Below are 72,089 nucleotides of genomic sequence, written 5' to 3'. Positions count from 1 at the left end.
AGACGGTCTAATGAAGCCGTTGGCAAGATATCTATCGAGGTATTCCTTAAGGTAGCCGTTCTCTGCTTCGGTCAAAGCATAAATCCTACTGCAAGGCAGAGCAACTCCTGGTTCCAAGTCAATGGCACAGTCATAAGAACGATGTGGTGGCAACTTCTCAGCCTCTTGTTCACTGAATACCTCCTTGTATTCTTCATATTCCTTTGGAATCTCCAAGGTATCAATAACTCCAATGGATCCTCCCCCATAGGACAACAGAGTTGCTAGCGAGGGCTCCAAAATCTCTTCAGCTTGCGGGAAACAATGTTCTGAGCAAAAGGATGAATCCATGTTGACTGTCCGATGTTCCCAATCAATATTAGGGTTATGCAAGGAGAGCCACGGAATACCTAGGATAATTTGAAATTGCGGAGCATCAATTAAATTGAATTGGATATTTTCTCGGTGGCCGTTGGACTGAATGAGTTCCACCAATTCTGTATGATGTGTAATAGGGCCCGAAGAGAGGTTGGTTCCATCAACTGCTCTAACTGACTCCTTACGATCCTTAAGCACCGCTTGGATTCCCATCTTTCTGGCATATTTAATATCGCAAAAGTTACCAGTGGCCCCAGAATCAATCATGATGACCACTCCTGTGATTTCTTTCTTGCTGAATCGTACAGTCATTTGCAAGGTTAAATGTGGACTTAGAGTTTGAAGGGTATTCATAATTTGATGGCTCACAGGAGTCGGATTCCCTTGTTGCACCACCTGAGCGACTCCGCCTACAGATGGTTTTGGGAGTTTCCCGAAGCTACGGTCTTAGGTCTCTTAGGACACTCCTTCACAAAATGTCCAGCACTCCCACAATACATACAGAGCTTCTTTTGTCTTCTTTGTTCTTTCTCTTCTCGGGTTAAGGGACCGCGAACAGATCCTATCTGCATTGGTTCACCTTCCAGGGAAGTTCCTGAACTCTTACTCTGATCAGCTCTTGCTCTATCGAATCGTGGAATATTCCATCGAAAATCTCGTGACCTCTTTTCTCCTTTTCTCTCTGAACTTCGGAAATCAATCTCCAACACCAGGTCCACTAGTTCCGAAAACTCTGTAGGCCGATTTGGAATCTGTGCCAATGTATCTTTGATGTCATCACGTAATCCCCGATAGAATAGGGCAGATCTTTTTTCCTCTGGCCAGTTTGTTTCTACTAAAAGTTTATTGAAATGAGTCAAATACGTTATAAGGTCTTTGGATCCCTGACGCAACTCTAACAATTCATTGTCTGTAGCTTGGGAGATTCTGCGTCTATCGAAGATCCTCAAAAATTCAGCCTTGAAACGTTCAAAGTCATACAAAAAAGGATCATCCCGTGAAACTAAAGGCATGGCCCAGTTTGCAGCATCCCCACTCAGGTAGGATAATATAAAGGCTACTCGTGACTGAGCATCTGGAAAGAGAGTAGAACGACACATAAAATGTAAGGAGCACTGCGTTAGAAAAAGCTGGGCCTTTTGTGGATCTCCACTAAATCTTTCTGGGGGGGCCAAAGGAATAAGTGGAGAAACTGAATGCACTACCTGTGCTACTGTGCGCTGGTCTTGGTCAGCTGAAATGTTACTAGACAAGGACTGGGACATGGAAGCTCCTGTCGTGATTTCACTAACCCTTTTAGAGAGTAACATTGTCTCTTGACGGGAAGCTAATATATCCTGCCTTAAATTTTTGTTGTCTTCACTAAGTGTCCCCATTTCTCGCTGAATTCCCTCTAACATTTCTCCTAAAGCCTTTAAACTAAATCCCTCAGCCATTCTGCCTGGGTGAAGGAAATTCGTGGGCACTTCAATCTGTCAGAAGGTGCGCTGGAATCTCCACGGAGGCAGAATGTTGCTTTTTTCCCAATGCCCGCCTCCCGGAGCTCACTGCGTTAAGCAGCTTCTCCAGGCCGGGGGAAAGGGGAAGTGGACAGAGAAGAGACACTCGTGCTGGACCTGAACTCCTTCGTCGTCTTTCTTAGATGATACAGGAGCACCTAATGCACAGAGGGAGACAACACTTCAATACTACACTTGTACCTACTTCTGACTTCTTCCTCCTATCGATCCCTCTCTCTCTCTCTCTTTTATCCTACCAGGTTCTGCGTGAGTATTGCTTCTCTTCTTTCTTTTTTCTGTATATTCAGTAGGTTGCAGCTGGGATTGAGGGACAGCTACTTTCCTAATGCACATGGGAGAGAAAAGGAACAGTTAAACTCCCTTCCTAACCTAATTCTCTAATTCTTCTATGGGCCTCTCTTCCTACCTTCCTCGCTAATGCTGCGACTACCCAATAGAGGATTCTGGTTTACAACATACAGCAGTTTGAGTAGTCTTCTTGAAAGAAACGATTGTCAATACTCATTGCTTTTCAAATCTCTGGGAGGAAAGGCGAAGCCTTGAACTGAAAGTTGATTTTTCCTTATGCTCAGCTCCTAGGACTGAACGCGCAAAAAGGAAGCCAGGTAGGAGCAAGGGTGGAGGTAAGAAAAGGGAAGCACGCATGAAAGGCAGGGGGGAAGGGGAAAAGGAGACTGAGCATTTATTATCACAGAGTTGGAACTTGCTGTGTTCACGACGCAGTCTTTACCAAGTCTAATTCTTACTTGTCTCTGGTCACAATGGTATTCCACTGGCTCACCTCGAATTTGACGGTAGCCTACCGGAGCTGTGAAATAGTTGGAAGCTTCTCAGGAATTCGACGAGCAGCGGGAAACTTTGAACTTCTCAGCTGAAGGGGCAGCACAGTTGACCAACTGCCCAAAACGAGGAGCTGTGATGAGGACGAACTGGTCTGAATGCTGCTCTTCTCTTTTGAAGAGAATGTGCAAAACGAAGAGGAACGCTACCAGTTTTGACAGAAAACTGTAGCGCGACACGAAAATACTTCTACTTCAGTCAAGACTCAAATTGAAGTGCGCAATGGAGTGCGCGCGCGCCGAGGATGAAATCTCGGTTCACGCGATATCCATGCCTTAGCACAAGTACATCAGAAGAATTAGCAATTAGGGCGGCCATCTTAAAGGGGTCAATTCCGCCTAAACGTTTACCCAACAATTGCAACTAGAGGGCTTCACAATAACCCTACGATTGCAATTCTGATTTTCCATTACAGAAATGACGTTCACTAGGTTCCTGACAAAGGGATTCGCAGAAGAAAAATCGAGGAGAGTAGTGCCAGAGAGAGGTGCGACGCAGGCGTTGCACTTCGAAGAGATCACCTTCCCGGTCCTGAATCTGTCCTGATCCTTTATCTCCTGACTTGTCTGGAGAACTTCACCTGCTTCCTTGGCCAGGGATTTGGTCTTCACACCACCTTAGGTAAATATAATTCTGTGTAGTATGTCCTTGTACTACTCTCTGTTTCTTCCCCTTCAGGTACTGTCATCATGATATTTTAAATTAAGACTTATATTGAACCTGATTTGATTGCTTCCTGGTGGAAAACGGTGTATAACATGTATTTGATCTTTGACTCACAAAATTATTTGATTAGATAAAACTTTTAAAACTCTTTGAGTCTGTGGTTATTTGGAGAATAAAACTTTAATGTAATTTCGACTTAATATAACTTACCAACTAGATTCATTGTCGAGAGGAAATTTATTATCGAGGAGATCGAGTTGGTAAGAATTTGGTAAAGGTAAACAATCTCGCAGGTAAATCAAATTTGACCCCAGCGGTACTACTGGCTTTTTTTATTAATGTTTGTGGGCCCAGTTGAGTATACGTTGTGTGAGTAACACAAGCTAGTAATCTACTGGATCCGTTTTTTCTTGGTAGCAGAGCTACGGGTTATATTTCTAGTTAGTTAGGTAGAAAATATTGTGGATTGAATTATTGATTTATGTATTAACCAAACCTGTGTGTTCTGTTTTATGTTGTCTGAAAATTCCCGGGAATATAGAATAGCGGGTGGCGAATGGAAGCCACACTGCAGTGAGGTTACTTGTCATGATTTACAGAGGGTGCTGAAAGTTACGCAGAACTAGAAGCACTGATTTAGGGATGAAAGTGAGAATAATTGATAGTAAAGAAGTTCGTTGGTGAAACTTTAGTCTTTGAAAGGGTAATACTGAAGGAGTAGCAGGTTCTCTGATGCTTGAGTGAAGATTAAGCGGAAAGGTTTTACTCGCAGTATGTGAAGAGTAAGCGGAAAAGTTTTACTCGCAGCAAAATAAATTTACTATTCTTTGAAATTTAGAGAATCTGACAAAGTAGCGAATGTTTCTATGTTGTTAAATTAATGCAAAATACATGTAAAATTGTGAGAAAATAAGTTTTTGCATTACCTTGTAAAGGAGGGGACAGTTGTGAGTGCTGCACTGACTTCACAGAGGGCTGCGCTGGGATTGGTTGGAACAGCAGGCGTGAAGAATTGTAAAGGAGGGGTCAGTAGTAAGTCATGATACTGACGTCATTGAGAGTCGCGCTGGTATTGGCTAAAAGCATAGCGAAACAGAATCTGATTGGTGAGAAGAATAAGAAACCGCGCTGGTATTGGTCAATTATTAAAGTAAAAGCGGACAGTTGATTAGTTGAAAATAGAAGCCATAATAATAATTGATAGTGGGTTTTGCATGTGGAGATACAATCCTACTTTGATAGGGAATCATCCAGACAGAAGGTACTTAGGATTTGCCCAAGAACAGTACATAAAAGGAAGATCACACAAAATGTACGGAGAAAAGAGAAAAATATCATTTATACAGAAAATTAAAAATTATTTTAAAAAGGATAAACCCATTAAAACTAGAGAAGGAATACTCATCCCTCCCCCGAAAACGCCCGCATCCTACATGATGATGGAGAGAGGCTATCATACCTGTGTATGGTTAGAAAATTGGATAGAATATACAAAAGATGATGGAATATTAGCTTTTCCAGAGTTTGGAACATTAAATGGAAGAATCTTACATAATTTACGCACTAGAATGAACGAATTAGAACCCAGACCCAGTCTAACACAGTATGCGGCATTAGAAGAATGGGAGACTGAAGCATTTGAGCGTGATATATCAAGAGGTGACAAAAGCTTGAGCAGATTTTATCCCAAATTTCAACGTGAAACCCGAGATAGGCAGATGAAACAGTGGAGACAAGCCATGGAGGCTGAAGGATTATATGCTGTATTGATGGCTGAGGAACAGACAGGAGGTAAATGTACAGAGAAAACAAAACATTTAGCAATGACAGATAGTGGAGACTCAGAAGATGATTATTTAGAAGATAACTTAATGAAAAATCCTCCGCCTTATCAAGAAAGACCTAATAGAATTACCCTAAATGCCCCAATTCTAGAAACACCTTTAGTTCCACAGGTTGTATATGGAAATTCAATGGAGAGGGTACTTCAAGAAAGAGAAAGGGAAGCGATAAATAAGAATAGAAGCAAATTTATACAGAAAATAACCCAGATAAGCATGCATCCTGAAGCTCTAACTATACCAGTGACTATAGGTCCTGTTGTCCCATTGTATGGGGATAAATCAAATTGTCCTAAAACACCCATTATGACCACTCCCATCGTTGAACCTAGAACAGAAAAAAGCATAATTGATGACCAAGCCAGTGAATGTGAGTCAGTGATTTCATTAATGGACTTACCTATAAGAGGGCAAATAAATGACCCACCCAGAAGAGTCACACCAGGTTGCTCGAAAGAAGTATGTATAGAGACATTCACAGGAACGAAGAGTGCCACAATAGTAACCCCAGAAGAAATAGAAAGATGGGCACAAGAAATCAAAAAACCAAATACATCACCGAAAATATTAGACATTTTCAAATTAAGGGGCATATGTATCAAACTCCCCTTTAGTGAATCCTAATTTGCGAGATTTTGCGATTCGCAAAATCAGATTCGCTAAACGGGATGTATAAAATAAATCACTAATCATTTGCGATTCCTTAAAAATCGCAAATAATTCGCAGAATCCCGTATTGCGATTTCTTAATAGCGAAATTCGCTAAATAAGAAATCGCAAAAACGGGAATCTGCAAGCCTGGTGCAGGCTGATGACATCACAAACAGGAAACTGTAGTGATTGCCTGCACCTGCTCACCTGAGCCACACCCAGAGGCTGCTTGTGGAGTGTGAGGAGGCTTTCCTGGAGACAGCAACCAGCAATGGATCCCAAACAAAACCAGCAGGGCAAAGATGCAGAAAAAAGAAAGAGAAAACACAAGTTTTCAGAAAAGGAGCAGGAGGTCCTCATTGAGGAGATGGTCTGCAGCCATGAGCTCCTGTTTGGGAAGAAGGCACTCAAAGTCCCAGAAGCCAGGAAGAGGAAAATCTGGCTGGAAATACAGAGCAAGGTGAATGCTGTTGGAGTCACCACACGCACCATCGAGGAGCTGTCCAAGGAGAGGGTGGCAGCCAGACTCAAGGATGCCAATCAGACTGGAGGAGGACCATCCACTGCAGAGCAGCCAACCCCCCATGAGGAGCTCGTGGAGTCTACCCTCCTGCCTGAGAGTGTTGGTGGTTTGGCGGCAATAGACAGCTCCGACCCCTCATCCAGCAGACAAGGTAAGATGCATGCCAAATCACCCTGCACTCCTCCCCATCCCTTGCACACTCCCCCAAATGCGCATAGTAAACTCCGAACATGCCAATCCAGCCCAGGTCTTACAGCACACCCAGCAATGCATCATGGGACTCGTAGTACTGTGTCTGACTGTGTGTCCATGACACCATCACAATTAAATGCAACATATGTGTTTTGGGGATCATTGAATAGAAATGTGTCAGAGGTTAGCCGTCAAAGAATTGTAACTTTATTGAGTGCCACATGCAGACAGTAACACAAACTCATGTAGTCCCCTTTACATCCACAGCACACGGCATGCCACAAGAAGACAGCGCAGAGGGAGAGGAGCCTGCAGACCCTGCGGACTCCAGCGATGAGACAGAGCAGCAGCCAATTCAGCGCAGGAAGCGCGCACATGTGCCCCCACTGCCTCCATTTGAGGATGAAGTCCCAGCAACAGGCGATGACACCGACAGGAGAGAGGGGAGTCAGGGTGTGACAGACATGCCCCGTCATGACGCACCAACACCAAGGCAAAGGGAACAGGCCATTTCCAGGTCAAGGCCCAGGAGCAGCACTGCAACAGAAGGAGAGGGCACCGTGTTCTCCGGCTTGGAACAGTGCATGCTGCAGGAACAGCGCCTGCAAAGCAAGGCAATGCGGTCAATAAATCGCCAGCTAGGCCGCATACATCAGGACAATCGCAACATGGTAGCGGCAATACAAGAGCTCTGTGCCACTTTGAGGGACACCCAAGCTGCCAATGACAGGGCTGGACGACGTGCCAATGCACGGCTACACAATTATACAAAGGCAGTCAACCGCCTCTGCACCACCACCAGCGCGCTCACACGCAGAAGCGTAACCATGCAGGTGGACATGGCACATTGCTGCCAGGACATAGCACGAGGGCTGGCGCAGGTGACCACTGCTGTGGAACAGCTGCAGACAGCCAATGCTGGTGGCAGCGCACTAATGGCCTCTGCTGAGAGTGAGGACACATCGAGTCGCAGCAGCATCACTCCAACCTTGCCAGGTGAAAGACGCCGCAGTGGCAGACAGGTAGCAGGCCAAGGGCGCACCATGGGGGGCACTCACCCTGGACGGCACCGACGGAGGTGATCATCTGCGGGGACACTGACTGCAACACGGGTGCATTAACCCGCAAAAGGCTGTTTGCCCTATTTCTTGTGCCTTCTCTGCACTGTGTGTACAACATGTGCTGGGGACAATTACAATTTCTTTCATGTGAAGTGTGATTAAACACTTGACACATCATCAGGCTTTGTAGTCTCATTTCCTCAATACTCACCTAAAAGTAGTTTCGTGTGATCTCAGTCCGTCTCTGGTGTCCAGCAGCTGCCCCAACTCCTGGTGCTGGTCTGGCAGGGGGAGCAGGGCGCTCGTCATCCGATGTGTCTGTATCGGTCACATCAATTGTGGTGCCTTTCCTCATTGCCATGTTATGTAGCATTGCACAGCTTGCCACGATTTTACAGCAGGTCTCAGGGCTGTATTGCAGTGCGCCTCCAGTTGTATGCAGGCACCTGAAGCGGCTCTTCAGGATTCCGAAGGTTCGCTCAATGACACAGCGTGTAGATCTGTGTGCCCTGTTGTAGCTCCTCTCACTTGCATTTGCAGGATCCAGGTATGGGGTCAGGATGAAGTCGCGCACTGCATAGGCACTGTCACCTGCATGGAAAAAAACACAATAGGTGAGTCAATGTCCCCCCCCCTCAAGTGATGTAGTGGATGTATTGATGTGTGCAATGTATTTACCGAGCAGGTACCCCTCCCCAAACTCTCCAGCACTCAGACGTCTGTGTATTCCACTGTGTCGGAAGATGAAGGAGTCATGTGTACTGCCGGGGTATTTGGCTACGATGTCTGTGATGTGATACTTAGCGTTGCACACAATCTGTATGTTGAGGGAATGGTAGCATTTCCGATTCCTGTAGACATATTCAGTTTCTGCTGGGGGTGTGATGGCCACATGGGTCCCGTCAATGCAGCCAGTGACGTGGGGGAAACGTGCAATCTGGTAGAAGTCCAGTATCGTTTGCTGTAATGCCTGTTGGGTGGTGGGGAAGTAAATGTGATGTGAGAGCCTCAGTAGCATTGCATCTAGGAAGGCATGGAAGAAGCGCGAAAGTGCACTCTGTGACACCCCACCAACCTCCGCTATGACCCGTTGAAAACTCCCTGACGCCAGGAGGTGCAGGGAGCACAGGACCTGCACATGTGTGGGAATTGTTTGTGTCCTGCGAGTAGGGTGCTCCAAGTGGGGTTTCAGCTCCTCAATCAGGTCCATTATGGTCTGTGGGTGCAGTCTGTACTTGTCATAGATCTCCTCTTCAGTGTTCTGGAACAGGGTGATGCGCAGCCTGAAGATACGTTCCTGTCTCATTCTCCTGTGTGCAAGGGCCCGAATACGCAGCCTCCTGGCTATCACGTACATTGCAGCCATTGTGGGTGTGTTTGTTGCATTGTGGGCTGGTTTTTGTACCTTGCACCAGTTTACCACCTGCAAGCAATTGGTGTTAATAGCGATTTCTTAATTAGCGAATTTCGTAAATTCGCAATTTGCGATTTTTTCATACATGTGTTTGCGATTTCTTAGCTAGCGATTTCTTGTTAGCGATATTCGCAACGCTAAGGAATCGCAAATTAGGTATTAGCTAGGAAATTCGCTGTTTTCTTGTTTCGCAGCCTAAGAAATCGCTAATTTAGCGATTTCTTACTTTTCAATTTAGAATTGTGTCATACATATGAAATAGCGAAAAATCAGTCGCAAACGCTGTTTTTTGCGATTCGCAGTGTTTGCGACTAATTTTTCCTTTCATACATATGCCCCTATGAGTTGAATTTGAAGAAATGATAGCTGGAAATGTAGGACTGGATAGGTTAAACACCTATAGTGAGGAAGAATTACTGTTCATTTGCAGAAGCATAACCCGAAACATGAAAATATTTCATGAAAAATTGACAAATTTGGCCTCTGAAATGGGAATAGAGATAGGGAGATCCAAGGTGTTGCAGAAACCCTATAGAACAGAATTTTCAGATAAAGATTTGGAAAACATGAATATGTCAGGAAGAAAATTGCAGATAAAGGAGTTGATGACGATATTGCAAAAATGGGGAGATTTAGACAGATGGAAAGTTAGATGGGCAACGATAGAGGAAGAGGCACAGACAAGTCGATCAACATCTGAATATTTGATGAGAGAAACAGAGAAGGCTGAAAGATTGTGCCCAATGAAAGAGGTTCCAGGAGGGGGATATGTACATGTCCCATGGACCCGACAGGATATTTGATCTTTTACTAATGATTTCCCTAAATTGAGAGAAAAGCCAGTGGAATGGTATAGGCAAGTTGAGAGGTTTGTGAAGGTTTTGAAGGTTTTGTTGAAAGATCTGGATGGTTCATTTGACTTAGTGGTACCTGCTGATTTGTGGACAGAATGTAAAATTACAGTTCATTGACCTAGTGATGAATACCCAAGGGATGTAGAAACAGGAGCCCTGTCAGAAGAGGTTATGAAGAAATATCACCAAGTAATCACTTTCTTAAAATGGAAAATTTCACCAAATGAAACAGTTTGGATAAAGATAGATAGAACAACCCAGGAAAAGGATGAGTCTGTACATGCTTACTATGAACGCCTTTTACAGGTGTTCAAACAGTATAGTGGATTTGAAAGTATTGGGGATAAGGACATGACTCATTTTGTGTACCGATTTGTGTCAGGGTTAAGGCAAGATATATCCCAAATGATTTAACAGCACATGCTGTGCTGGCAAGCGAAGCCCATAGATGAAATTCTCAAATATGCAAAATACTGCAGAGATGAAATTGACAATAGACGAAAGAATTTAGAGGAGAAAGTGATGAGGGCCCATGTGAAATTTGCAGAACAGCAAGAACTCCAGCTAAATAATCTGGTCGGAAATACGGGAGAGGGGCAAAGTCATAGTGAAAATAACAGGATTAAACCAAAAGTGCGATTGAGCAGAGAAGAGGCAAAGAAAAAGTTTCCCTGTCATGGGTGCGGAAAATTGGGGCATTGGAAAAACAAGTGTAAGAGTATACAGAATAATAATGGCCCAAATCAAAATTTAAATCCACAGATGCAGAATGAGGTGATAATGCGCCAACCGCAGCAGGTTGTAAACCTACAGAGTCAATTGCCACCTGCCCCTATTCCAAATTTTGTGAGTCAAGCCAAGTACAGTGCGGCCACCGGATTTCAAGAAGGAAGTGGTAAGAAAATGTTTGTAACATTGCAGTTTCTTTTACAGGACTCTTATTTTGATGACACTAATTTATGACGGTGCCTGAGGGGGGAGGAAGAGGAGTGCGTACTTGGCGCATCCTTACCGGGAGATCAGTCAGGTCCATGTATCGATGGTAAGGTAGAAGGAAATTACATTACCTTTTTGTTGGACACTGGTGCTACCCGTTCTACTGTGAGAATAGCAGACATCCCAAACCTACCCCTCTCGGGAGAAGTGATTCAAGTAGTGGGCGTTTCTAATAAACAAATTAGGACCCCTATTACAAAAACAATGGAGGTACGTTTTGGCAAATTCAAAGAGATGCATAAGTTTGTAGAGTGTGACTCCCGCCCTGTGAATTTATTAGGAAGGGATCTACTGTGCAAGATGAATTGCACCATTTTTTGCACACCGGATGCTGTTGATTCAGACCCCAGACGAAGACGGAGTATACAAAATCATGCTAGCCAACCAAGTAACAGAAGTAGATGAATTGTTTTCCATGATGACCAAAGATGACTTCCCAAATGAAGTCAAAACAACAGTAAATCCTGAAGTGTGGGATTTTACAGGAAAAGAAGTAGGATTAATGAAAAATGTAGATCCTGTGAAGGTGACTGTGAAAGAAGGTGCAGTTTATCCAAATACTTGACAATACAAAATGAGTCCTGAAGTGAAAGCTGGTGTTGCAGCAGAAATTGATCGAATGGTCGAGCAAGGCATTTTAAAGGAAATAATGAGTAGTCTCTGTAATTCACTTATAAATGGCATTAAGAAACGGAAAATATAGGGTAGTTCGAGATTTGAGGAAGATAAACAAGATTGTGGTGCCATGTTGCCCTATAATACCCAACCCTGCAGTGATATTGTACCAGATACCATGGAAGGCAGGATGGTTTACCGTGATTGATTAATACCATGCCTTGTTCTCCATTCCATTGCATCCTGATAGTCAGTTTTTATTTTCTTTCAAGTTTGAGGATCGTATTTATGTTTGGAATCGCGTTCCTCAAGGGTATACTGAGAGGCCTTCAATCTTTAATCAAATTTTGAAAAAGTGTCTTGAGACATTAGTGCCGCCTAGGGAGTCAGCCTTGGTACAATATATTGAAGATCTATTGATCGCATCTAAAACAAGAGATGACTGTCTTGTTGCCGGGATTCTGCTCATGCGCAGGAAACCAGGACCCCAGGGAATTGTGGTGTACCAAAAACTCACCTCAGTACCCAGAACCCCTATCCGACTAGCATCAGTGTCTCATTGGTTCTCCGTATCATCTCGAAGCTACCAATGATTAGACAACCCAGAACAAGCGACTTAGAGATCTCTCAGGAATGGTTGGATTCAGAAACACCTCTTCGTTATTATTCTCATATCAGTCCACAACAAGAGTAATCATAGACACGGTAAAGTTTAAAATGTTTATTTTTAACTACGTGCCCTAACGTGCAGTACTTTGGCTAAACATAAGCAGACAAATTATTCAAAACAAAACCATAGCATTGTTACAATACCATAGAAAATGAAGGGAGAAATCATATTAAAAATGATAGTGGAAGGCAACTACCCTCCCTTCACTAGTAAGCTAGTTTTATGAAACTAATAGAAGGTCTCTAGGCTTGAATGGGGAACCCCATTCGGTAAATATCAGCTTAGGTGAATCAAATCACAGGATCAGCTCTGCTCTGTTTCTGGAAAAGGGTTTCTTCAAGTGTCTGAATCATGCAAACAAATGCAATATTTAAGGCACCCAAGTTTCCGATATTTGCAGCTGTGTGGGTGTTATGGCTAGAGCGTGGGCCGATCAACCTGAATTCAAAAGCATACATTGTTATTTGATCTTGACGGCTTCTGCACACAGTGTTCAAACTAAGGTCGCAGTGCACGGCTAGGTATGTGAACAACAGACCGTTCTCATGTGAAGAAAAAGCAAGCAAGCAGCTTTTCTTGTAATAACAGCTACCTGCAGTGTCGTGTGCAAAAACAGCAAAGTGGCAAAATGGCGTTTTACATCTAAAGGGCTTATGCTAACATAGCAATGTGTGCCCATAGAACTCCATCTCCACTGCACCCTCCCTTGATTGGACCACGAACAAAATAGGGAAGCACTGTAGGAACGCAGAGTTCAAGTTCGATTGAGACAGAACCAAGTTCATGTTTTGCCAATCCATATAATTGGTAGTGACAGTTCAAAAAACTTGTTGGAAAAAGTAAAAAAATATAACATCTCGCAAAGGCGTGACAGAGCCTAGTGTGGAGTAAAAAAGGATATTTTTTTTTTATTTGGGGTTGGACGTTTGGAAGGTGGACAACTCTCAAGTCAATCCATCAACGTGTAGGCACAATAAGTAGCAACTGCCTCCAAGAGGAAGTCATTATAATGTTCAGTAAAAGATTCAGACATCCAGTCAAGTAAAGTAAATGAACATACATGTTCTTCGATAACCGGAGCCTCTAGCACAATCAGAGGACAACTTGCGTGTTCTTCAAGATAACTTCTCGCCAAGAAGTCATATGCTGCCGCATATATATCCCAATTCCCTAGGACTCCATGTGCCGCACCACAGGCCATAATCCCGATGCCAGAACAGTCCAACTCATGAGCCACCAAGGGACTCATTAGTCGATCATAATCCGGGGCAGGAGACACCGTGTTCGAGAGGCACAAATCCAGAGCCCATTCAAGTGGACAATCTAGGCAATGGAAAACAGGTTGCACGCAAGTAAAGTAAGAGAACCAGAAGGACTATCCATAGCCCACGCTTAAAGTGGCCAGCGGTAATGTTCCATAGTATTCAAGCATCCGGTCGTGCAGCTGAAAGAGCCGCGTGTGATACAGACCGTGCAACCATTGCGGAGCAAACAAACCAACAGGAGCACACCAGCAGTGAGGGTGAGAATCAATGGTAGCCCACCGAAGACGCTGGAAAATATTGAATGAAAAAATGCCGGTATCACACCAAATATTGTTTGGAAGGAGGTCACTAGGCTGGAGCCCACAAATTTGAAAAAATGCACCAAGCCAGTTGTTGACGAGGCATTGAATATAGTATGAATTAGAGCACCGAAATGAAGGGGGAGATCGGTATTTAAAAGCGCATGCACATCGGTGCGGGTGTTTGCCACGTGAAGGACAAATGTTTCACAGGAGGAAATCAGAGCGACTTCTTTTTGAGACAATAGAGCCCTTATTCTGCTCATCTTGTTGAACTCTGCTTTCAAGGTTGGGATGGAAGGCCAGATGGATACATCCAGTCTCCCATGCGGAGGTGGGAAAAGGAAATTTTTACAGTAGACTACGCATTGTGAGACAGTTACAATGTACGGAATCCCCACTAGCATTTCGCAGCATGCCTCATTATTTAAAAGCAAATAGCTACCGTTAGCTAATAATGTAAACGTTGGTTTAATTGCTGGCACAGGATTTCCCTTCAGAATGCAAGCTAAATTCGGTGCCTGAACGTTGCAGGCGCCATGCAATTGGATGTGCCTATAGACTACTGAGTGATCAGGTGTGGAAGTGCATTCTTCCTCTTTTAAATAAACTTCTTTACCCTCTCTCATGCACCTGTATGTAAATGGGAGTGACCAAACTTCATGCAGGAAAGCAGTACCCAACAGTTCATATCTACCTAGGGTATAATGTTTCATACAAGAACTGAACTTAAACAATGGAAACAGCAAGGTGATTACACCGTGGATAAGCCACACAGCTGAGTTCGATTCGGCCACAGAGAAAGGTAAAGGTTCCAACTTTTCAATATGCAATAATGAGTATGTTGCATCTTTCATGGACATGAATTGTTGTTGTGCAGTCAAATTAAACGGCAGGAATAAAGATGATGTATTCATGTAGTCCCAAGGAACTTTCTCAGCCTTCAATGTTTGCAAAGTCCATGCAAACTGCATTATAGAACACAATTGATTTTGAACATGGTATAAAACAGACATATCATCCTGTACAATATCCACAACAGATGAGACAATATTATCTAATGTGTAAATTCTGGAAGAAAGGGTGTTAATGTTATTATCAATGACAGCTAGCACTTTTTCCAAATTTGCTTGATCAATTGAATGTAAACCAGGCAACGACACATCTGTGGGATAAGTCTACTCAGTATCTTCAATCGGACCACCAGCGGGTGGAGGCAATAAAGGATAAGTAACTGTATGCATCTCGATGGCAATGTCAGGCCTGTTGGTGTTTGCTGGAGCCAAAACAGAATTTCTCAGCATTGCTGGACAAGAGACCGCTGGAGTCATACTAAGAAAATTCGGCCACTCGCTGTAGTTTGACATTGTCAATGGAGATGTACCTGTTATCCTTGCGACCAGGAAGTGGAGTTAAAATGACTGTTCTTGTACACTACACGCCAAGCACTGGTACTGGAGCACGATAAGAGGGGCCGAACTCCTTCTTGTCTCACGGACCAGCTCACCAACTCGAGGTAGCCAGCCAACTACCAGAATCTGAAGCGCTGCATCAGTTGTGGAGGGCAAGTGTTCCTTTGCAAGACTGTCTCTGGTCTCTTGTAGATTGTGTAATACAGCACAGTGATCATCTACGTCAAAGGGTGCGGCCGACGCCGCCATGTCTAGATCATCAAGGTCCGAGACAAACATCTTTATGCCAAAGAGCATTTCGTATGGGGTCCGCCCAACCAGAGACCTTCTAGGGAGATTATTAAGTGCACGTTGAACGCTATCGCTATACAAATGGGCCAACCAGTTCCTGCCAGTACCTAAAACCCTAGCTGTCAGGGATTGCTTTAAGTCACGGTTCATTCGCTACACAACACTATTGCCCTCAGGCTGGTATGGAGATGAAAATGTGACTTGGACCCCCAAACTTCTCATGGCTTCTTTGTACGCCTTAGAGGCGAACACAGGACATTGGTCAGAATGAAGGGTACCACATGCGAAAATTCCCCCAAAGACAAGCAAATCCCTGATGACAGTTCGAGCATCAGAACTCCATTGTGGCCAGACCCAAAGAAAACGTGTACACGAATCCACAGCAACTAAGATGTACGTATACGCAGTATCAGAGGAAAAAGGACCGCAGTGATCTAAATAAACGCACCCAAGTGGTTTATTAGATATGTACAACTGTGTTTGAGGTGGGCACGCAGCAGTCAAAGGTTTTATCTGCTGGCAGATGTCACAATTAAGAACATAAGCACGAGCCTGTTTATACAATCCGCGCCACCAGTAACGTTGTTGTAAGAGAGTAACAGTCGCTGAAACGCCGGCATGTGCAGAAGCCATACCTTCGTGAGCCGCTGTTATCAAGGAAAGTCTGCATTCCGCGTTGGGAATCAATCTGTCACAAATGTCGTTAATTCTCACATAGGGAACTTTATCAGGACCTAAATGATAAGAGTATTTTGAAGGGAAACCTCTAGGGTAATCACTTCCCTTCTCTGTTGCAGCAATAGCTGCCAAGATGTCATTATCAATCTTACTTTTGGATCTTGTAACTTCTGCTACTAGATATGTTGCCACTGCCGTTTTCACTGCTTCGTCAGCTAAGCTGTTTCTGACAGCGTGGACACCTACTCGCTGGTGCCCAAGAGTATGAATTACATTCACGAGCGGCAGACGTTGTTTAAGGTCTGCGACTCGAACCCAAACCATTTTATGCTTGATTGTGCTACCTTTGGAATCACGATACTCATTTTGAGACCAAAAGAATAAATTGTCATTGAAAGACAGTAAAAAGAGTCACTCACTATAAGAGTAGTAACTCGTGGATCAGCAAACTCCAGTGCAAGCACCAGAGCACGTAGCTCTGCCAACTGGGCGGTACAATCACCCAACGTCTGAGTATGCACGACATCAGATTTGAATTCACCATTCACGAAAGTACCAGCCACTATTGCGCAGGCTGCCGAATAAGCATGCTTAGAATTCGTCGCCGGTTGCGCCGAACCGTCAGTGTAAATGACACAATGGTAATCCTCAAGCAGGCGCAAGGACAGAGGAGCTGGATGAACAAATTCATACTGCAAATACTCCTGAGTCTGCAATGAGGCATCAAAGATGTAAGTGACATCCGGCGATGTCAAGGAAGTGGCCCATTGTATCCAACGTGGATGCAAAGCTTTAGAATTAGGTAAACTGGCTTTCGTCACTGCCCCTAGGGCAGGATACCGTGTGACAACCAGCATGCGTTTCCCCTGCGACAGCGCTCTCTCTTTCAGAATCGCCATCTGTACTGCAGTCAAAACTTTCTCGACAGTGGAAAAGCGCATTTCAGCCGAAGTGTACAAGTGTGATTTGTAAGCAATGGGGACTGTGTCGCCCTCATTGAACGTTAAGTACATGAAACCCATTGCGCCAGGCACAATTCTTATTACCAGGTTAGTGTGGTTATCACGCGTCAGTAAGTATTTCGAAGCAAGAAGATCAGCCTGCAAAGATTGCAAGATAGCTGAATGTTCTGGCAGCCAGCTCAATTTGGAAAAAGTAGGTTGTACCAAGGCATATAGCAGCTTGATATGCTGGGCATAATCAGGAATGTAAGTACGCCCGAAATTCAAAAAACCCAGCAAAGATTGTAGTTTCTTCAGTGTTGTCGAAGCATGCAACCATGCGCACTTCTCCAGGAAGTGAGGTGCTAATCCTCGACCTTTGTTGTTGAGTTCATAGCCCAAAAACAACACTGTATACTCTGCAATGTGTGACTTAGCAAAGTTGAATTTGTAACTGAAGGCCGCAAACATGACAATGATGTGGTCAACGCGACACAGATGCCGCCATAATTCGTCGTCTGTGAGATAGATATCATCAACATACGAGTGCGCATCAGGGTCAATGCTCTCTAACAGAGAGGCAACACGTGCGGTAAAGATGCCTGGACTGTTTTTGTAGCCCATGGCTAATCTTTTAAATTGGTATTGCTTGCCGCCGGGGGTAAAGTATGTCCATTGATTACTAATCGAGGACAGATTATGGCTGTAAAAGCCATTGGAGATGTCAAGTGTGGTCTTAAACCTTTTTCTCACGAGACTATCAACGAGGGCAGAACTGTGGGTATTCTGTATGGCACAGGTCCGACAATGAGAGTTCAAATGTCTGTAATCCAAAACTAGGCGGTACGACCCATCAGGTTTAGTTACGGTGAATAGAGGATTATTCATGGGTGACACACATGTTTCAATAACACCTTGATATTTCAATTGTCCAAGGATTTCTGTGACGTGAGATCTAGCTTCGCAGCGCATGGGATATTGGGGTTGCGGCTGGGGCATAGACCGTAATGGAATCTCATGGCTGGGCAACAACTTATCCCACCCAACCTGAGTACGGTACAACACCGGAGCAAGTACCTGAGCCCACTCTTCTGCAAAGTTCTGAGCCTGATCCTTCGACTCCCCTCTAGGAGCGGCCAAAATGAAAGCTGGGGGCCAGCCTGCCTCTGCTAACAGAATGTCATATGTAGAGGTTAGATTTTCCCAAAAAATCCCATTTATGGTACGTTGTATGTCACCTTCTATTAAGAGCCACTCTAGTATCAGCAGTTTCTACAGTAATAAATGTGTCAGTTGCTGTCGCCTTCAGATATGGACGCAGTGCTTGCCGCACTACTGTAACCTCCGCCGCACTGTCTAGCAGCGTTAGTGCCCATGTTAGGTTCCGAAGCTGCATTCTCACTATCTGTGGCATACCTTGCTGTTAGTGCAGCAACTTTCTTCTTCTGAAACGCGGGTCGTTGTCGTGCAAACATGTCCTGCTTGCCTTTACCGTCAGTCTGTCAGGGCTGCTCACGTCCTTGTTGGGCACCCCGACCTTTGCCACGTTCTCCTCTACCGGACTGTGAGACCGACGTTTCCTGTGAAGAACGAGGAGAACGTTGTTCAGGAACCTGAAATCTATCAGGAGACCTAATCCTAGTGCGATTGCGCAAATCATATGTGCGTTCAGTAGTCGCTTGGACTGGCGACGCGGGACGAGACCCCTGTTTCTGTTGCTGCTTCCCCTGTTTTTTTAGCTTTCCAATTTTGTTTTGGAAATGCTGGACGGTCGTCTTTAAAAGACATCCCTGTTTTAGTTTGCGGTTGCGTGGAGGGCAGTACAGCCATAGACGGGGTGCCGAAGCACTTCGAGCAGACTGCTGCAAACACTTTACCCCAGTTGTCACAATCAGCTACCTCTGGGACCAAGTCTTTCTGAAAACTAATAGTAAGAATCCTGTGTTTTTCCACAGGAGTAGAATTCGGAAACACTGCTTCCAGCTGGTCAAATTTCTCAACAAGCCAATAAGGCATATCGTCCTTATTTTGGGGGTGCTTGCCCATTACCGAATTAACCATGACGGGACTAATTGTAATCCTGGCCGGGCCAGCTGTTTGCGCTGCAACCCCAGGTGCCCCCACCTGGACATTGCGTGAAACGTATTGCACTAAAGCCCGATGTACCGTAATTAGGGCGGTATGGAGTTGACGTAACTCATACACCGTGGCTTGCAAATGACGTGGATGTGGTGTAAACCTGGCCAAGTGGCCCCTGGAATGGACAAGGGACCTAAATGAACCGGTGTAACCGTGTGGGGGAGGGTGCCATTGAACCAAATACGATGCTGCCAAGCAGAAATTGGAATTTCCTGCGTCCTATATGGCGTGTAATTAGCCGGGACTGCCTTAGGAGTGTATGAGTGAAATGTATTATCATACGCATTCACCGCCGGCAAAGTAAAACAACTCATAGGGATGCGATGCATCGGCACTCACTACAAGATAATAGACATCCCATCGTCAGGCACCCCGAACTGCGTCAAATGACGCCGGACAGGCGCGCAACTATGCGCTGCAATAGCAACTTCAGCCAGGACAAAGAGAAGAAAAACAATCTATATGAACAGCAGCACACAAAGGGTATAAGATAAAACGAAACCTTTTTAATTGTCAAGCTTGAGAGAACCTATATATTAACTAAGTAGGTAGGTTTAAACCGTCACTCCCGTCAACCGGAAACAAGAGTGAGGGTATTGTGGACAAATATAAGCACTACTAAGGCGTCTCAATTATAAGACCAAACGTTGGGTGCTCCATGTTGCAGGGATTCTGCTCATGCACAGAACTATGCGCAGGAAACCAGGACCTGAGTGAATTGTGGTGTACCAAAAACTCACCTCAGTACCCAGAACCCCTATCCGACTAGCATCAGTCCCTCTCGTTCTCCGTATCATCTCGAAGCTACCAATGATTAGACAACCCAGAACAAGCGACTTAGAGTACTCTCAGGAATGATGGGAATCAGAAACACCTCTTCATTATTATTCTCATATCAGTCCACAACAAGAGTAATCAAAGACACGGTAAAGTTTAAAATATTTAGTTTTAACTATGTGCCCTAAGGTGCAGTACTTTGGCTAACATAAGCAGACAAATGATTAAAAACAAAACCATCAGCATTGTTACAATACCATAGAAAATGAAGGGAGAAATCATATTACAAATGATAGTGGAAGGCAACCACCCTCCCTTCACTAATAAGCTAGTTTTATGAAACTAATAGAAGGTCTCCAGGCTTGAATGGGGAACCCCATACCGTAAATATCAGCTTAGGTGAATCACATCACAGGATCAGCTCTGCTCTGTGTCTGGAAAAGGTTTTCTCCAAGTGTCTGAATCATGCATGCAAATGCAATATTTAAGGCACCCGAGTTTCAGATATTTGCAGCTGTGTGCGTGTTATGGCTAGAGTGTGGGCCGATCAACCTTAATTCAAAACCATACATTGTTATTTGACCTTGACGGCTTCTGCAAACAGTGTTCAGACCAAGGTTGCGGTGCACGTCTAGGTATGTGAATAACAGACCGTTCTCATGTGAAGAAAAAGCAAGCAAGCAGCTTTTCTTGTAATAACAGCTACCTGCAGTGTCGTGTGCAAAAGCAGCAAAATGGCAAGATGGCGTTTTACATCTAAAGCGCTTATGCTAACATAGAAATGTGTGCACATAGAACTCCGTCTCCACTACAGTCTTACTGATTCCATTGCTTTATTGAACCATCCAGCCGAAGGTGGACATAAAGTGTCCCCAGAGAAATTACAATTTTGCAGAACAGTAGTTAAATATTTGGGACATCAGATAGAAACGAGGACTAAGGAGAGTGACCTCTGAGAGAATAAAAATAATAAGACAAAGGAAATTACCACAATCCCAAAGGGAAATAAGAATGTTCCTTGGTGTCGTAGGATATTGCAGACAATGGATTGTAGGGTTTTCTCTATTGGCAAAACCCCTGATACAAATAACAAAGAAGAGAGCAAGAGACCCAATAGAGTGGGATTATCAAAGCATGGAAGTCTTTGTGAAATTACGAAATTGTTTGTGTGAAGCATCTGCTTTAGGTATGCCAGACTATTCGAAAGAATTTGCACTGTTCTGTTGTGAAAGAGATAATTGTGCACTCTCAGTCTTAACACAGAGACATGGTCTAATGCGACATCCTGTAGCATATTTTTCTGCTACCTTGGACCCTGTAGCATCTGCATTGCCTGGTTGTCTAAAAGCTGTGGCCGCAACGTGCATGAGTCTGGAACAGAGCGATTCTATTGTGATGGGACACCCTGTAAAAGTGTACGCCCCTCATTCAGTTTTAATTCTTTTAACAAGAACTCAAACTCAGTATCTTACCCCTAGTAGCATGACAAAATATGAGAGAATTATACTAGGGGCTTAAAACGTGACCATAGTCAGATGTACTGTCCTTAACCCAGCTACCTTGTTACCAGATGCATACAATGAAGAAGTGAAAGATGAAGTCGAACACGAATGTCTTGACGTGACAGAACTCAGTACAAAACCTTGTCCAGACATACAGGAGGAGCCCTTGAAGAATGCTGAACATGAGCTCCTTGTAGATGGCTCGTGTATGCGCCATGAGGAATGAGAGTTGAGTGCTGCTTATGCTGTGTGTACATTGGCTGGAATAGTCGAAGCATCTTATTTTACCAGGAGTCAAGTCTGCACAAGTAGTCAAATTGATAGCTTTAATCAAAGCTTGCAAAAGTGGGAAAAATTGGAGAATAACCATTTACACTGATAGCCAGCATTGTTACGAGGTTGTGCACAACTTTGGCCAGCTCTGGATGCAGAGAGACTTCCTGACTTCTTCAGGGTCTCCCATTAAAAACTGAATATTTGTGAAAGAATTGCTTGAGGCAATACAATTGCCAAAAGAAGTGGCAGTGGTCAAATGTGCTGCACATCAGTCAGGAAATGACCATGGGGCATATCAGCAAGGCGAGGCGATAGAATTATCGCCGCTTTTGCGGCCGTTTTCGGCCGAAAAGAGGCGATAATTTTATCGCCTAATTACCAAGCTCACGCTAACGCTTGAAAACTTGCTTTAACGTAGGAATTCCTAAAGCCCAGCATTGCATCTCTAATGAGATGCAAAGTGGGCGTTCCTGACCTGACATGACAGGAGAAATGTCGCTAAGCGACATTTCTCCTATCATCAAGCCCCACGCTATGAAGCATAGCGGCAAGGAAAGTAGCGATAACCCCTGTTATCGCTACTTTCCTTACGCCTGCTTCAGGACTGACTTAGCCATGATATCCTATGGAAGGTGGATATCATGGCTAAGTTTGTGAGTCCCTATCATCAAGCTAATGCCACATTGCGTGAGATTATCGCTGGGTTTCCAACGATAATCTCATGTTAGGCAGTTAGCGTGAGGATTTTTATCACTTTTGAGATAAGCGTTGCTAATAGCACGCTATCTCAGCGATAAAAATCCACGCTAGCCAGCGATAATTATCCTAGCGCTAAGTGCGCTTAGCGATAATTATCGCCGGTTGTTGCTGATATGCCCCCATGTGACTGCAGGTAACCGATATGCTGACCAGGTTGCCCTACACTGCGAGAAATATAAAATAGCAGTAAACAAGCAAATTGAAAATTGTAGAATCAGCTGCCAACTTATGCTACTCTCAGGTTTAGAAACATGGAAACAAGTGAGAGAACTACAAGATGAAGTGGAAACAAGGAAAAGAGAGGAGTTGGAGAAAGTTGGTTGTCAGAGAAGGGCAGAAGATGGTGTATGGGTTTACTTAGATGGCAGACCAATAATGCCAGACTGTATGCTTGCACCAATGGCTAGGATGGATCATGGAGACACCCACATAGGCAGAGATGCTATGATTAGACTTTTCAGACAAGATTAATTTACTGCAAAGTTCGGGAATTTTGCAGAGAGTCTTTGTCAGAGATGCTTGACCTGTCAACAAATGAATCCATGCAAGAAAACAATAGTCAGTATGGGGAGAATTGGAAAGGTGGTAGGTCAATTTGTAAGACTTCAAATAGATTTCATTCAGTTACCTGTTTGTCGAGGTTTGAAATATGTACTTGTCATAGTTTGTTTATTTTCAAAATGGGTGGAAGCATACCCCACAAGAAGAAATGACAGCTTGACAGTGGCCAACTCCTATTGAGAGAACTCATTCCTAGGTTCGGTTTCCAGTAACTATTGAATCAGACACAGGGTCTCATTTTAATATTGAAATAATTCGATTAATTTGTGAAGCATTTAAAATTGAACAAAAGCTGCACTGCGCATACCGCCCAGAGGTTTCTGGAGTGGTAGAACAATTGAATGGCACAATTAAGTCAAGACTGGGAAAGGTTTGTGCATCCACCCCACTGGAGTAGCCTGATGCTTTATCTCTTGTTCTGATGGGACTCAGAAGTATTCCAGACAAAAATACCAGATTGAGTCCCCATGAAATACTCATGGGAAGAGCAAGGAGGCAAGCATGTATACAAGGACACAAGCTGTTGAATATAACTGATGATTTGGTACTGGAGTATTGCAAAGAGTTGGCTGACCAAGTGAGTTCTACCTCTCACCAGGTTGGAGAAGACACAGTTGCCAGGAAGCCGAACCAAGCTCATGATCTGAACCCCGGTGACTGGGTAGTTGTGAAGAATCACACTCGAGAATCGTGCCTAGCACCAAGGTGGGAAAAACCACATCAGGTTATATTGGTTACAACAACAGCAGTAAATGGTGCAGGCTTGCCTAATTGGATTCATGCAAGCCATATCAAAAGAGTACCAGCACCTGACGAAGAAGAACTTCAACTGACTCAAGTAGTTGGGGCTGCTTAAAGTTGTACAGCTGAAGGATCAAGAATAATAGATCCTGAAATAGCTGACCAAGAACAACCAAGTATCAGTCAGGACGATTGGATTCCAGTAGTGGACATACCTGAAGTAATTGTGAGAACAAGGAGCCAAACCAGATTAGATAGTCAGGTAAAGAGTGAGGACCAGATAGGAACAGAAGAATGAGCTCAGGTAAGAGAAAATACAATTGTTAGGGAACCTCAGCAGGACCAGATAAGGAGAGAGCAATCTACTCAGACAGAAGAAATTGAAGACACAGCTCATGAGTCTGATAAGGGACAGATAGGTCTTAGAGAAAACGTTCAGGCAGAAGAAAATCAAGAAACAGAAAGGCCTGAGCAGGACCAGTCAGGAAAAGAAGAACGGGTTCAGGAAGAAGAAGAAAAACAAATTGAAATAAAACCTGAACAGGGTCAGACTAGGGAAGAAGAACACATCCAGGCAGATGAACTAAGGCAAGGTCAGATAGAGAGAGATTCTGAAGACGAGAATAACCAAGTTGTGCCGCAATTCAACGTAAACAAAAGAACACTTGAAGAAAGTGAAAGTGCAGTGCAAGCTAAAAGAATCAGAAAAGGTGATAATTGACCTTGTATTATCAAGAGATTGAAATACCACCTTAAAACAATACATGAAGAACCTGACCAAGTAGACGAAGTATCCAGTCAGTCTGGGCCCTCAACTGAAAACCCCAAACAAAGAAGCCCAAGATTGAAAAAAACTGAATAATAAATTCAAAGGTCCTGAATGTACATATGTTATTCTTGAGGATTTTGAAAATTTGGAAATAAATGAAGAAAGTAATGAAGAATTAAATGCGGAACAAGTTGACGAAGAAGTGAGACCAACTTGAAAGAAAATTTTTATTAGATTTCCTAAATATTCTGTCACAGATTGAAATACTAAATTGAAGGAGAGAAATCTTCTTATCCAAAAAGAAAATGGCTGACAATAGAGCTGCTGGAAAACAGAAACAAAACTGTGTAAAGAAATGCTGTAGAATATGTATATGTAGCACATTTTTAGTACTTATAATCTGGTTAGTACTAACAGTAGCCATTCCCTATTTGATGGTTACGAATAAACAGAATAGCACTAATATACATGAAAGGGTAGCTAACATCAAAACAGATAGGGTAGAATTAGAAGCACCAGATAAATGAATGAATGAATACAGACTTATATAGCGCATGGCTACCCGAAGGCATCCCAGCGCTTACTATCACTCACCACTACTTACGGGAAGAGAAAAGTCTTCAACTGCCTCCTGAATCCGAGATAATCCTGCTCGAGACGGATATAGTCTGGAAGCCGGTTCCAGAACTTTGCGGCATTATAGGGGAACCGACGCCCTCCCGTCCGTGACTGTTTAATCAGAGGAGCTACAAGAAGTCGTTTGTTACTGGATCTAAGAGTTCTATTAGTCAGGTATAATTGCACCATTGGCTGAATTATAGGAGGACCAATACCCCCAAGCGACTTATGAATAGTACACATAGCCTTAAACCTGATTCTCTCCAGAACCGGAAGCCAATGCAGCTGACTAATGGCTAACTTAGCCGAGCTGTGCTTCGGAACGTTCATTAAAAGGCGAGCTGCACAATTCTGAACAGTCTGAAGAATCTTTGTGGTTCCTAGTGGCGCGCCCAAATAAACTGAATTCGCATAGTCCAGCCGTGATAGAACAAGAGCTTGGACCAGCATACGCCTGGCTTCAAACAGGAGAAAGGGAAGAATCTTCCTCATCATCCTAAGAAGGCTATAACAACTAGCCGCCACTTTGCGTGCCTGGACTGCAAAATTGAGGTTACAATCAAGCCATACACCCAGACTCTTAATCTGCGTCTTGGGAGCAGGAGAAGGGCCAATACAGCTGGGCCACATAAGATCTAAATTTGCAGGGGACGCATGGCCCAAGATCACAATTTCTGTCTTGGCACCATTCAGTTTGAGAAAGGACAACTTCATCCACTCAAAAACCTTCTCAAGGCAGGCGGTCAAAGCTGGTTTCACTCTATCTTGCTGACTGAGAGAGACCACCAACTGGGTGTCATCAGCGTACATGACAGTGTGGATCCCCCAGGGGGCCACCACCTCCGTGAGGGGCCTCATATAGATATTAAACATAGTAGGGCTAAGAGAGGACCCCTGGGGAACTCCACAGTGCAAAGGAGTCTGATTAGAGAGAGCCTCCTCTTGAAAAACCGCAAATGATCTATCAGCCAAAAAGGACTGCAGCCACTTAAGGGCAGTCCCTGCTACTCCTACCCCCCTTAGTCTTTGGACCATAATTTGATGATTAACCTTATCAAAGGCTGCGCTGAGATCGAATAAAATGATCGCAGCGCAGCCTTCATTGTCCAAGATCTTTCTGGACTCTTCGACCACAGCGAGCAGGGCGGTCTCCGTGCCCTGATGATGCCTGAAGCCGGTCTGGGTAGAGTGGAGGCGATTAATATTTTTCTCAAGAAAACCTGCCAGTATAGAATTGGCATGTTTTTCAGCTAATTTACCGATCCCCGGCAGCAGGGAAATCGGGCGGTAATTAGCCCAATCTTAAGGATCTAAATTTGGCTTTTTGAGAAGGGCTTTGAGCCTAGCCTGTTTCCAGAGCAGCGGCACCTGCCCTGTTATAAGGGAGGAATTTACTACATGCAAAATAACTGGCCAAACAGTCTCCAAGGCCAAATTAAGGGTGGACGGCGAAGCAGGGTCGGCCGGAGACCCTGATTTAAGCTCACGCAGAAGCTTCTGCAGGGCCGAAAGTCAGCGGAGCAAATTCCTCGAGCATAACCTGATGAATAGGCGATGGAATACTAGTATCCACAGTAATTTGCCGAAACGTAGAGTAGATGTTATGAATTTTTGCTGAAAATAAATCTGCTATTTCCTTGCAACGCTTTTGAGCATCCCTAGAGTCGATAAGAGGACTGGGAAGGGAAAGCAGGGACTTCATAATTTTTAAAATTTCCCTGGGGGAGTTGGATGCAGAGGCAATTTTTCCATGATAGTAAGAAGCTTGAACACTTTTTATTTCGTTCTTATAAAGCTTAAGTGATTCTTTATACTTGTTCTTACTAATCTCTGAAAAATCCTTCCTCCATTTCCTTTCCAAACGTTTACAGGATTGCTTAAGCTGTCTAAGTTCCTGGGAGTACCACGCTTTTTTATTGGGGCCAACTCGATGGCATACTTCTTTCTTAGGAAGGACAGAGTCCAAAGAGGACTCTAACCAGCTGTTAGGATTTGCATTAGGTAACCCCCTCTTCTAAAGGCAAAGTGTGCGCACACTTATTCCTCATATCGATTTTAAACCTAAAAAGCTGCTCCCTATTATAGCAGTAGTCATTAGCAACAAAAAGGCCAGGGGTTCTAGCCCCTATTCCCGTCCTGGCGCGGACGGGCTTGCCTTGGGCGCGCCTTAGGCGTGCCCGCGGTGCGCCCGCTGCGTGCGGCCAGTGCGCCGCCACGTCATCGGCTCACTATAAGAGCGAGGAAGCGGAATTGCGCGTCCACGTCAGCGTCCGAAAAAAGCTGGACCGCTGACCTCAAGGAGAGGGAAAGAAGAATTCCCACGTAAAAACACCCAGCACCCGATTCACAGTCCCCCACCAAACAAATCAATTCACTCCCTAAAAATTCTCTAGCTTTTTAGACATTAAAAATAAACTATTTTCTAGCAGCAAGAATATTATCAACATTTAGATTAAAAAAACAATTTACGCAACCTCTCGCTTCTGACCGAGATCAGAGCGAGTGAAAGTGTCACAGCGTGGCAGCGTCACCGGCTCGCTATAAGAGCGAGGAAGCGGAAGTGCGCGTCCACGTCAGCGTCCGAAAAAAGCTGGACCGCTGACCTCAAGGAGAGGGAAAGAAGAATTCCCACGTAAAAACACCCAGCACCCGATTCACAGTCCCTCACCAAACAAATCAATTCGCTCCCTAAAAATTCTCTAGCTTTTTAAACATTAAAAATAAACAATTTTCTAGCAGCAAGAATATTATCGGCATTTAGATTAAAAAAACAATTTACGCAACCTCTCGCTTCTGACCGAGATCAGAGCGAGTGAAAGATGAGTTAGCAAATCTGTTAGCACAATATGTAGAAACAATGGAAGTTAGTGATTGTTATGTGTGTATGAACCTACCAGCATCTGTAGCAGAAGGGGTAAACTATCATTTCCCATTAACATATGGTATTTCATGTAGTGTTTTAGCAAGCTTATTTTATAGAACAGGGAAACTACAATATTATTATTCTAATGTAGATGTGATTTTTTCTGAGGTTCCTATGCAAAAGAGTATGAACCCTGTCCTTAGTACTAGAGAGTCACAATTCATGGGTGAATATTTTCGAACTATGAAAACAATAGATATAGCTGAAGCACACAAGCACAATTTAACCTGTAAATTACATGAAGAAGAGAAGATATTTTTTAATTTAGTTGAGCAAAGGATACAGGATTTCCAAAGAAGAGCTTCGGGACCCAAACCTCAGATACCTAAATGGGCTGAGAGTGAAGAGCTTTATGCAACTGGCAAAACTCATGCTGCTATGTCCTTGGACTTTGAGAAGAAGGGGAAAATCTGTCTTCATAGGTTAAAAACAGAATATAACAAAGCATTTATTGGTTCCAGGGAATGTGAACATAATTTCTTAGTAATTGGGGGATGGGGACTAAAAGGAGGAACAGATCCATGTATTTCCTGGAATCTATTATGTATGTGGTAATAAAGCCTATTTTAAGCTGCCTGACCACTGGTATGGGAGTTGCTATTTTGGAATAGTATTCCTGAAAGTATACCATGTAAAAAGAATCACTGGAAGCAATGAAGACAATAACGGACTAAAACGTAGTAAAAGAACTAGTTTTACAGAAATGGTAGGTGATATATTTGGTGCATTGATACCTTCAGTGGGAGTTCTAAATTCACCAAAAATGTGTCAATTGTCTACAGTAGTTGATCGGTTATCTACTGATACTGCTGGAGGATTCTTGATGATCAACATAGAATTGGTTGCGGTCAGGTCTATGGTTATGCAAAATCGACTTGCTCTTGTTATAATATTGGCAAAAGAGGGCGGAGTCTGTAAAATGTTGAAAGCGCAACATTGTTGCACTTACATTCCTGATGAAAGTGTTGAAATTGGAGGATATATAAAAATATTACGAAATTAGAAGAAGATTTAAAACCACTGGAAGTTGACAGTGTATGGAAGAAATTAACAAATAGTATTTCTACCATAGGTAGTTGGTTTTCTAACATAGGTAAAGGTATTTTAGGTCAATTGATAATGACAATAATGGGAATAACAGTATTAGTTTTAGCAATTATGTTTTGGCACAAATGTTGCAGGAAAAGAAACAAACATGAAGTGAACGAACAGGGAAAGAAAAGAAAATACGAAGAAATACAGCTGGAAGAAATAAAGGGAGATTTTTTTACAAAAGAATGAGGGGTTTACAGCACTAAAGGGAAAAAGAAAGAAATTAAAGAGTTGAAGAAGAAATTGAAATAGAAAATGCTAAAGTTGGCATCTGATTTAGTAGTGGAAATTAATGATGGCATATAATGCCATCAGAGAGGGGAATTGATGGATCAAGTTCTCATCATAAAAGAGACTTGCTCGGATGCAATCCTCTCAAATAACGTGTAACACTATAATCAACCTGTTTGTAAATACTAATATTGTATTACATACATTATACTGTATAAAGGGGAAGCTTGTCTATGTGTATTACTAACCAGTAACCCAAGTGTCATTAAAATGGCCGCCAAAAACACAGAATTCTTACTGCGCATGCATCTACTGCATCTACATAGTATGATGTTTTCTATGCTTCGAGGGAAAACTTTGCAGCTGCACAATAAGCTTCTAAAACGGCCGCTTGAAACTCACATGTTAATGCGCATGCTTTGCTTAAACTAAACCTCATAAGTTCTACTAAATTGCTAATGCGAAAGAGATATAGGAGTAAATGGGATTAGAGTAGTGATAAGTGATATACAGTGAATTCATTTATTTTCGTATTCTAACATGTCTTTTTCTGACTTTATTATTAGTTCATATTTGGGCCTCGGAGGGTGACTGAAATCCCTACCCCACCTGACCTATGCGCAAGCGCACTCAAACCTGCCCGGAACTATGATGACACCGTTGAAACTCAGCCAAGGTCGCACTGGCAAGAATCTCTTGGGAACTTAACCCATCGACCCGGACAGAGGAAGAAAAGGATATACAACATATATACAATGTATTGATCATAATGTGAAATGCGGGTGGGAATAAACCTTGGGAAAGTAAATTAAGGGGCGGGAACATTGAACAATGAACCTAAAGTAAAATATTTACATTTAGCATGGTGTGATGACCTCTTCCCTTGCCTTGCCCAATCAGAAAAAGGGGTTTTCACAATATTGAAACATTTGGGGGTGGTACATGAACTTAGAATAGTATAACTGAGGTAGTTTAGTTAGTCAGATGTCACAGACCCTACGCAGACTGCAGATGCCAGAGACCCTGCTCAAGAGACCGAAATACTGATTGAAGAATCCAATCATCTAGAAGGGGATCGCGGAAGAAATATCGAGGAGGCACATACAAGAAGGGATTTGCAGAAGAAAAATCAAGGAGAGTAGTGCCAGAGAGGGGTGCGACGCAGGCGTTGCACTTAGAAGAAATCACCTTCCCGTTCCTGATTATGTCCTGATCCTTTATCTCCTGACCTGTCTGGAAAACTTCACCTGACTCCCTGGCCAGGGGTTTGGTCTTCACACCACCTTAGGTAAATATAATTCTGTGTAGTATGTCCCTGTACTGCTCTCTGTTTCTCCCCCTTCAGGTATTGTCATCATGATATTTTAAATTAAGACTTATATTGAACCTGATTTGATTTCTTCCTGAAGGAAAACGGTGTATAACATGTATTTTTTTAATCTTTGACTCACAAAGTTATTTGATTAGATAAAACTTTTAAAACTCTTTGAGTCTGTGGTTATTTGGAGAATAAAACTTTAATGTCATTTCTACTTAACATAACTTAGCAACTAGATTCATTGCCCAGAGGACATTTATTATCAAGGAGATCGAGTTGGTAAGAATTTGGTGAAGGTAAACAATCTCGCAGGTAAATTTACCCCAGTGGTACTACTGGCTTATTGTACGAATGTTTATGGGCCCAGGTGAGTATATATTGTGGGAGTAACACAAGCTGGTAATCCGCTAAATCAGTCTCCTTAGTCTAATACTTTTTAATACTTTGCAAACTATGACGTTCTTACCTACCATTTTTCAGTTCACTAATGCGTGGACTGCTGAGATGGCTGATCAGTAGCAGTTATTAGATCTGTAACTGAGACCCCTTTCAAATTGCTCTACAAGGAAATTTACTATGTGTACGACAGGAGCCTCCACGGAATCCACGTTCCTCTCCAGGCACCAGCATACCCATTTTCTCCAGATGTTGTTATATCTATAGTGGGTGCCTGAGGCCCACAATTCCCCGAGGAGATCTGCAGCTCTTCCTAAAAGGCGTGTGATCTCATTAGATCTCCTGACACTTTCAAAGCAAGAAGGTTCAAAGTCCCAGTTTGTACCAGGGGATGATCTCTTCCGTCTATGTCTCTTAGGAGTTGTTTCTTGGCTGGAAGGAGAAAGGGGATTTTGTAAGCTAGCTCCAAAGTTGTGAGGAACCATGCTTGCGATGGGCAAAAGGATTTCACCAGTACTAGGGAAAAAATGTCTTGTTTCACTTTCTGGAGGGCTCTCTGTATCATGGCAAAGGGAGGAAAGGTGTAAGCCTGAATTCCTTTCAAAGGTTGGAGATAGGTGTTTACTTCTGGAGCACCTGGGTCGGGCATCTAGCTGAAGTAATTACTTACTTGGAAGGCCAATCTGCTTGCAAATAGGTCTGTCTCTATAGGGCCCCATATTTGGCTGAGAGCACTGAATGCTTTCTCGTTGAGTTTCCAATTGCTGCGGTCTAACAGGAACCTGGAGTTTCAATCCACAGAGGCATTTCATTTTCCAGGTAGGTATTCTGCCTTTCACACAATTTTGTGTTCTAGTCAGAAAATCCAGAGGTTTTTGGCTATATTCGAGGCATCTACTGATTTGGAACCCCCTAATCGATTTATATAGGCTACTGTTGATACATTGTCCATTTTCAGTATAACAGATGTCCCTTGAAGGAATTTCCTGAAGCTCATTAGGGCGGTCACTTCTAGATAGTTTATGTGATGTACGCTTTCTGTCTGTGACCATACCCCACCTGTGTGTTGATCGAGTAGGCAGGACCCCCAGCCATGAAGGCTTGCATCTGATTCTACTATAAATTCTGGTGAGCTCCCAAATATGGCCTTGCCATTCCAAACATCTAGATTGTTTAGCCACCACATCAGTTCCGATTTTGCTTCGAGATCTAGTTGTATTTGATCTCCATACCATAGACCTGACCCAAGTGCTCTTGCTTTTACTCTTTAGAGAGCGCTGTAGTTTAGAGGTCCCAGAAATATAGATTGTATTTAGTTGAAAAAAAGACCCAGGAATCTCGCTAGTTCCCTTAGGGTTATGGATTCTTTTTTTAAGGCTAACCTTATTTCCTTTTGTATTTTCACTATCATCTTTTGAGGTAGTAAGAGAAGGCATTTCAATGTGTCTCAGTGCTTAATTTGTGCCGGTGCTTTCCGGTGCTATGCACCGGCACTTATTTCCGAGGGCCGGGACTATAAATCTCTTCTTCCGCGGTCAGAATCCTCAATAACTTTTCAAAATAAATATGCCTGCCTGGATGGCTGCCTAATATGTTGTCACAGCCTGGCCATCTCTGATTCTGGCATGATGCATGTGTTTTGTGCATCAGTGTTACTTTGTGCCCTTCTTGACTCAGACAGAGACCCTTCAAGTATCGCCTGTACTGATCACAGGTGTCAGCGCGAGTTCTGCATTGTGCAGTCTCAAAGAGCGCAGAAAGGGATTGATCTGTGTGACGCTGTGGCATTGAAGTCTGTGGTGGGCGCTGGGCGAACTCACTTGCCTGACATACTGCGCACGTGGCGACCTTACACTGCAGGCTGCATCTCTGCACCACTGTGCTAAGAATTCCTACTGCTGCATCATACCAGCACCCGCTGCATGCTGTAGGCATTGCACTGGCCCAGTACTTATTATTACTAATTTGGGGCAAGTAGGCAAGCACACTTCTCCAAAGCCACTTCATGTAACTAGTCTAGAGCACTGAAAGTACTGCTAGGCACATTGGACTACCCTCACAAACAAATATATCTTAAGAATTTAAACCTCGTGCACCAAGAAGCGTATGCCTACTAGGTGGTATTGCACTAGGTCCACCTTGTGTATAGGGTGTACTGTGACTGTAACTTGTGCCACGTTACTTCAGTACTTCAGTGCTGTGACTGTAACTTGTGCCAGGGCACTTCAGTGCTCAGAAGCAGCCTTCCTGGCAAGTGGCGCTTTACCAAACACACACACTTTTAAGGAAATTAACTAAATTCATCAACAGCACTGCAATGTGTGTAGATGTATTCTTCTATTGAGCACACGACTAAAAAATGATAGCAGACAAAATGTGCGCCGTGGGAGCAAAATAATAGTTCCCACGCGCTACACAAACACTCATAATTCAGTGCACAAACGAGAAATGCTCATAAATTCACTGCGAAATAAAGAAAAGGGTCTGTAGCCTGGACTGTTTAATCTCCGATGGACATTACAGAGCCTGGATACTTTGGATGTTTGAATGACCAGACTTGCATACAACGCCATAAAGTAAACTGCTTTTATGCGTTTTATGCACTGAACTGAATGGTCTGCTTTTGTTACATATAGCACTTAAAAATCTACCCAGCGTTTGTCTCTATACACTCCACATAGCAGCAGATTATGAAGCTCGGCACATGAAAGCACTTTGCCCAGGAAAACACATTTTTGTAAACACGGAAAGCCGGGATTGGAAGTCGGGTTTGCTTGATTCCCTGCTGATACCATTCTCTCATGTTTTACTGCTTTATAATTATTATCTGCATAACATGAACCATATTATGTTAATAACATAAGTAGAATGGACGAATTAATTTGTGTGAGCCCACGAGTGAGAGATCAGAGCATTATTCTAACGATAGAAAAAGGCGGTACATATAGTTTTAGAGCACACTTCTACCTCACTTTTAGTGAAGTGTGGGTGTTCTTTGCCCTCCACATCCTGCCAGCACCTCCGTAAAACATTGCACACTTTCAACCTCATTCAATTCTATCCAGAAAAAGTTAGTTGCTCTCAGAGGTGTTCTTTCATCTTCATCCTCTTAACACCCCCAAACGCAATGTTTATACATAAATGGATACCTCTCTCCATAGCGCTCACTGCAGAACTTCAGTGCATGTAGGCGCTTCATAGAGATTACCGTATGGAAACTATGCATAGTGAAGTCGATAGAACACAAGACTTCAATTTATAGTACAGGTACTAGGTTTCTGCTCTGCATTATAATCTTTTGTAGATATGATAATTGGCATAATTCAAATACATTTTGTTTGAATAAATGAGGTTGTTGTGAAACAATTGAACTGTTATAATCCATGTAATGATTCTCAAGCAGTAAATTATTTTTGAGGCTTTCTCGTTGTCCACATATGCGGTGGGCATGACAATTGTACAAGTGGGTGGTGCCAGGAATGTAGCTGGGTGAATTAACTGGAAGAAGTCGAGTCTGCCTCCTGAGAAAGTTTGAGCACCGGTACTTATTTTTTTACAAATTAAGCACTGATGTGTCTACAGTAAAACCTAAGAATTCCAGAGATCTGGAAGGCGTAAGTATAGATTTCTCTTCATTTATTCTGAATCCTAAGCACTCTGAAAGGTTTATTATTACATTTAGATCTAGTAAGATCTGGGAGTATTGTTGGGACATGATAAGTGTGTCATCTAGATAGACGATTAATTGTATTCCCCTTTCCTTAAAGAATGATGCAATAGACCTCATCATTTTGGTGAAATACCAGAGGGCAGATGATAAGCCGAAGGAGAGAACCTGAAATTGGAATAAGTGGTTGTTCCAAATGAATTGGAAGTAAGGTTGGTGTTCTTTTGCCATGGGAATGGTAAAGTAAGCGTCTTTTACTTTTAGTTTCAATAGCCAGTCTTTCTCTAAAAGTATATCCCTCAAGAGATGGATACCCTCCATCTTACAGTGTCTGTAAACTAGAAATGTGTTCAGTTCTCTTAGGTTTATAAAAGGGCTCCATTCTTTGTCCTTTTTCTGCTAAGCCAAAGGGTACTTATAAACGTCTGGTATTTACACGGCACTTCTATTATTCCCCTTTGTGTAGCATAGAGGTAACTTCCTCCTGGACTTTTTTGTGGTGTTCTTTTGTCAGTGATAGAGTTCTCGGCTCCAAAGTTTGAATTGGGAGTCTCAAGAAGTCTGTTTTGAAACCTTGGGTGGTTTGTAATATTCAAGGGTCTACAGTGATTGTTTTCCAGCCCAGTGAAAAGAATCTGAGTCTGCCTCCCACCTTTTGTTGGAAAAAAGAAGAATGAGGAGTGAAGGTACTCACTTTGAAAGTTGGGCAGTTAACCGCGTGGTCTTACACCTCTGTAGTGGGTTGTTCGTCCTCTCTGGGGGTAGAACAGTGGAGAGTTGGTTGATGTTTGGTAGGCTCTACCGAATCCTCTGTTTCTAAAGTAGGGCCTTTGATAAAAACGGACAGTCGAAAGGCCCCTCCTTCCTGACCGTCCAAAATATTTGTATTAAAGACGCACCTCATGTTATTTTGGGCTTTGTCGAGTGCTGTGAATGTTGCAACATATTTTCCCAGAGTCCTAATCATGCCTTCACTGAATAGTAAGCCCTTGGGGTTCTGAAAGGGTTCTTTGTCGGCCATGTCACTTAATTTAGTGTTGATTTTGGTTAGGACCATCCTTCTCCTTTCTGCATTCATCTCAGCATTGGCGTTTCCTAAAAGGATGAGTGATCTTTGACTCAAAACCCTGACCAATTCAGCCTGAGTGGGGTACCTTTGATTTGGCTTTCCTCTGCCATATCGATTAGTCTAGCCAAAGGACCAAGTATGTCAGGAGGGTGATCTTGGCATGCTTTTAGTGATCTCTCTATACCCTTTCTTGGATCTCTTCCCAGTTTGAAGAGGAACTTGATTAGTTCGGGGTCAAGGTTGGGAGTCTAGCAGACTTTTTCTTGTATGGCAGGTCTTGAGCATTCTGCCCTCGAGATATTCCTTATTTGTCTTTTTAGGGGATTTCTGAGCCATTTTTTTAATGAATTTTGCCACAGGTTCCTGAGGCAACCATTCTAAACTTCTTGGGTGTTTAATATTGTATAGGGAGAACATCTCCTCACCTAAGGGATTAGTTATGATTTCATTAGAGGTTGATGGGAGCTCCTCCTCGGTAATTTGACAGTCAAATTCTACGTCATCCTCATCAAGGTCAAGTACGTATTGATCCATTAGGTTAGTATAGCTATCCTCTTATTTATCCATATCAGTATTTGGATATTATAATGAGCACTTTGATAGTTTGTGCACTTGGGACACCTTGGTGAGTTGGGCCGCTTAGGACACCTTGATGCGTTGTGCGCTTAGGACACCCAATCAATTTGAGGAGCGAAGTCCTCCTTTAAAGGTTAAGGTGCTCAGACCTCCTGGTTTGTCTGAGGTGCCAGGACCTCCTAGTGTGCTCAAGGGGTTTATATCTCTATTCTTGGTTTTCTTTAGTCTTTTTCCCCTTTTATCAGCGTTATTAATATTTTCTTCATTATTTGGGGGTTCGGTATTTCAGTTATGTCTTCTTCTTCTATAGGTAGAGATCTTTTATTTGACATAACTTGATTAAGGGTCTCAAGCATGCAGGAGCGCATCTCTCTTTGCATACTCATTTTAAAGGCATCATTAGTCATGCTGGGGATGGAAGCCTCAGCTTCATCTGAGTCAATGTCAGACATTATAAGGTATTCCCCTTTTAAGAAAAAAAAAGAATTTTGGTGGCTATAATTAATTAGGAGTGGCTCAAAGGTCTAGTAGTAGGGTAAAATTGGCACAGAACAGCTGAAAAAGCTTGGTATGGAAAGGTTTGGGTGGGTTCAAGCAAGAAAGTATGAAATTATTGGATTAGTGGTAAAAAAGGTACTTGTGGTTGTTAGGCAGCAGCTGATTATCGAGACGATTCAACTAACGTTGAAACGGAGGCTCAAGTGATCAGCTGTTGCCTATGTTGCCATAGAAACCTCAGACACCAAGAGGTTTAGGGCGGGCTAAGTTCTAATTTAGCCAATTTTCTCAGTTTCCCTTTTTTATGTAGTCTTTATTATTCCTTGGAGACGGCTCCGCGTTGTGCGTAGGCCAGACCGTCTCCAAGGTTCTTTCCTTAAAAAAAAGGGTACGGCCGTGGAGAGGAGAAGGGCCGAGGTGAAACGCTTGTCTCGGTAATCACCTATCGCATCATCGTGTCAACAAGGAGGGAGACGAGCCATCTGCAAGCAAGCGTTCACCGGGAACAGTAATGGAGGTTACGAGGGCTTACTGCGAACAGGTCAACTGTGGACTGCCTTAATTTGAAAGGTATGAATATGAAGTAGTATCGGGCTGAGGGTGCCGATACTGAGTTAGGGGGCATTTGGGTGAAGATTGGTCGCCGTAAATTGGAGATCGGGTGTAATTGAATATGGATTGCTGAAGAGGTAGCAAGTTAGAGCAGAAGTTTGCTATGATAGGAAAAAAACATAACAAACAGTACCTCTTGTTAAGAAAAGGTTAGATGCAAGGAGTAATTTAAGTGATACTTATCTGCCTGGAGTAGCATTTAAAAGAAGCAAACTGTTCTTGACTCATGGCTATTGTACATTATGAAGATTCTGTTCTGAAATTATTTTACTTTATGATGTATTGCTACTAATTGGCTGCTTGGAGTTAGCATTAAAAAAAATATGCATAATGGTAGCCTCCGGTCTTGTAATGAAATTACAATTTTTCTTTTGATTGTTGCTGGGGGGCTGCTGCAATCTTTGCAGCCCCCCACAACAAAAAGAAAAATGTTTGGTGATGCCACGACTTCTCCTAGGAGCACCACCAACAAGAAAATATGTGCTTGAAGAAAGCTCCTGAGCATTATGGGCTCTCCCTGCTAGGAGAAGTGTATGATAAATGAGCATCTCTTCATTATTCATTTTCCCTGTATTTTGTTTATTTTGTTATTATTCCTGTGGGTGTGCTGGGTACACTCGGGAAGTCAGGAACCTTACCGCTTTTTATTTTCATTGGGTGCTGCAGGGAGAGCACCAGGCCCCAGCGCAGCCCAGCTGGCTCCACTGCTGGCACCCATCCTGGGTGCCAACGGGAGCAGGAAATTCTTGAGATTTTGTTTTTAACATTGGGGCCAATACTGTTCACGGGACCCCATCCCACATTCCAACATTCGTTAATCGGAGAGGGAGCGTGCAATCTCTGTCCGGTTGGAACATTTCTGAAGCTCCCGCTGAATGAGAGCGTACAAACAGTGTCCTGAGAAAGGGCTCCTTTGGGCAAAACAATGTAGTTAACCTCAGAGCATTGAGTGTCCAGGGCCTTTCAAGGCTTGGGGACGGAGGATTCATGCCACCTACCCTTTTAAAATATGAGACCCAGAGATGTGGTCCCCAGGGCCTTCCAAGGCTTTGGAAGTGAAACAATGCATCTCCTCCTCTTTTAATTCCATTTGGCCCCAGGGAATGGGGTCTCCAGGGCCTCAAGAAGGCCAAGGGAAGGGGGCCATATACCCCTTCCCTAAAAAATGTATTCTGCTTCCCTGCAGGTCCCCAAATTTGTGACACAATTTAAATACAAAGTTTAGTGGCTCTAGGGAGGATCCATCTAGGACGCCCCCACCAGGCCTTTGGGAGTAGGGTATCCCCACCCTGCCCTCTTATATCTTTTTTTTAGAACTGGGAACTGAAGGCCTCATTTATGAGGAATTGGCATAAGGTAGCTCCGCAAGTCTTCTTTCTGTGCTGCCGTACGCCAATGTGAAAGGGCAGGAATGCACCGTATTTATGAAATATGGTGGATCCCTGTCCTTTCCCCCTGGGCTGGTGCACAATTTGCTACCTAGCACCAATATAGTCACCAATTCACCATGGTGCAAATGTGTCTCCATTGCAGAAAGGATTGTTTTTATGCAGGAAGGGGCACCTTCCTGCACAAAAACAATCCAAAGATGCATAGTCCTCTTTCTATGTGTGCTGAACAATGCAGCACACATGGAAAGAGGAATAAATGAGGAGAAATAAAAATATTTCTCCTTGTCACACCTGCTCTGGGGACTGCTAAGGCGTTGGTGCTGCCCAGGTTTGCATGATTAAGTAAATCTGTGGCATGGAACGCCTTCGTAACTCAGAGTAAGGCAAGGCAGCGGCTTGTGCTGCTTTGTTTTACTCCATATCTATGAGGCCATGCAAAGCCACGCAGAGTGGCTTTGCGTGGCCTCATAGATATGATTGAGAGGCTTGCACCACTGTAGCATCAAATAAAGTGATGCTCAGGCAGCGCAAACCTATCATCAATAAGCCGCTCAAACCCCAAGTCCTAAAATGGCTGACACAACATCTTTCTTGATGTGGTGGCAACTGATTAAATCTCATCTTGAGATGTTTCGGCACCACAGATCCTCTGTGGCATGCTTTCTGGGACAAGATATAGCTTTCTGACAAATTTGGTGCAATTATGTTCAGCAGTGTTTTGCATTATCGCTGTTAGATTTCCCTATGGAAAAATGAATAGGTAAAACCTGTTTTGGGACCCCAGTTTTTCCAGGCCCCTGCTTGATTGATCACCCCAAAACTTCCCAGGATGGGGTTTAGGGGAATTGGACTTTTTGGGGGGAGGGGGGCATTTTGTGAAGATTTGCCAAACACTGCAAATTTATGAACAAACCAAAAATGTATTTTCCTATGGACACGCATACCAAACTGTAACTACCCAGTGGCAATTGCCACTGGGTAATATATATATATATATACTATATATATTACATAGTGGCAGTTGACACTAGGTAGTTATAGTTAGGTCTGCTTTTCCATAGACTGAGTGTTTTTTGTTTTGCTAATAACTTCGGCACCGTTTGGCCAATCTTCACAAAACTTTCCAAATCAAAGGTTCATTCACCCCAGCTCCTTCCTTGAATGTTTCGTGGTGATCCATCAAGCTGGGGGCCGAGAAAAAACAGGGTCCCAAAATGAAAAAACCCAATGCATTTTTCATAGGCTTCTTTAGACAAGGCTTCAGCCAAAACTTCCAACGACTTACACCAACTTTGACAGGAAACTAGATCTTGTTCCACAGATTGTGCTTTTTGTGATTTGTTGCAAATACATTCAGTATTTTTTTAGGGAATTTAGCGTCAAAGAAAAATAGATATTTGGAAGGTTGGGCTCGTGGGAGTCCTGCGAGAGCACTAATTCAAAAATGGAGACCTGTGATTGGGACAAGAGGCCTGTTTTTCCCGTGAGCCTTCACGCTCTCACAGGAGCGTGAAGGCTACAGCGAGTCTCATGAGAGTGAGCACTCTGATAGGTTAGCTTTGGAATGTTAGAAATGAAAGGGCTGCCATTACTATTTACAGTGAAAAATTGCAGGTGTTGTGGAGATGAAGTAAAAAAACTGTATAAAGGGGCAGCAGAAAGGCATCCTGTTACCCTGGATTTGGGGAGGAGGGCTCTAATGCATAACTGCTGTGATGAAAATAAATGTGTATATATTTTTTTAATTACAATCTTGCAAGTCTATCGCAGGATCGTAAATCCCAAAAAGGAGTAGGTGAGTTCTCAATACACTCTACTAGTAGAAATGCATATTGTGGTGCCTGTTATTGAGAAGAAAATTTTAAGACATAAGTACTGTGATGAGTAAAAGGTTATTTTTTTTTTATCTGTTGCGATCTTGCGAGACTCTTGCAGGATCTTGAACAATAGGAAGGAGAAGGTGATCTTTGAATGCACTCCGGTATGCACTCTTGTTACTGTAGGAAGGAGTCTTAGTGAGATGGTGTTTATCAGAGTTTACTATTTATGCCCATCAGCTTGGGAAGAGTTGTGAGCTGAGTTCAGGCTCTTCCCATACCTTAAAATGCACACCCATCATCTAAGAGAGGGGTCTGAGTGGAGAGGCCAGCCCTTCCCCCAACCTACTATGCACACTGTCATCCAAAAGAAAGGTCGCAGCTGAGAGGCAGGTCCCTCCCAACACACTACTGTGCACACTTGTCATCTGAGAGAGGGGTCAGGAAGGATAGCCCAGTCCCTCTCCACACTCTAATATAGACACCCGACATCTGAGATAGGGGGTCTGAAAAGAGAGGCCATTCCCTGCCTACTCCCTGCTTCACACAACCCATTGTCTGAGCGAGAGGTCTGAAAGGAGAGGCCAATCCCTCCCCACACCCTAAAACATACACACGTCATCTGAAGAGAGGTCTCAATGGAGATGCCAGTCCATCCACACAGCCTACTATGCACACCTGTCATCTGAGAGAGAGGTATGAAAGGAGAGGCCATGTCATCCACACACCCTACTACACACACCTGTCATCTGAGAGAGAGGTCTGAAATGAGAGGCTAGTCCCTCCCCACACACTACTATGCACACCCATCATGTGAGATTGAGAGAGAGAGGTCTCAAAGAAGAGGCCACTCCATCCACACACCCTACTACACACCCATCTTCTGAGAGAGAGGTCTGAAAGGAGAGGCCAGTTCTTTCCCACACCCTATTACATGCACTCGTCATCTGAGAGAGAGGTCTCAAAATAGAGGCTTGTCAATCCATATACCCTACTATGCACATCTGTCATCTTAGAAAGAGGTCTCCAAGGAGAGACCTGTCCCTTCCCATGCACTACACCTAATTCACCTAACTATAATGTCACTTTAACCTTTGTTTTTTTAAGTAAATATATATATGTATATATATTTATATACATATATATATATTACCTACTGGCGGTCGCCAGTAGGTAGTTATAGTTAGGACCACGTTTCCATAGGAAATCCGCAACATTCTATTTTGAATAACTTTTGCGCCGGTCGACGAATCCTCGCGAATGTTTCAAAATAGGTGGGGCGCTACGCTCCGCTCCTTCCCTGAAAGTCTCGGGGGGATTCGTCAAGCGGGGGCTGAGATAAAAGGGGGGTCCCAAAACGCGTTTTTCCCATGCATTTTTCTATAGGACCTTTAGACAGGGCTACAGCCCGAACGGCTGAACAGAATTACTAGAAATTTGGCAGAGAGGTAGTCCTCAGGTCAAGGAAGTGCCTTTTGTAGGTTTGGTGTAAATCTGTTCAGTAGATTCTGAGAAAATAGCCTTTAAATCAATATATATATCTGAGCCAGCTTACGGTGCGCTTACGGTACGCTTACCGTACGCGTACGGTGGCGTGCGCGAGCGCGATTCTGATTGGCTCTTAGATCTTAGTAAACATTCGAATCGGTCGAAACCAGGAAGCGGCGGCCGCCATTTCGTGTGTTTCACTCAGAAAAAAAAGAGTGATAACAAGAAAAGGGGGCAAGGAGGAGAGTTACAGACCCCCTAACATTTGTAAGGGGGTCAAAGAAGGACAGAAAAGTACAAAGAAAACATTTATTGATTTTAAAAAAAATCACGGGGTACGCGTACGGTAAGCTCAACGTACGCGTACGGTAGAAAAATAAATAAAAAAAGAAATGAAAATCAGATTTAAGTGTTTAGATATTAGGGGGCTCTAAAAAGAGCCGTTGTGTTTATGAAGTGATTTTTTTGTGGTACCTACAAGTAAGTACCGATGCAGAGTCTAAGGTTCAAGAGGAAGACTCTGTTCCCTTCATCATTGAAGTGTACACCATCTCCTCTATAAATGTCTTGCATGTCATAACGCAAGTTGTTGTGGTAAATGGAACCCATACCATAGTCACGGAGGAAAGCAGAAACAGATTTGTTGACGTGCTTTCTTGCTTTGTCAATCTGCGGACAGAAATGATTGGACCAGTTCCATTTTTGCCTTTGGCATATGTTAGAAAACACAAAGGCAGTTTTAGGGAAAAGTGAAAACAGTTGTGCAAAGGTGTCCTTCATAAGCATTTCCAGACCTACCCCAGTCAAAGTGCCTAGGTCATTGCCACCACAGTGCACTATTATGAGGTCAGGGTGTTGGTTGTGCATGAAGGATTTCACCAATGGCATTAATTGGTGCCACTTTAACCCTCTCTGACCAATCCATTTAATGTCTACATTTGGCAAAGCAAGGTCTCTCACCATATCTGTTTTCTCTGCATACTTTTCACTCCAGAAGACATAGCTGTGCCCTACAATCCACACTGTGAACATCTTCAAAGGAGAACTGGATGCACTCAGGAGGTGTCTTTCAGTAGAATGGCAATATGAAAAGAAAGACAGTTTGGAAATGGAGGCATACATATTTTTTTCAAAAAAAAAAGAACTGATTGGCTGTTTCATACCATTCTAGAATAAAAACTAGGCTGTATGTGTAAATTAATAGAAGCATGTTTTGTATTGGTACAGAAAAATGTGTTACCAAAGAACAGTACTATGGATTTGCTGTTAGGTTTGAAAAGTCAAGCACTCTTGCTCTGTGGAATTGAAACATTGTTTGGCGAACTTCTGACCTGACTCCACACAGCAGTGTTCCATGAGCTGTTGCTATGGTAGCAGGCAGAAGTCAAGTTGGGGGAAGAGTACTAGGCAGAAGTCAAGTTGGGGGAAGGGTACTTTTGGAAAAGGGTTGGTTTTCAACCAATAGAAATGTGTGATTACATTTGAAAAAAAGGGGCAAGCACTAAGATTTGAAACTAACATGTATATGTGTGGAAAAAGAGAGGGAAAGTTTGCCATTATCTGGTTCTGCTGAGAGGAGAGAGGTGTAGAGAACAGAGATCCTGGCTCTGATAATCTGCTGTTTGAGTGCCATATTTCTTTCACAACTAACTAATTTTAAAGGTGAGTTTAGAGTCTGAGAGGGGATGTATATGGTAAATTAAGAAATGAATAATAGAAATGCAATTCTTTTTGTTGAAGTTGTGTTTATTATTTTCTGTTTTGGGAGAAATTTAAATGTGAGGAACATGTAAAATAATATGGACTATGTTTTCACAATAAATTAAGGTGTACTGGTATAATAAAAGAATAGTTTAAGGGTTTGAGGTTGGACTCAGTAATGCAAATACATTCAGCATCACTAAGGCTGGTTGCCCTTGCTGGAGTGTAGGCAGACACCCAGGTTACAAATGATGCTGGTCTGAAAAAGCAGTTTGGACATGTGCTTTGTAAAAAATCTGAAAAGTGGATTCATAATGTGTCAGTCTGTAAAAGTGTTTATCACTTGCCAAAAAAAAGAGCAGTAAGTGTGCTTTCAAATTGGCAAAGAAATTTCGTTTTGTGACTAATGTGAAAACATGACTCTGTGTGCAAATAGGAATTACAGGCAGAGATTTATTGCGTATTGCTCTGGTGATTTCACAGTTGCATTAGATGGAAAGGGGGAGACATTTTTTGGTGCAGAAGCAGACTCTTAGCACACAGGTAGCTGCTTACCATGTGGAATCATGCACAGTATTCACAAGCGAGTGGGGTTTGAGGTTTCAGTCAGTAATGCAAATACATTCAGCATCACTAAGGCTGGTTGCCCTTGCTGGAGTGTAGGCAGACACCCAGGTTACAAATGATGCTGGTCTGAAAAAGCAGTTTGGACATGTGCTTTGTAAAAAATCTGAAAAGTGGATTCATAATGTGTCAGTCTGTAAAAGTGTTTATTACTTGCCAAAAAAAAGAGCAGTAAGTGTGCTTTCAAATTGGCAAAGAAATTTCGTTTTGTGACTAATGTGAAAACATGACTCTGTGTGCAAATAGGAATTACAGGCAGAGATTTATTGCGTATTGCTCTGGTGATTTCACAGTTGCATTAGATGGAAAGGGGGAGACATTTTTTGGTGCAGAAGCAGACTCTTAGCACACAGGTAGCTGCTTACCATGTGGAATCATGCACAGTATTCACAAGCGAGTGGGGTTTGAGGTTTCAGTCAGTAATGCAAATACATTCAGCATCACTAAGTCTGGTTGCCCTTGCTGGAGTGTAGGCAGACACCCAGGTTACAAATGATGCTGGTCTGAAAAAGCAGTTTGGACATGTGCTTTGTAAAAAATCTGAAAAGTGGATTCATAATGTGTCAGTCTGTAAAAGTGTTTATTACTTGCCAAAAAAAAGAGCAGTAAGTGTGCTTTCAAATTGGCAAAGAAATTTCGTTTTGTGACTAATGTGAAAACATGACTCTGTGTCCAAATAGGAATTACAGGCAGAGATTTTTTGCGTATTGCTCTGGTGATTTCACAGTTGCATTAGATGGAAAGGGGGAGCCATTTTTTGGTGCAGAAGCAGACTCTTAGCACACAGCCAGCTACTTACCATGTGGAATCATGCACAGTATTCACAAGCGAGTGGGGTTTGATGTTTCAGTCAGTAATGCAAATACATTCAGCATCACTAAGGCTGGTTGCCCTTGCTGGAGTGTAGGCAGACACCCAAGTTACAAATGATGCTGGTCTGAAAAAGCAGTTTGGACATGGGCTTTGTAAAAAATCTGAAAAGTGGATTCATAATGTGTCAGTCTGTAAAAGTGTTTATCACTTGCCAAAAAAAAGAGCAGTAAGTGTGCTTTCATATTGGCAAAGAAATTTTGTTTTGTGACTAATGTGAAAACATGACTCTGTGTGCAAATAGGAATTACAGGCAGAGATTTATTGCGTATTGCTCTGGTGATTTCACAGTTGCATTAGAAGGAAAGGGGGAGCCATTTTTTGGTGCAGAAGCAGACTCTTAGCACACACCCAGCTGCTTACCATGTGGAATCATGCACAGTATTCACAAGCGAGTGGGGTTTGAGGTTTCAGTCAGTAATGCAAATACATTCAGCATCACTAAGGCTGGTTGCCCTTGCTGGAGTGTAGGCAGTCACCCAGGTTACAAATGGTGATGGTCTGAAAAAGCAGTTTGGACATGTGCTTTTTAAAAAATCTGAAAAGTGGATTCATAATGTGTCAGTCTGTAAAAGTGATTATCACTTGCCAAAAAAAAGAGCAGTAAGTGTGCTTTCAAATTGGCAAAGAAATTTCGTTTTGTGACTAATGTGAAAACATGACTCTGTGTGCAAATAGGAATTACAGGCAGAGATTTATTGCGTATTGCTCTGGTGATTTCACAGTTGCATTAGATGGAAAGGGGGAGCCATTTTTTGGTGCAGAAGCAGACTCTTAGCACACACCCAGCTGCTTACCATGTGGAATCATGCACAGTATTCACAAGCGAGTGGGGTTTGAGGTTTCAGTCAGTAATGCAAATACATTCAGCATCACTAAGGCTGGTTGCCCTTGCTGGAGTGTAGGCAGTCACCCAGGTTAAAAATGGTGCTGGTCTGAAAAAGCAGTTTGGACATGTGCTTTTTAAAAAATCTGAAAAGTGGATTCATAATGTGTCAGTCTGTAAAAGTGTTTATCACTTGCCAAAAAAAAGAGCAGTAAGTGTGCTTTCAAATTGGCAAAGAAATTTCGTTTAAGGGCCTAATGTGAAAACATGACTCTGTGTGCAAATAGGAATTACAGGCAGAGATTTATTGCGTATTGCTCTGGTGATTTCCCAGTTGCATTAGATGGAAAGGGGGAGCCATTTTTTGGTGCAGAAGCAGACTCTTAGCACACACCCAGCTGCTTACCATGTGGAATCATGCACAGTATTCACAAGCGAGTGGGGTTTGAGGTTTCAGTCAGTAATGCAAATACATTCAGCATCACTAAGGCTGGTTGCCCTTGCTGGAGTGTAGGCAGTCACCCAGGTTACAAATGGTGCTGGTCTGAAAAAGCAGTTTGGACCTGTGCTTTTTAAAAAATCTGAAAAGTGGATTCATAATGTGTCAGTCTGTAAAAGTGTTTATCACTTGCCAAAAAAAAGAGCAGTAAGTGTGCTTTCAAATTGGCAAAGAAATTTCGTTTAAGGGCCTAATGTGAAAACATGACTCTGTGTGCAAATAGGAATTACAGGCTGAGATTTATTGCGTATTGCTCTGGTGATTTCACAGTTGCATTAGATGGAAAGGGGGAGCCATTTTTTGGTGCAGAAGCAGACTCTTAGCACACACCCAGCTGCTTACCATGTGGAATCATGCACAGTATTCACAAGCGAGTGGGGTTTGAGGTTTCAGTCAGTAATGCAAATACATTCAGCATCACTAAGGCTGGTTGCCCTTGCTGGAGTGTAGGCAGTCACCCAGGTTACAAATGGTGCTGGTCTGAAAAAGCAGTTTGGACATGTGCTTTTTAAAAAATCTGAAAAGTGGATTCATAATGTGTCAGTCTGTAAAAGTGATTATCACTTGCCAAAAAAAAGAGTAGTAAGTGTGCTTTCAAATTGGCAAAGAAATTTCGTTTTGTGACTAATGTGAAAACAAATGTAGTAATATATTTAAATAAAATAAAGGATTTTTTTTTAGTTTTTTTCAGGTATTGCTGAAGAGCAGTGAACAAAATTTAAGATGCCTACAAAATCCAGAGTAAAAAAAGACCACAAAAAAACCTATATTTGAAGACAACTGGAGGACCTAAGTTAGTTGAAGATGCTCATGTTGGGAAAAAGAAAAAATCTTCTGGTAAGCAGACAAAAAATTTTCTAAAGAACATATTCAAAAAAAGGAAAAATGTACAAAATGTCTGTACTGGAAAGAATGATTTCAATCGAAAAGGACAGGAAAAAATTGAGAATTTAGTTAATGCAAATATACCTTCTGCAACTAAAAAGATTAACTTAAACAGAAAAACAGCGTTTAAAGAGATACGTAGAAAAATGTTTCAGAGAAGAGTTATGTCCAATTTGATAAAGGATGTGAAGAAATATAAGCAAAAGGCTAAGTTTTATAAGAGAAAAAAAGAAATTGAAGCCATTGCAGCAAAGGCATTAGAATTAAAAAGGAAACTATTCATTTTAATTTTGAATAGGATGCGTACATTAGACAAAATGGTTAATGTACTGAAATCACATAGCAAAAGGAAAAGAGTAGTGAACAGAACAAACTTTTCTAAAGTGTTTTTAGGAAAATGGATGCATAGTTCAAGTAGTGAACCTTTTTTTAATGAAGAGAGTTATTTTCAAAGTAATAGTTTGCTGCATGCAGTTGACACCAGAGGTCGTGCTTATGAAGTGAAAAATGGTTGCATAATGGAGAAGGAGATAATGGTTCCAAGAGATGAGGTACAAGTGATGGCGGATGAGGCTATGGGGAGACGTCCTAAAGCCCCAGTGTACACTTGGAATTGTAGTAGTATTTGCACTGTGCGTCAGGAATCTATTGATAAATTTCGTGAGTTTCTAAGAGAATATAGTAAAAAAAAGTGTAAAACAGAAGATTAAGGTGCTTCAAAGTTTGGATCCATGCAGAGTGAGAGAGAATACTGGTTTGCAGGGTCATTCTCTGGCTTGTCTATCTAGAAAAGTGTGTAATAGTGTTTTCCATCATTTTAGGATGCTGGCTGTTCATCATACTGAAATGAGAAAGTTTGTGAGACGGTTGTATTTTGCTAAAAGTCCAGCAATAAAGTTAGATGAATTGAATAGGGCTCTGTTCCGTGGAACGGTATCAGATGTAGAGAAGGTTGTTGATGAAATTCAGTTTTGTTACTTTGGTCCTGAACAAAACAGTGCAGAGAAGGACACAGTAAATGAGGAAGAAGTGGAAGAGAATGTAGAACCCTGTGTAAGTAAGACATTTAATGATCACATAACAAAATTTGCAATAATCTCTAATGAAAGACCAAATATTACTTGTATTTGTTGCCGCAGAACTCATAATAGAAAACAAACCAGGTATGTTGATCTCTACAGAAAGAGTGAAAATGAAGATAATTATAAGTGGAAGGATTTTGCCACATATATATTTCTTGAAAATTGTTTTGAATTGGGTGAAGTTCAGCGTATTTGTAAATACTGTTACAACAAGTTAGAGGAAAATAGAATGCCGACCAGAGCTGTACATAATAATTTAGAATTGGATGCCATTCCTGCTGAACTTTCTGAATTAAATACATATGAGTCTATACTCATTCAATGTGTTCATCCGTTCCAGACCATAGTACGTATGGAGCCCAAAACTGGTAAATTACCTCCTTCAGATTTACTGAGAGGTTTAAAAGGTAGAGTGGTGTATTTGCCCTTGGATTTGAAAAAAAATATGGAAACTATTGATGCGGATACTTTGGAAACTGAACCATTAATTATTCTGGTTAATGGTGTACCTACAAAGAATAAGAAGATTTGGCAGGAGCTGGTAGATGTACGGAAAGTACAAAGAGCAAATTTGTATTTGAAAAGGAATAACAAATGGTATGAATCAATTTATATAGAAGAAGAAGAAGAAGAAGAAGAAGATTTACAAGAAGACACAGAAACACCAACTGGACAAATTGAAAAAGTGGACAAGTCAAAGGAAGAAGACATTTATGAACATTTTAGCATACATCCTCTTCATTCAAAAGAAGTTATGGGAGACAATATTGATCTATTTCAGATGAAGAAAGCAAAAGGAACTCCCGTGAGTGTATGGGAGGAGAGCTTGGAAGCTCGATGTTTTCCCTAGCTGTTTCCTAAAGGAAAAGGAGGACGATACGATGAACGTCCGGAACAGATTCCAGCTTCTGAGTATCGGACTACAAGACTATATGCTGAAGATCCCAGATTTCGACAAAGTATTCCTTATTTGTTCCATCTTTTATTTGAAAGCTACTTGTCTGCATTGTCTTATGCAGTAAATCACATTTTAAAAAGTGGAGTACATTTGCAAAATGTGTCTGCTAAGGATTTTATGGAGAAAGTGCAGCACCGAGATGATCATTTGGAAACACAACTGATCAATCTGATGGCTTGTCAGCGTGGGACAAATGAATATTGGTACCGACGCCATGGTGAATTAAAATGCATGTTACGGAATTTAGGAACACCAACATGGTTCGTTGCCCTAAGCTGTGCGGAGTACGCTTGGGATGATTTACTGGATTTTCTACGAGAGGCAAATTCAAACATTAAAAACATCGAATACAAGACAGCAGGAGAACTGTGCTCATTGGATCCGGTTAATGTTTGCAGATATTTCAATCATAGATTTGAGGCTATGATGTCCTTCATCTGCAATAAAAAAATCCACCTCTAGGAGAAGTAGTGGATTTCTTTTGGAGAAAAGAGTACCAGGCAAGAGGTGCTCCTCATATTCATATGCTGTTGTGGATCAAGGATGCCCCAAAGTTTGGAACAGATACTGATGAAGCAGTGTTATCTTACATTGAAGAATATGCAACATGTGCTATACCAAAAAGCACAGAAGAGAAAAAGTTAAAGGAGCAAGTTTTACGTTTCCAAAGTCATCGGTGTGGAAAATACTGTTGACGGAAATACAAGAGCAAAGATAAATACTACACTAAATGTTGATTTGGATTTCCTAGACCTGTTCTTTCAAATGGAAGAGTTAACAGTTTTATGTCATCTGTGAGACATACTATCACAAGAAAATCACCTAAGAATACCTACAACCTTAAAAGAAAAGAAGAATCAAAAAATATAAATGACTACAACCCAGTGATTTTATCCATGTGGAACGCTAACATGGATATACAGTATGTAGCTGACAATTCCATTGCTGTTGCTCGATATGTAACGTCTTACATTACGAAATCAGAAAAAACAGAATTGAAGGAAATGTGGGAAGAGATTTCTCACGAGAAAACTGTCAGTAAGAAGCTGTACAGTTTCAGTTTGAAGATGTTATCGCATCGAGAAATTGGATCCTACGAATGTTCAGATAGGTTATCTTCTGCAAGTCTCTACTCGAAATCAAGAAGAATAATTTGGGCAAGTTTAGGCCTTGCAGCAATGAGAAATCGGGTACTGAAATCTGTTGGAGAAATTGAATATTTGGCCGAGAATGACCCAGAAAGTACAGATATTTTGAAATCAAACATGTTGGACACATATTATCCCAAGAGAAGTCATCATCTGGAGAACATGTGTCTCTATGAAGTGCTGCAGAACTACATTTATTCACGGAAAGCCACAGAAGACATCAACAATGGAAAATATAAAGTCATTGGTGAGGAAGGATGTTTGGTGAAGCAAACAAAAGGAAGTTTGATAAATCACAGGAAGCTGAGTTGCGACACTACTGACAAAAAGGAATTTTACTACTTGGCTCTTTTACAGCTGTTTAAACCATGGCGTACAGAGGATGAACTACTGGGAGAATTTCAAAGCTATGAAGATTCTTTTAATGCTTGCAAAGACAGCATACAATGCAATACATTCACAACTTATCTGCAAATGTTAAATGAAGAAATTGAACAGGAAACTACAATTGCAGCAGAAATAGCTAGAGACAGTTCTCAGGACAGCCAACGTTCAGGAACACTCAGTCAAGATCCCCTACGACAACCAATCGTTGAAAATGAAGCATCAATAGCCATGAATGAAGTGGAAACGGCTGTGAATCAAGCTCAAGGAGAATTTATAGACTTACAAAATTTGGAAAGACAACTGAACGAAGAGCAGCAACAAATTTATGAAGAGATCAGAAAAAAAATTGATCACGGATTTCTACATGAAAAAAAAGAGTGCTCATGCACATCATTTCATCCAATCAGGATGTATGTAAGCGGACAAGCTGGAACTGGAAAAAGTTTCCTAATAAAAGTCATCAGAAGCTACCTACAGCAAAAAACGGATTCTACTTTGTCTTGTGTGGTTACTGCTCCAACTGGGTTAGCAGCATATAACATAAAAGGAATCACTTTACATCGTTTGCTAATGTTACCAGTGGAGCATGAGAACAAAATACAATACAACAAGCTAACTGGAGAAGCATGCTTGGAAGTTTCAAGAGTATTGAAGAAGATGCAAGTTCTCATTATTGATGAGGTGAGCATGGTATCAAACTTAATGCTTGCCTTTGTGCATTTAAGAATGCAGCAAATTCTGAAGACAGACTATGACGTGTTATTTGGAGGAAAACACGTCATAGTTTTTGGAGATCTTTTGCAACTTACTCCAGTTAAAGGACAACCAGTGTTTAATACTGTGACACATGAAGACACGAAGAAGTCATTGAGAAGCATCGGTAATACAAATATTTGGTCCTTCTTTGAGTACAAGGAACTTACAACTAATATGAGGCAAGCAAACGATGAAGAATATGGAAGTATTCTGAAAGATATCAGGATTGGACTACTCACAGAAGCTGGCAAAAAAGCATTACAGAGTCGGCTGCTACATAATTTATTTCCAAAGGAAGAAATAGTTGCAGAGAAGATATACAAGAACATTGCAGAAAACAAAAGTGTCATCTGCTTAATGCCAACTCTACGTGAATGCTCAATATTCAATGAGGAGCTTTTGAAATTGGAAAAGGAAGATAACAGGAAATTGGAAGCAATGGACAAAATTGAGGATGGAAGAATTACTGTCACATTAACAGGCACACTGAAAAAAAAATTGGATTCACTAGAGAAGAACATTTCCAAAACAGCTGGATTAGAAAAAAATCTATATGTTTGCATGAACTGTCGAGTATTTTTAAGGAGAAATTTGGATGTTGAAAAAGGTTTAGTTAATGGAGCTATGGGAAGAGTTGTGGGTTTTATTAATTATCAGAAAAAAGATGGAATTTAATGTTTAAAAATAAAATTTGATCAGATAGAAGAAGTTAAAGACATTTGTCGTTGTTCAGTTCGTTTCATGCTTGTGAAAGACTTATATGTACGTAGGAAGCAGTTTCCGTTTTCGCTAGCATATGCTGTAACTATTCACAAGTCTCAAGGATTGACTGTAGATTGTGCATTTGTGAACATTGGTTCAACTGAGTTCAAAGAAGGTATGGCATATGTTGCTTTGTCACGAGTGAAAACATTATCAGGTTTATTCATGATAGACTTTGATGATTCAAAAGTTAGTGCTGATACAAATTGTGTAAAGGAGTATAATAGATTAAGAAGAAGCTATGCTCCTCATTTAGGTCAGTATCCTGTGTTGGAGAAACGTGTAGTTTCTCGTAAAAGGAGAAATGAGAATATCTGTAATGAAGATGTAGAGAGGAGGAAAAAAAAGAGGAGTGATGTAATTGCAAGCAAAAAGAATAAGGAAAATGAAGAACAGGTTGTAGGATGTTATTTTGAAAATAGCTCTGGTGTCAACTGCTACGCTAATGTAGTGCTGAATGTTGCATTTTATCTGGAAAGTTTGCAAGAGCAGATAATAGTAAATCAGGGAAAAAGATTCTGTTCTGTGCTGAGTCTCCTTTTTGAAAAGCTGAGTAATGATAAAACTCAAATAGAAAGTGCTACTGAAATTAGAAAAGTTTTAGATGTATGTTCAGGACGAACACAGTTTTCTCAAAATGTACAGCAAGACGCACAGGAATTCTTGATTTATTTTCTTCAGGTACTGGAAGAAGAAGGGGTTCCCATTGAAAATATGTTTGGTCTCTCTTATAAATGGGAACATAGTTGTGAAAACTGTTATAATATATGTGGCTCTAATGTTGATTCTGAAAGGTTTATTTATTTAACATTGCCAGAGAGTAAAACAGTCACTTTTGCAAAATTAGTTAAAGATGCTAATCATAGCATGCAATGCGGTGAGTGTAAATCTGACATGTTTTCAACATTAATTTTAAAGGAATACAGACAGTATGTAATTTTAATGATGCAACGATGTAGAGCTGATGGTTCAAAATTGGATACTTTAATAAAGAAGTTTACAGGACAGCAATTATCAATTTCAGGAAAAACTTTTGTAACAGTTGCAATAATTTTCCATGATGGACCTACTGTAACTTCTGGTCATTACACAGTTTATCTTAAATGTGAAAAAGGCTGGACACTGTGTAATGATTCCCAATCGATTTTTAAGCAACGTTTGCCTTTTGATTTAGCAAATTCCTATCTAATCTTCCTGAAACCTAAATTTTAGAGAGATTTGACAACATCTGGACAAAACAATTTTACCATTTTATTGGATTACCATTTGGAATTTACAAATAAAAAGATTTAACAAATTATCATTTGGCCTAATGGAAAGGTAACCAATTGTAATGTGGAATTTTTCCATTTTTTAAGGAAACTTTGGAAAACCAAAAATTTAGAAAAAATCGGTAACATCTGCACAATTTAAATTTTGGAATGTTATTGGATTGCCATTGGAAATTTTTTCAAAAAAGATTTTTAAAATTACTATTTGGCCATGCGGAAAAGTAAACAATTCTATTGTGGACTTATTTAATTATTAATTAATCTTTCGGAAACCAAAATGTTACAGAGAATCGGTGACATCTGTACAATTTAAACTTTAGATTTTTATTGGATTACCATTGGAAATTAAACAAAAAATTACTATTTGGTCTAAAGGAAATGGAACCAGATGTATTGTGGAGTTATTTGAGATATATTATTGTGATTATACTTCTGAAACAAAAATATCAGACGGTATTTTAAAGAAATAAGTATTGACATTAGATGATATTTTTTAAGAATATTATGCATTTCTAAAAAGTTATGTTTATGCAAAAAGAGATTGTGGGCTTTTTTAAAACAATCTTTGAGATTGTTAATTTTTTTTTGCCTGCTGTTAAATGATGAATGCAATTGCTTTCACAATTTATAGTGAAATGCAATATTTTCTGAAAACAGCAAAAAAAAGGCAAAAATATTTTTTGAAAAATATGTAAATATGTGTACTGTATTATAAAATGTTTTATTAAATATTAATACTTTTTTCTTTTTTTTCAGATTGAGATAGAAAATTTTCGAAAACTAGAACCATTTTTAAAGCAATTAAAAAAAAAATTAAATGAATAAATCTTTTTTTGAGTGGGTATGGTAAGTCAATAATGTCATGGTCCCTTTTTTCCACTTCTCTACAATCACATTTTCAGTTTTTAATTGTAGTCTCTCAAGGACCTTGTAAAATGATAATTGATTTTTAGTGTTTTTTTTACGGTAAAAAAAAAAAAAAAAAAAGTTTAAAAAAAAATATATAAAAAATAGATGAAAGGTAAGGTTGGCTCTTAAAAGAGCCATTGTGTTCATGCAGGGACAGAGGAAAGAAAGATTGGGAATATTAGACGGTACGACAAGTGTGCTGATCTATTTTACTGTTCACTAGGGAAATACTGGTCTGCCTATAAGTAATTAGATCGTGACAAGTAGCGCACCGTACTTCAACCCTCGCAAACCGAGGGTTAATTTCCAGAGGACCAGAAAAAGGAGATGCTCCCCCCACAGATGAAGGGCTCACCTGACCTGCAGAAGAAGGACTCGGCCCTGCAGATGATGGTCCAGGCTGAGCTGCTGTGGATGTGCTTGGTTGACTTACTGAAGGGTTACCTTCAGTAAGTCGAGCATGTGTCCTTCTGTGTACATCCTTAAGGTGTCTCATCATGGTGTGATTCCCAAAGGAATACTTCCTGTCAGGATTACCTCTTGAAAGTACACGCTTACACAGCTTGCAAGTCACTAAGGGTGCATTTACCTTTTGCTGGCCTTCTGGAAAAGTAAAATACTCCCATTCGTAAGAGGTCTTTTGTTTCCTCGCTCTCTGCCTCAAGGTAGTGCTGCTAGCCTCACTCTCAGAAGAGCTCTGCTGTTCTGCCATCGTATCACAAAGACAACCCAGCTCCTTCTCCTAAGGGATCACAAGCAGAAATGAGGGGAATGGGTGTGGTGTAGGAGAGTTCTAGAACTGAAAGTAGTTTCAACCAATCAAAAGTTGTGTTTCATGATCACATGACCTACCGTACGCTTACGGTACGCTTACGGCAAAAGTACGCATGTGCGTAAAAAAGACACGCGCTCGCGCGCATGCGCATAACAGTCACTCCCCGACACTTCCGCGTAACGTGCGCGTGTAGCGTACACGCGTACGCGCCCCACGCGGAGTACGCACGACTACGCAAATTGCGTAACTATACGCAAACAGCGTAGATAAATTACGGACATTGCGTAAACCGTATGCTTACCGTAAGCTTACCGTACGCGCACTAAAAAAAAATTTTAAAAAAAGGAAAAAATGTATTGCTAATAAATTTTACCTGTTTATTTTATAAAAAATGTAAAAAAAAAAACATATTGTAGAATTTTAAAAATTTAACCATAGTCTTTAAAAAAGGATAGAAAATTAAAATAAAAATATGTAAAAAAAAAAAGAAGAAAAAAAAAAAATTAGCATTTAAAAAACCTTGCAAATTCACTGAAAAAACCATGGGTTTCACACACGTTATAGTTAGGAATTAGCATTTAAAAAACCTTTGAAATTCACTGAAAAAACCATGGGTTTCACACACGTTATAGTTAGGAATTAGCATGTAAAAAACCTTAGAAATTCAATGAAAAAACCAAAGGTTTCACACATGTTATAGTTAGCTGGACATTTCACTCGTAAAAAACCAATGAAATTCCCCCGTTATAGTTAGTTCAGCTAACTATAACTCGCGCGCCCGCAATGCACTACTGATGACGTCACATATTACATCACTCATGACATGGTCAGTGACATCACTCATGACATCACTGATGACATCTCAAATGACATCACTGATGACATTATCCTTGTGACAGAGTGGTAGACCTCCTCTCACCCTAATATAACCTTTGATACAAACATTCAAAAATAGAGACTACAATTTTCAAAAAAATGGACATACCAATAACAGTTACAACAACCTATTCAGTAATTCTAAGATCCACATACACATCCACTCATCCACCAACAATCCTATACAGTCACTCATACATGTACTCACACATCATATGTACTCATACACCTATACATCCTGTTACACAATGCCACTCATCCATAGAGTTACTCACACATAGTCACTCATGCTAATAAAGAATCAAACATCCATTTACTTGCATATACAGTTATACACACACCACCACACTTACTTTTACAGAAACTTACACATACTTAGTCTTTTAAACAATCACTTATAGAAACACATACTTATTCATACAGGAAGTCTACCAATCTCTCACTCTCACATATACTCACTTATAAACACCAATACTCACATATATTAGTTTAAAACATATGTAGTTACTTATGAAGACACTATTGAGACAGTCATTCACTCACTAACACACCCATGCACACACTCATCCACCTATACAGTCCTGCACACATGCTGTCTTCAACACATACAAACAGTGAGTCACTCATTCATGCATCTATGCACTACGTAATACCCCCCACCGCACCATGAAGACACTCAGACACTCATACTGATACTCAAAAAACCAACTATTAACCTATATAGACACTCATGTAGCTACTCACCAACCCATGCAGCCACTTATATACAAAGTGAGAGACTGATACAGGTATTTACACATTTAAACATTACTCACTAAGCCATGTATTCAAAAAGATACACTTAATCAGTCAGTTATACAATCAATTTTTCAGAAACAAATCATCAATTTAGACACTTATATACTCATTTATTCTTCCATCGACCTTGAGATATACATATATAAAACATATTTAATTTTCAGAAAAACACACATTCACTGGATGATGTCATCAGTGATGTCATTTGAGATGTCATCAGTGATGTCATGAGTGATGTCACTGACCATGTCATGAGTGATGTAATATGTGACGTCATCAGTAGTGCATTGCGGGCGCGCGAGTTATAGTTAGCTGAACTAACTATAACGGGGGAATTTCATTGGTTTTTTACGAGTGAAATGTCCAGCTAACTATAACATGTGTGAAACCTTTGGTTTTTTCATTGAATTTCTAAGGTTTTTTAAATGCTAATTCCTAACTATAACGTGTGTGAAACCCATGGTTTTTTCAGTGAATTTCAAAGGTTTTTTAAATGCTAATTCCTAACTATAACGTGTGTGAAACCCATGGTTTTTTCAGTGAATATATATATATATATATATATATATATATATATATATATATTACCAACTGGCGGTCGCCAGTAGGTAGTTATAGTTAGGATCACGTTTCCATAGGAAATCCGCAACATTCTATTTTGAATAACTTTGGTGCCGGTCGACGAATCCTCGCGAATTTTTCAAAATAGGTGGGGCGCTACGCTCCGCTCCTTCCCTGAAAGTCTCGGGGGGATTCGTCAAGCGGGGGCTGAGATAAAAGGGGGGTCCCAAAACGCGTTTTTCCCATGCATTTTTCCATAGGACCTTTAGACAGGGCTACAGCCCGAACGGCTGAACAGAATTACTAGAAATTTGGCAGAGAGGTAGTCCTCAGGTCAAGGAAGTGCCTTTTGTAGGTTTGGTGTAAATCTGTTCAGTAGATTCTGAGAAAATAGCCTTTAAATCAATATATATATCTGAGCCAGCTTCCGGTGCGCTTACGGTACGCTTACCGTACGCGTACGGTGGCGTGCGCGAGCACTATTCTGATTGGCTCTTAGATCTTAGTAAACATTCGAATCGGCCGAAACCAGGAAGCGGCGGCCGCCATTTCGTGTGTTTCACTCAGAAAAAAAAGAGTGATAACAAGAAAAGGGGGCAAGGAGGAGAGTTACAGACCCCCTAACATTTGTAAGGGGGTCAAAGAAGGACAGAAAAGTACAAAGAAAACATTTATTGTTTTTAAAAAAAATCACGGGGTACGCGTACGGTAAGCTCACCGTACGCGTACGGTAGAAAAAAAAAATAATAAAAGAAATGAAATGCAGATTTAAGTGTTTAGATATTAGGGGGCTCTAAAAAGAGCCGTTGTGTTTATGAAGTGATTTTTAAGTGGTACCTACAAGTAAGTACCGATGCAGAGTCTAAGGTTCAAGAGGAAGACTCTGTTCCCTTCATCATTGAAGTGCACACCATCTCCTCTATAAATGTCTTGCATGTCGTAACGCAAGTTGTTGTGGTAAATGGAACCCATACCATAGTCACGGAGGAAAGCAGAAACAGATTTGTTGACGTGCTTTCTTGCTTTGTCAATCTGCGGACAGAAATGATTGGACCAGTTCCATTTTTGCCTTTGGCATATGTTAGAAAACACAAAGGCAGTTTCAGGGAAAAGTGAAAACAGTTGTGCAAAGGTGTCCTTCATAAGCATTTCCAGACCTACCCCAGTCAAAGTACCTAGGTCATTGCCACCACCGTGCACTATTATGAGGTCAGGGTGTTGGTTTTGCATGAAGGATTTCACCAATGGCATCAATTGGTGCCACTTTAACCCTCTCTGACCAATCCATTTAATGTCTACATTTGGCAAAGCAAGGTCTCTCACCATATATGTTTTCTCTGCAAACTTTTCACTCCAGAAGACATAGCTGTGCCCTACAATCCACACTGTGAACATCTTCAAAGGAGAACTGGATGCACTCAGGAGGTGTAATTCAGTAGAATGGTAAAAAGAAATGAAAGACAGTTTGGAAATGGAGGCATACATATTTTTTTCATAAAAAAAAGAACTGATTGGCTGTTTCATACCATTCTAGAATAAAAACTAGGCTGTATGTGTAAATTAATAGAAGCATGTTTTGTATTGGTACAGAAAAATGTGTTACCAAAGAACAGTACTATGGATTTGCTGTTAGGTTTGAAAAGTCAAGCACTCTTGCTCTGTGGAATTGAAACATTGTTTGGCGAACTTCTGACCTAACTCCACACAGCAGTGTTCCATGAGCTGTTGCTATGGTAGCAGGCAGAAGTCAAGTTGGGGGAAGGGTACTAGGCAGAAGTCAAGTTGGGGGAAGGGTACTTTTGGAAAAGGGTTGGTTTTCAACCAATAGAAATGTGTGATTACATTTGAAAAAAAGGGGGAAGCACTGAGATTTGAAATTAACATGTATATATGTGGAAAAAGAGAGGGAAAGTTTGCCATTATCTGGGTCTGCTGAGAGGAGAGAGGTGTAAAGAACAGAGATCCTGGCTCTGATAATCTGCTGTTTGAGTGCCACATTTCTTTCACAACTAACTAATTTTAAAGGTGAGTTTAGAGTTTGAGAGGGGATGTATATGGTAAATTAAGAAATGAATAATAGAAATGCAATTCTTTTTGTTGAAGTTGTGTTTATTATTTTGTGTTTTGGGAGAAATTTAAATGTGAGGAACGAGTAAAATAATATGGACTATGTTTTCACAATAAATTAAGGTGTACTGGTATAAAAAAAGAATAGTTTAAGGGTTTGAGGTTGGACTCAGTAATGCAAATACATTCAGCATCACTAAGGCTGGTTGCCCTTGCTGGAGTGTAGGCAGTCACCCAGGTTACAAATGGTGCTGGTCTGAAAAAGCAGTTTGGACATGTGCTTTTTAAAAAATCTGAAAAGTGGATTCATAATGTGTCAGTCTGTAAAAGTGTTTATCACTTGCCAAAAAAAAGAGCAGTAAGTGTGCTTTCAAATTGGCAAAGAAATTTAGTTTTGTGACTAATGTGAAAACATGACTCTGTGTGCAAATAGGAATTACAGGCAGAGATTTATTGCGTATTGCTCTGGTGATTTCACAGTTGCATTAGATGGAAAGGGGGAGCCATTTTTTGGTGCAGAAGCAGACTCTTAGCACACACCCAGCTGCTTACCATGTGGAATCATGCACAGTATTCACAAGCGAGTGGGGTTTGAGGTTTCAGTCAGTAATGCAAATACATTCAGCATCACTAAGGCTGGTTGCCCTTGCTGGAGTGTAGGCAGTCACCCAGGTTACAAATGGTGCTGGTCTGAAAAAGCAGTTTGGACATGTGCTTTTTAAAAAATCTGAAAAGTGGATTCATAATGTGTCAGTCTGTAAAAATGTTTATCACTTGCCAAAAAAAAGAGCAGTAAGTGTGCTTTCAAATTGGCAAAGAAATTTCGTTTTGTGACTAATGTGAAAACATGACTCTGTTTGCAAATAGGAATTACAGGCAGAGATTTATTGCGTATTGCTCTGGTGATTTCACAGTTGCATTAGATGGAAAGGGGGAGCCATTTTTTGGTGCAGAAGCAGACTCATAGCACACACCCAGCTGCTTACCATGTGGAATCATGCACAGTATTCACAAGCGAGTGGGGTTTGAGGTTTCAGTCAGTAATGCAAATACATTCAGCATCACTAAGGCTGGTTGCCCTTGCTGGAGTGTAGGCAGTCACCCAGGTTACAAATGGTGCTGGTCTGAAAAAGCAGTTTGGATATGTGCTTTTTAAAAAATCTGAAAAGTGGATTCATAATGTGTCAGTCTGTAAAAGTGTTTATCACTTGCCAAAAAAAAGAGCAGTAAGTGTGCTTTCAAATTGGCAAAGAAATTTCGTTTTGTGACTAATGTGAAAACATGACTCTGTGTGCAAATAGGAATTACAGGCAGAGATTTATTGCATATTGCTCTGGTGATTTCACAGTTGCATTAGATCGAAAGGGGGAGCCATTTTTTGGTGCAGAAGCAGACTCTTAGCACACACCCAGCTGCTTACCATGTGGAATCATGCACAGTATTCACAAGCGAGTGGGGTTTGAGGTTTCAGTCAGTAATGCAAATACATTCAGCATCACTAAGGCTGGTTGCCCTTGCTGGAGTGTAGGCAGTCACCCAGGTTACAAATGGTGCTGGTCTGAAAAAGCAGTTTGGACATGTGCTTTTTAAAAAATCTGAAAAGTGGATTCATAATGTGTCAGTCTGTAAAAGTGTTTATCACTTGCCAAAAAAAAGAGCAGTAAGTGTGCTTTCAAATTGGCAAAGAAATTTCGTTTTGTGACTAATGTGAAAACATGACTCTGTGTGCAAATAGGAATTACAGGCAGAGATTTATTGCGTATTGCTCTGGTGATTTCACAGTTGCATTTGATGGAAAGGGGGAGCCATTTTTTGGTGCAGAAGCAGACTCTTAGCACACACCCAGCTGCTTACCATGTGGAATCATGCACAGTATTTACAAGCGAGTGGGGTTTGAGGTTTCAGTCAGTAATGCAAAAACATTCAGCATCACTAAGGCTGGTTGCCCTTGCTGGAGTGTAGGCAGTCACCCAGGTTACAAATGGTGCTGGTCTGAAAAAGCAGTTTGGACATGTGCTTTTTTAAAAATCTGAAAAGTGGATTCATAATGTGTCAGTCTGTAAAAGTGTTTATCACTTGCCAAAAAAAAGAGCAGTAAGTGTGCTTTCAAATTGGCAAAGAAATTTCGTTTAAGGGCCTAATGTGAAAACATGACTCTGTGTGCAAATAGGAATTACAGGCAGAGATTTATTGCGTATTGCTCTGGTGATTTCACAGTTGCATTAGATGGAAAGGGGGAGCCATTTTTTGGTGCAGAAGCAGACTCTTAGCACACAGCCAGCTGCTTACCATGTGGAATCATGCACAGTATTCACAAGCGAGTGGGGTTTGAGGTTTCAGTCAGTAATGCAAATACATTCAGCATCACTAAGGCTGGTTGCCCTTGCTGGAGTGTAGGCAGTCACCCAGGTTACAAATGGTGCTGGTCTGAAAAAGCAGTTTGGACATGTGCTTTTTAAAAAATCTGAAAAGTGGATTCATAATGGGTCAGTCTGTAAAAGTGATTATCACTTGCCAAAAAAAAGAGCAGTAAGTGTGCTTTCAAATTGGCAAATAAATTTCGTTTTGTGACTAATGTGAAAACATGACTCTGTGTGCAAATAGGAATTACAGGCAGAGATTTATTGCGTATTGCTCTGGTGATTTCACAGTTGCATTAGATGGAAAGGGGGAGCCATTTTTTGGTGCAGAAGCAGACTCTTAGCACACAGCCAGCTGCTTACCATGTGGAATCATGCACAGTATTCACAAGCGAGTGGGGTTTGAGGTTTCAGTCAGTAATGCAAATACATTCAGCATCACTAAGGCTGGTTGCCCTTGCTGGAGTGTAGGCAGTCACCCAGGTTACACATGGTGCTGGTCTGAAAAAGCAGTTTGGACATGTGTTTTTTAAAAAATCTGAAAAGTGGATTCATAATGTGTCAGTCTGTAAAAGTGTTTATCACTTGCCCAAAAAAAGAGCAGTAAGTGTGCTTTCAAATTGGCAAAGAAATTTTGTTTAAGGGCCTAATGTGAAAACATGACTCTGTGTGCAAATAGGAATTACAGGCAGAGATTTATTGCGTATTGCTCTGGTGATTTCACAGTTGCATTAGATGGAAAGGGGGAGCCATTTTTTGGTGCAGAAGCAGACTCTTAGCACACACCCAGCTGCTTACCATGTGGAATCATGGACAGTATTCACAAGCGATTGGGGTTTCAGGTTTCAGTCAGTAATGCAAATACATTCAGCATCACTAAGGCTGTTTGCCCTTGCTGGAGTGTAGGCAGTCACCCAGGTTACAAATGGTGCTGGTCTGAAAAAGCAGTTTGGACATGTGCTTTTTAAAAAATCTGAAAAGTGGATTCATAATGTGTCAGTCTGTAAAAGTGTTTATCACTTGCCAAAAAAAAGAGCAGTAAGTGTGCTTTCATATTGGCAAAGAAATTTCGTTTTGTGACTAATGTGAAAACATGACTCTGTGTGCAAATAGGAATTACAGGCAGAGATTTATTGCGTATTGCTCTGGTGATTTCACAGTTGCATTAGAAGGAAAGGGGGAGCCATTTTTTGGTGCAGAAGCAGACTCTTAGCACACACCCAGCTGCTTACCATGTGGAATCATGCACAGTATTCACAAGCGAGTGGGGTTTGAGGTTTCAGTCAGTATTGCAAATACATTCAGCATCACTAAGGCTGGTTGCCCTTGCTGGAGTGTAGGCAGTCACCCAGGTTACAAATGGTGCTGGTCTGAAAAAGCAGTTTGGACATGTGCTTTTTAAAAAATCTGAAAAGTGGATTCATAATGTGTCAGTCTGTAAAAGTGTTTATCACTTGCCAAAAAAAAGAGCAGTAAGTGTGCTTTCAAATTGGCAAAGAAATTTCGTTTTGTGACTAATGTGAAAACATGACTCTGTGTGCAAATAGGAATTACAGGCAGAGATTTATTGCGTATTGCTCTGGTGATTTCACAGTTGCATTTGATGGAAAGGGGGAGCCATTTTTTGGTGCAGAAGCAGACTCTTAGCACACACCCAGCTGCTTACCATGTGGAATCATGCACAGTATTTACAAGCGAGTGGGGTTTGAGGTTTCAGTCAGTAATGCAAAAACATTCAGCATCACTAAGGCTGGTTGCCCTTGCTGGAGTGTAGGCAGTCACCCAGGTTACAAATGGTGCTGGTCTGAAAAAGCAGTTTGGACATGGGCTTTTTTAAAAATCTGAAAAGTGGATTCATAATGTGTCAGTCTGTAAAAGTGTTTATCACTTGCCCAAAAAAAGAGCAGTAAGTGTGCTTTCAAATTGGCAAAGAAATTTCGTTTAAGGGCCTAATGTGAAAACATGACTCTGTGTGCAAATAGGAATTACAGGCAGAGATTTATTGCGTATTGCTCTGGTGATTTCACAGTTGCATTAGATGGAAAGGGGGAGCCATTTTTTGGTGCAGAAGCAGACTCTTAGCACACACCCAGCTGCTTACCATGTGGAATCATGGACAGTATTCACAAGCGATTGGGGTTTCAGGTTTCAGTCAGCAATGCAAATACATTCAGCATCACTAAGGCTGTTTGCCCTTGCTGGAGTGTAGGCAGTCACACAGGTTACAAATGGTGCTGGTCTGAAAAAGCAGTTTGGACATGTGCTTTTTAAAAAATCTGAAAAGTGGATTCATAATGTGTCAGTCTGTAAAAGTGTTTATCACTTGCCAAAAAAAAGAGCAGTAAGTGTGCTTTCATATTGGCAAAGAAATTTCGTTTTGTGACTAATGTGAAAACATGACTCTGTGTGCAAATAGGAATTACAGGCAGAGATTTATTGCGTATTGCTCTGGTGATTTCACAGTTGCATTAGAAGGAAAGGGGGAGCCATTTTTTGGTGCAAAAGCAGACTCTTAGCACACACCCAGCTGCTTACCATGTGGAATCATGCACAGTATTCACAAGCGAGTGGGGTTTGAGGTTTCAGTCAGTAATGCAAATACATTCAGCATCACTAAGGCTGGTTGCCCTTGCTGGAGTGTAGGCAGTCACCCAGGTTACAAATGGTGCTGGTCTGAAAAAGCAGTTTGGACATGTGCTTTTTAAAAAATCTGAAAAGTGGATTCATAATGTGTCAGTCTGTAAAAGTGTTTATCACTTGCCAAAAAAAAGAGCAGTAAGTGTGCTTTCAAATTGGCAAAGAAATTTCGTTTTGTGACTAATGTGAAAACATGACTCTGTGTGCAAATAGGAATTACAGGCAGAGATTTATTGCGTATTGCTCTGGTGATTTCACAGTTGCATTTGATGGAAAGGGGGAGCCATTTTTTGGTGCAGAAGCAGACTCTTAGCACACACCCAGCTGCTTACCATGTGGAATCATGCACAGTATTTACAAGCGAGTGGGGTTTGAGGTTTCAGTCAGTAATGCAAAAACATTCAGCATCACTAAGGCTGGTTGCCCTTGCTGGAGTGTAGGCAGTCACCCAGGTTACAAATGGTGCTGGTCTGAAAAAGCAGTTTGGACATGTGCTTTTTTAAAAATCTGAAAAGTGGATTCATAATGTGTCAGTCTGTAAAAGTGTTTATCACTTGCCAAAAAAAGGAGCAGTAAGTGTGCTTTCAAATTGGCAAAGAAATTTCGTTTAAGGGCCTAATGTGAAAACATGACTCTGTGTGCAAATAGGAATTACAGGCAGAGATTTATTGCGTATTGCTCTGGTGATTTCACAGTTGCATTAGATGGAAAGGGGGAGCCATTTTTTGGTGCAGAAGCAGACTCTTAGCACACAGCCAGCTGCTTACCATGTGGAATCATGCACAGTATTCACAAGCGAGTGGGGTTTGAGGTTTCAGTCAGTAATGCAAATACATTCAGCATCACTGAGGCTGGTTGCCCTTGCTGGAGTGTAGGCAGTCACCCAGGTTACAAATGGTGCTGGTCTGAAAAAGCAGTTTGGACATGTGCTTTTTAAAAAATCTGAAAAGTGGATTCATAATGTGTCAGTCTGTAAAAGTGATTATCACTTGCCAAAAAAAAGAGCAGTAAGTGTGCTTTCAAATTGGCAAAGAAATTTCGTTTTGTGACTAATGTGAAAACATGACTCTGTGTGCAAATAGGAATTACAGGCAGAGATTTATTGCGTATTGCTCTGGTGATTTCACAGTTGCATTAGATGGAAAGGGGGAGCCATTTTTTGGTGCAGAAGCAGACTCTTAGCACACAGCCAGCTGCTTACCATGTGGAATCATGCACAGTATTCACAAGCGAGTGGGGTTTGAGGTTTCAGTCAGTAATGCAAATACATTCAGCATCACTAAGGCTGGTTGCCCTTGCTGGAGTGTAGGCAGTCACCCAGGTTACAAATGGTGCTGGTCTGAAAAAGCAGTTTGGACATGTGCTTTTTTAAAAATCTGAAAAGTGGATTCATAATGTGTCAGTCTGTAAAAGTGTTTATCACTTGCCAAAAAAAGGAGCAGTAAGTGTGCTTTCAAATTGGCAAAGAAATTTCGTTTAAGGGCCTAATGTGAAAACATGACTCTGTGTGCAAATAGGAATTACAGGCAGAGATTTATTGCGTATTGCTCTGGTGATTTCACAGTTGCATTAGATGGAAAGGGGGAGCCATTTTTTGGTGCAGAAGCAGACTCTTAGCACACAGCCAGCTGCTTACCATGTGGAATCATGCACAGTATTCACAAGCGAGTGGGGTTTGAGGTTTCAGTCAGTAATGCAAATACATTCAGCATCACTGAGGCTGGTTGCCCTTGCTGGAGTGTAGGCAGTCACCCAGGTTACAAATGGTGCTGGTCTGAAAAAGCAGTTTGGACATGTGCTTTTTAAAAAATCTGAAAAGTGGATTCATAATGTGTCAGTCTGTAAAAGTGATTATCACTTGCCAAAAAAAAGAGCAGTAAGTGTGCTTTCAAATTGGCAAAGAAATTTCGTTTTGTGACTAATGTGAAAACATGACTCTGTGTGCAAATAGGAATTACAGGCAGAGATTTATTGCGTATTGCTCTGGTGATTTCACAGTTGCATTAGATGGAAAGGGGGAGCCATTTTTTGGTGCAGAAGCAGACTCTTAGCACACAGCCAGCTGCTTACCATGTGGAATCATGCACAGTATTCACAAGCGAGTGGGGTTTGAGGTTTCAGTCAGTAATGCAAATACATTCAGCATCACTAAGGCTGGTTGCCCTTGCTGGAGTGTAGGCAGTCACCCAGGTTACAAATGGTGCTGGTCTGAAAAAGCAGTTTGGACATGTGTTTTTTAAAAAATCTGAAAAGTGGATTCATAATGTGTCAGTCTGTAAAAGTGTTTATCACTTGCCCAAAAAAAGAGCAGTAAGTGTGCTTTCAAATTGGCAAAGAAATTTTGTTTAAGGGCCTAATGTGAAAACATGACTCTGTGTGCAAATAGGAATTACAGGCAGAGAATTATTGCGTATTGCTCTGGTGATTTCACAGTTGCATTAGATGGAAAGGGGGAGCCATTTTTTGGTGCAGAAGCAGACTCTTAGCACACACCCAGCTGCTTACCATGTGGAATCATGGACAGTATTCACAAGCGAGTGGGGTTTCAGGTTTCAGTCAGTAATGCAAATACATTCAGCATCACTAAGGCTGTTTGCCCTTGCTGGAGTGTAGGCAGTCACCCAGGTTACAAATGGTGATGGTCTGAAAAAGCAGTTTGGACATGTGCTTTTTAAAAAATCTGAAAAGTGGATTCATAATGTGTCAGTTTGTAAAAGTGATTATCACTTGCCAAAAAAAAGAGCAGTAAGTGTGCTTTCAAATTGGCAAAGAAATTTCGTTTTGTGACTAATGTGAAAACATGACTCTGTGTTCAAATAGGAATTACAGGCAGAGATTTATTGCGTATTGCTCTGGTGATTTCACAGTTGCATTAGATGGAAAGGGGGAGCCATTTTTTGGTGCAGAAGCAGACTCTTAGCACACACCCAGCTGCTTACCATGTGGAATCATGCACAGTATTCACAAGCGTGTGGGGTTTGAGGTTTCAGTCAGTAATGCAAATACATTCAGCATCACTAAGGCTGGTTGCCCTTGCTGGAGTGTAGGCAGTCACCCAGGTTACAAATGGTGCTGGTCTGAAAAAGCAGTTTGGACATGTGCTTTTAAAAAAATCTGAAAAGTGGATTCATAATGTGTCAGTCTGTAAAAGTGTTTATCACTTGCCAAAAAAAAGAGCAGGAAGTGTGCTTTCAAATTGGCAAAGAAATTTCGTTTAAGGGCCTAATGTGAAAACATGACTCTGTGTGCAAATAGGAATTACAGGCAGAGATGTATTGCGTATTGCTCTGGTGATTTCACAGTTGCATTAGATGGAAAGGGGGAGCCATTTTTTGGTGCAGAAGCAGACTCTTAGCACACACCCAGCTGCTTACCATGTGGAATCATGCACAGTATTCACAAGCGAGTGGGGTTTGAGGTTTCAGTCAGTAATGCAAATACATTCAGCATCACTAAGGCTGGTTGCCCTTGCTGGAGTGTAGGCAGTCACACAGGTTACAATTGGTGCTGGTCTGAAAAAGCAGTTTGGACATGTGCTTTTTAAAAAATCTGAAAAGTGGATTCATAATGTGTCAGTCTGTAAAAGTGATTATCACTTGCCAAAAAAAAGAGTAGTAAGTGTGCTTTCAAATTGGCAAAGAAATTTCGTTTTGTGACTAATGTGAAAACAAATGTAGTAATATATTTAAATAAAATAAAGGAATTTTTTTTTAGTTTTTTTCAGGTATTGCTGAAGAGCAGTGAACAAAATTTAAGATGCCTACAAAATCCAGAGTAAAAAAAGACCACAAAAAAAACCTATATTTGAAGACAACTAGAGGACCTAAGTTAGTTGAAGATGCTCATGTTGGGAAAAAGAAAACATCTTCTGGTAAGCAGACAAAAAATTTTCTAAAGAACATATTCAAAAAAAGGAAAAATGTACAAAATGTCTGTACTGGAAAGAATGATTTCAATCGAAAAGGACAGGAAAAAATTGAGAATTTAGTTAATGCAAATACACCTTCTGCAACTAAAAAGATTAACTTAAACAGAAAAACAGCGTTTAAAGAGATACGTAGAAAAATGTTTCGGAGAAGAGTTATGTCCAATTTGATAAAGGATGTGAAGAAATATAAGCAAAAGGCTAAGTTTTATAAGAGAAAAAAAGAAATTGAAGCCATTGCAGCAAAGGCATTAGAATTAAAAAGGAAACTATTCATTTTAATTTTGAATAGGATGCGTACATTAGACAAAATGGTTAATGTACTGAAATCACATAGCAAAAGGAAAAGAGTAGTGAACAGAACAAACTTTTCTAAAGTGTTTTTAGGAAAATGGATGCATAGTTCAAGTAGTGAACCTTTTTTTAATGAAGAGAGTTATTTTCAAAGTAATAGTTTGCTGCATGCAGTTGACACCAGAGGTCGTGCTTATGAAGTGAAAAATGGTTGCATAATGGAGAAGGAGATAATGGTTCCAAGAGATGAGGTACAAGTGATGGCGGATGAGGCTATGGGGAGACGTCCTAAAGCCCCAGTGTACACTTGGAATTGTAGTAGTATTTGCACTGTGCGTCAGGAATCTATTGATAAATTTTGTGAGTTTCTAAGAGAATATAGTAAAAAAAGTGTAAAACAGAAGATTAAGGTGCTTCAAAGTTTGGATCCATGCAGAGTGAGAGAGAATACTGGTTTGCAGGGTCATTCTCTGGCTTGTCTATCTAGAAAAGTGTGTAATAGTGTTTTCCATCATTTTAGGATGCTGGCTGTTCATCATACTGAAATGAGAAAGTTTGTGAGACGGTTGTATTTTGCTAAAAGTCCAGCAATAAAGTTAGATGAATTGAATAGGGCTCTGTTCCGTGGAACGGTATCAGATGTAGAGAAGGTTGTTGATGAAATTCAGTTTTGTTACTTTGGTCCTGAACAAAACAGTGCAGAGAAGGACACAGTAAATGAGGAAGAAGTGGAAGAGAATGTAGAACCCTGTGTAAGTAAGACATTTAATGATCACATAACAAAATTTGCAATAATCTCTAATGAAAGACCAAATATTACTTGTATTTGTTGCCGCAGAACTCATTATAGAAAACAAACCAGGTATGTTGATCTCTACAGAAAGAGTGAAAATGAAGATAATTATAAGTGGAAGGATTTTGCCACATATATATTTCTTGAAAATTGTTTTGAATTGGGTGAAGTTCAGCGTATTTGTAAATACTGTTACAACAAGTTAGAGGAAAATAGAATGCCGACCAGAGCTGTACATAATAATTTAGAATTGGATGCCATTCCTGCTGAACTTTCTGAATTAAATACATATGAGTCTATACTCATTCAATGTGTTCATCCGTTCCAGACCATAGTACGTATGGAGCCCAAAACTGGTAAATTACCTCCTTCAGATTTACTGAGAGGTTTAAAAGGTAGAGTGGTGTATTTGCCCTTGGATTTGAAAAAAAATATGGAAACTATTGATGCGGATACTTTGGAAACTGAACCATTAATTATTCTGGTTAATGGTGTACCTACAAAGAATAAGAAGATTTGGCAGGAGCTGGTAGATGTACGGAAAGTACAAAGAGCAAATTTGTATTTGAAAAGGAATAACAAATGGTATGAATCAATTTATATAGAAGAAGAAGAAGAAGAAGATTTACAAGAAGACACAGAAACACCAACTGGACAAATTGAAAAAGTGGACAAGTCAAAGGAAGAAGAAATTTATGAACATTTTAGCATACATCCTCTTCATTCAAAAGAAGTTATGGGAGACAATATTGATCTATTTCAGATGAAGAAAGCAAAAGGAACTCCCGTGAGTGTATGGGAGGAGAGCTTGGAAGCTCGATGTTTTCCCCAGCTGTTTCCTAAAGGAAAAGGAGGACGATACGATGAACGTCCGGAACAGATTCCAGCTTCTGAGTATCGGACTACAAGACTATATGCTGAAGATCCCAGATTTCGACAAAGTATTCCTTATTTGTTCCATCTTTTATTTGAAAGCGACTTGTCTGCATTGTCTTATGCAGTAAATCACATTTTAAAAAGTGGAGTACATTTGCAAAATGTGTCTGCTAAGGATTTTATGGAGAAAGTGCAGCACCGAGATGATCATTTGGAAACACAACTGATCAATCTGATGGCTTGTCAGCGTGGGACAAATGAATATTGGTACCGACGCCATGGTGAATTAAAATGCATGTTACGGAATTTAGGAACACCAACATGGTTCGTTACCCTAAGCTGTGCGGAGTACGCTTGGGATGATTTACTGGATTTTCTACGAGAGGCAAATTCAAACATTAAAAACATCGAATACAAGACAGCAGGAGAACTGTGCTCATTGGATCCGGTTAATGTTTGCAGATATTTCAATCATAGGTTTGAGGCTATGATGTCCTTCATCTGCGATAAAACAAATCCACCTCTAGGAGAAGTAGTGGATTTCTTTTGGAGAAAAGAGTACCAGGCAAGAGGTGCTCCTCATATTCATATGCTGTTGTGGATCAAGGATGCCCCAAAGTTTGGAACAGATACTGATGAAGCAGTGTTATCTTACATTGAAGAATATGCAACATGTGCTATACCAAAAAGCACAGAAGAGAAAAAGTTAAAGGAGCAAGTTTTACGTTTCCAAAGTCATCGGTGTGGAAAATACTGTCGACGGAAATACAAGAGCAAAGATAAATACTACACTAAATGTCGATTTGGATTTCCTAGACCTGTTCTTTCAAATGGAAGAGTTAACAGTTTTATGTCATCTGTGAGACATACTATCACAAGAAAATCACCTAAGAATACCTACAACCTTAAAAGAAAAGAAGAATCAAAAAATATAAATGACTACAACCCAGTGATTTTATCCATGTGGAACGCTAACATGGATATACAGTATGTAGCTGACAATTCCATTGCTGTTGCTCGATATGTAACGTCTTACATTACGAAATCAGAAAAAACAGAATTGAAGGAAATGTGGGAAGAGATTTCTCACGAGAAAACTGTCAGTAAGAAGCTGTACAGTTTCAGTTTGAAGATGTTATCGCA

The sequence above is a fragment of the Triturus cristatus genome, chromosome 6, assembly GCF_964204655.1.
Source record: "Triturus cristatus chromosome 6, aTriCri1.1, whole genome shotgun sequence".
NCBI classification, from domain to species: Eukaryota; Metazoa; Chordata; class Amphibia; order Caudata; family Salamandridae; genus Triturus; species Triturus cristatus.
The sequence above is the reverse complement of the archived record's forward strand: the minus strand, read 5'-3'. Positions refer to the sequence as shown.